Source organism: Cryptomeria japonica, chromosome 8 (assembly GCF_030272615.1).
Source record: "Cryptomeria japonica chromosome 8, Sugi_1.0, whole genome shotgun sequence".
In the NCBI taxonomy this organism is placed as follows: domain Eukaryota; kingdom Viridiplantae; phylum Streptophyta; class Pinopsida; order Cupressales; family Cupressaceae; genus Cryptomeria; species Cryptomeria japonica.
This window is the reverse complement of record NC_081412.1, coordinates 24,325,779-24,397,867: the sequence shown is the minus strand read 5'-3', so window position 1 is coordinate 24,397,867 and position 72,089 is coordinate 24,325,779. Positions and strand designations below refer to the sequence as shown.

Below are 72,089 nucleotides of genomic sequence, written 5' to 3'. Positions count from 1 at the left end.
GTCTTCACCTATTAACTGGTGATTGGGATATGTAATTAACCGGTATACATGTAATGTGTGATGAGTTATCATCCACCGACACTTTAGCGGTGTTTCTGTGTCGTGTTACCAAATGTGTCTAGATGCACCGTACCTAGGAAATTGTAATCTAATCCTATTGGACCAACATGAAATCAAGCTCCTGTTTAAGGACATCATGTCTAGGGTTTTAAGAGTAGAACAAAAGTTGTTATGTGCAAGTCTTTTGAGAGGAAAGGTATCTTGTGATTGATATTTAGAGTGCAAAGCATAGAAGACTGAAGTAATGCTTAAATGCATTAACAAGGAGTTATCAGGGATCTAATCAAGCATTCTATGCTACTATCTAGATCATTTACTTGTTGATTACTAATATCTTCGACAAGTCTGAAACCCTTAACCGGGTATGCCGAGCCAAGCCTATTGTAAATCCTCTAATAAGGTGGCTCATAGTTGTGGATCTTAAATCCTTTAATAGGGTAGTCTTTAATCGGACTTATCTCCTAACAGAGATTTGGATTCCTAACAGGATCTATTCTGGTGAAGAACATTGTAAGACCTTAATCGGTCTGACCTTAACCAGTCTGGTTACTATTTTGTAGATAGTTGACTTGTGAATTTTACTCACCATGGTTTTTCCCATTTGGGTTTCCACGTCAAAGTATCTTGTGTTATGGTGATTGTGCTTTTATGGGCGAATTCCTTATTTGCTATTTGGTTTGTTTATGTTTTAACCAGTTTATTGTTTAAGATACTACACCGGTCTGCTGGAATATTGTTTAAGAGTTTGGTTAAGTTTTTAGGCATACTAATTCACCCCCCCTCTTAATATTCATCAGTAGAATATCCTATAAATATGGCTTCATCAGCTCTACTATCAAACTTTTCAAGATTATCCTCATCTCTCTAGATGTAGCACTTGCTTCCAAATACCTTGAAATATTTCACTATTGAAGTTCTACCATGCCACAACTCATAGGATGTCTTCCCGTGTCTTTTCATGTATAGAATTTTGTTAAGAGTGTAGATTACAATATGAATTGCTTCTCTCCAATACATTTCTAGGAGTTATGCTCCTTTGATCATTGTTCTGGTTGCTTCCTGAATTGTTCGGTTCATCCTTTCTGCTACACCATTCTGCTCTGGTGTTCTTGGGGCAGATAACTATCTTTTAATACCATGTTTCTCAAAATTTTTTGTTAAACTCATCAGATGTAAATTCTCAAGTCTGTCAGACCTCAAACACTTATTTTTTCTGTCAACTTCATTTTCAAATTTAGCCTTTAATATTTTGAATTTCTCTAAATCTTATGACTTTTCTCTCAAGAAATCAACCCATGACATTTTAGAGTGATCATCCATCAATAACATGAAATACCTCTCACCTTGTATGTTCCTTGTTCTAGTCGGACCACATAGGTCTGTATGCACTAAATCCAACAATCTAGTGGATGAATTCTCCTTTCCTTTGTAAGTTTCTCTTGTTTGTTTTCCAACTTGACATTCTATGCGAAAGTTGTTATCCGGTTTGGTCAGCCTTGGTAAATCTCTTACTACACTTGATGAACTAATCTTGACTAGTTTGTCAAAATTGATATGACACATTCTTCGGTGCTAGAGCCAACTATCATTGATATGAGATACACATGCAATGCTTCATAGCTCCTTCTAGAAGATACATGTTTTTGCCAATCCTTTTTCCAATTGCGATACAATTTTGGATCCTCTCCGGATCTCACAACCATCATCTTGAAAGTCAACATTGTAACCATTTTCACACATTTGTCCAACACTTAGGATTATGATGCAAACCCTTCACATAGTAAACATTATCAATATTATGCTTTCCATCAAAAGAAATAGAACCAATTCCCACAATTTGTGTTATCTAGTCATCTCCGAACCTAACAATACCACCATCATACTTATCAAGTTTCACAAACTTACTCTTGTCACCAGTCATATTATTTAAACATCCACTATCAATCAACCATTCATTTCCATCTCTTCTATCATGTAATGCAATAGAAAAAGTCCCAGGGATATCAATTTTAGGAACATCTCTTTCTACCAAAAAAAGCAATCACCATCTTCATAATTTGATTCATCATCTAAAATGCCAACATCATCTTTGACATAATAGGCTCTCTTATTGAATTTTCCTTTATTTTCTCTAGATTTTTATCTTGAATTATTTTTCACTCATCTAGTAGCAATATGACCAATCTTTCCACATCTAAAACATTTAAGAAGTAATATACCTTTATACTTGTCGGTGCCTTTCTTCAGTTTCCTCACAAAGTTCGCTTCCGTCTCATTTGAACTTACATCTTCTAGATCATCCTCAGGTGCTTTAAATGCAGTTTCAGTATTAGGCTTGTCTTTTCCAAACTTCCTTATCTCAAATGTTGATAGAGTTCTATACAACTGCTCTCTAGTGAACTTCTTTGGATCATAGGTTTCTTCAATAACTCATATCTTGTCACTATAACTTTCTGATAGGGACATCAAGATTTTCTTAATTATATCTTCATCTAACAAAGTTTCGCCAAGCTCTTTGATTTCATTTACGATACTATCAACCTTCTGAAAATAGCTAGTTATGTCCTCTCCTTCTTCCATTTTCAGATTTTCATATTTGAACTTAGTTGTTAGCTTCTTTGATGATTTCATTCTATCATTTCCTTCATAGACATCTCTCAACTTTTCCCAAAACTCATAAGTAGTATTTAATGAAATAACCTTTGTTATTCCAGTCTTAGATAGAGCACTAAAGATAACATACCTTGCCTTTTCATTCTCTTCATAAGCTTGAATCTCACGAGGAGTGGTAAGACCATTTGCTGGTTGAATATATTTAGTTTCCACTACTTTCCATGTATTTTATCCCAAGGATATCAGATAGCCCCTAATCTTCACTTTCCAAAAAATATAGTCGGACTCCTCAAAGATAGGAATAGTCAATTTATGTGCCATTGGATCAGGATCTACCTCAAGTGGTTAAGCTCTTTTCCAAGGAACCAAAGCTCTGATACCAATTATTGAATATCTAGGCAACTGAGAGGGGGTGTGTGAATCAGTTGATTACCTAAAACAATTTCTTTTATTCTTTTCACCTCTAGATCCAAACTAACAAAATTAATTAACACATATATAACATGGAAACAAAAACATACATCAGATCCCACAATGAAAACCGGATATGGTGTGGAAAACCCAAGAAGGGAAAAACCACGAAGAATGTTAGTTCTCAAATAAAAACATCGATTAAGGTGACACCAGTTAAGGTGATTTTTACAAAGGGTGGCTCATTGCCAAAATGCTTACTGTAGGTGGGCTCACTACCCAGAAAAAGGCTCACTGCCAAAGAAAGAGAGAAAGAAAGAAAGAATCCATCACTGAAACACAATCTACAAAATTGGATTGCTTCTGATGCCTCAACACCAACACACTATCACATATCACCAATAGTCACATCTTTCCTTTTTAGTCTCGCATATATTCAAAACAATGTCACACTTTTTCTATATCTAACACAATCAGACCATCCTCATGTATATATTGTCTTTTGGGAAGCATGGTCTTCCAAGTCGGCCAAGATAGAGATCTAAAATAGGTCAATACTAAATATTTTGGTGGTGGAAAGAAACAAGTAGCAGACCATGCCACATCAATCAACACGCTACACTCATTACAAATTTCATACCTAAAAATCATGATACACATGCTACACCACAAGCCGCTACACATTCTTGAATTCCGGACTTAATCCGGACCCAAAAACCATTGCCCAAAGTAAAAAGATTAAAAATAGGACCAAAATACACACTAATACCAACAATCAACACCATATCCAACAACTTGAAATATCCAGACCACCAACACATCTTCCAGAGCACCAAAGGTTCCGAGAACGCACATTCCAAATCGGGAAAAACAAAGACATCAATGCCAACCAATATGTGGGTGTCAATGACAACCACTTAACAACACCATCTCATGCACAACAATCACATCTACAACAATGTCTATATAAGCAAGGACGTCACATTTAGTGGTTAAGGTTGGTTGGGTGAGTGTTTGTCATAGTATCAAATCTTTGTTAGGAGTGCATGTGTAAAGCATGGTATGGGATGTGTGGATTCATGCATGCACCCATGGAGGATGCATTAAAGGGGTTGTTCTTTCAAAATTATTCATTGTAACTCTATAAGTGATTTGTATCTATTTATTGTTGAATAATAAGATGAAGTATGTATGTTTTTGGAGGTTGGGATTTTCCAACCTGATATATCTCGTGTTATCATGTGTATTGTCTACTTGATCTTTGCATAATGGTTATTATGTAATCTTGTATGTACATTATTTTATCTCATGGGTTGTGTAGGAAATGGATTAAATAAATAGGGTATTGAAGCATTATTTGCTAACACTTTTAAGCTATCACACATTGAAATAATTGATATTGTGTTGAGAGAAGAATAATGTTATTAATATATTGGCTAATATTCTCAAGTTGTGAGAAGATGTTCCAAGTTCATCTTTAGCTCAAATAATGATTCAACAAAGTCCTTAAGCTGCCACAAGTAATACTTCATCTCAAAAAATGGAAACATTGAAATACAAGGTGAAGAGCTTAGTTAAGGAACTTAAAAATCTAGCAAATAGATAGAGAAGGTTATTATTAACAAAGGAGAGAAAAGGGTCACTGATTTTATTAATGACATTATTGGTTTTAGATTGTCTAATACATTAGGCCTTGTTGATGAGGAATGGAATGCATACAATTCCATTAAAAAAAATTTGAAAAGCATATGAGGATCAAAGGAAATTGAAAATGTAGATATGTCACATATCAAAAGGGATTGTAACCATGAATATTATTTCACATCGTATTAATGTTGGAGATAGTAAGGGTGTTTGTGCAAGGATTTTTGAAAGATACAATGTATTAGGTTTTATCTTGAAGGAGCGATAGGATTATAGGGCTAATCTGAGCAAATAATTGTATTCTTTTGGAGAAATGGAGGTTAATATGATGCCTCCAATTTTAATTGATGAAGGTGAAATTAAGACAATGAATTAATGGGGAACAAAAATCAAGAAAGTTTTGCCTTCTTTATCTAAGCTAATAAATGAGAATAATAAAGTTGATGTATGTTTTTAAATAGAGCCTTCGTAATCTAATAGGCTTGAAGATTTAAATTACAATATTTTCTATTTTGGCCAAAGAAATTGTAGAAGATAATAACTATTTTGCTCAGATGGAAAATGTGAACAAATATCTAGAAAATGATGCTAATGATGGTTAAGATGTTTGGGATACAATTTTGAGTGTAATTAGGAAATATTCTTTTAGTTGACTTCGTTTATCATCATTTGATGATGAAATGGAGAAGATGAATGCAAATTTGCATTTCAATCAATCATCAAGTTCCAATGCATTTTACACATAATCTCCAATAGTTTTGGAATGTAACTCAATTCGTTTGGTATGGGCATGGTTTCCTCAAAGTGCATGTGTGAGAGCCTTCAACAGTTTAAACAAATTATATTTCTTGAGCTTAAAGTATATTTTTGTCTTATATGGGAGGGTTATGCCTTTATGGCATGTTTTTTTTTTATATAGCAATGGTCAAAGGGAAATGTGATGTGTGTATAAGACTTTAATCTGGTTTCTATAAAAGGGAATCTCGAGCCTTGTACTATGAGTCTAGAAATTATATTTTTTGTGGATAATAGTGTAGAAAAGGCAATATTACAATACATGAATAGCATGTGTTTATTACATTTGTCTTCACAATGTACACTCAAATTTTTATTAATTAAGAATCAAGGGTTTTTCAAATTCATATAAAGTTGCAATTTTATTGTAGGGCATGTCTTGTTTTCTTCTTCTTTTTGAGGAAAATATTAAATGCTACGAGTAATACATAAAGGATTGCATATTATGTTAAGGGTCTAGGAAAACAACTGTGCCATTCTAAAATGAAAAATACTATGAATTTTGTATAATTTATATCATGGTAAGAGTTTAGTTTTTGTGGTTATATCCATTGTAGCACCCGAGGGAAGCCCCCCTTATGGTTTAACAAAGTTGTGAGTCAAGGAGGTTTTACCTGGACCTCAATAATTGGTTTCTTGTTGCCTAATTTGAACATAAGTTTGTGTTTTCTTCTCAAGTGTGACACCCTTGATGCTTTGGAGGAGATTGGACTTTAGGGATTTGGGACATGCAACTCTATTCACCAACATTTTGTATTCTAGTGACACTGACTTAGTGAATGTCATAGAATTTTTCTCTTCATTTTGATGTACCAGTTTTTGATAGAGATTCTAGGATCATTTTGTATTTTCTTATTACACGTCCTTAAATAATTTTAGATTAAATTCTTCTACACATTTTATTTAATAACACATGACTTAAACATGAATAATGATGAAGAGAAATATGAGGAAATTTTACAATTCTTACTTGGTATATATGAACTAGGATAATGCAACACTAGTTCCTAATACAACTTTCTCATCCTCCCCACTCTTATGCATGATACACATGCACATATAGATGCTATATGTGTTTAGTATGATATTTTACATTCCATTACAAATAGTTTGAATGACAAACAATTTGTTGATGATTATGAACAAATATTTTTTAAAAGGGATTCCATCTTAGAATTGCTACATAATCCTTTGACATAGGATATTTTAACTTATCCTTCACCAATTAGTTTTGTGGCACCTTATTTTTATAATGTATGATGATAAAGGTGATTTGATGCTTTACCCAGTAGGTTTTTTTAGCTACATTTTTCTTTTATTTTCCACAAGGATCGAACACCTAATAAGTTGTTGCCACATACTTGAGTGGTCATGCATTCACATGGTTTAAATCATTACCACATGATTCTATCACTTGTTTTGTGGCATTGGCTAGTTCTTTCATTATAATATTAAACCTAAGACAAACACAATGTTAAACTCATGAAAAGTAGGCAAGAAGTACAAAAAACAACTAAAGGTTACACATTGTTATTTTAAGAATTTGATACTAACACAAGTTCTAACTTAGAAGATCATGAGCTTCAAAATAGATTTATGGATGGTTTACTTCCACACTTTACAAGAAAAGTATATTGCATCCCTCGTCATTTATTTTTAGATTTATTTATTACTTTTATAAGTGTAAATGTGAATGTGATTATTGGAGGATCCTTTTTATACTAGCATATTTCTAGTGGGCCTTTACTTATAATTATGAGAACATCATTGTCACATGTGGATAATGAGGGAAAATAGATGAACCTAATGATGATTATGTTGGCTTGATGATGATGATAGAGTTATAATAGGTTGATTGATGACTTTATATGTGTTGTCATTGATGGCAACCATGTTTTGTTAGTCATCTAAGTCATCTAGACCAATCGATATAGCCTAACTGGTAGTGGAATTTGTTAGACAACAAAACTGCTAAGTTGTTGTCAACCGGTAAACAAGAGCACAACGATGATCAAGCGACTAATACAGATGATTGGAGAAGAGTTAGACGTTGCAGTTTTACAGAAGTGTTGGAGACAGGAACATGCACCTATGTTCCAAACCGCATCAACAGATTCAATGTATTGAGAGAGTTATGGTGGATTTGCTAGTCAGAGGCAGGAAAAACAGAGAATCAGTAAAGCAGAGTTACTTTGCTCGGTAACCGGTAGACTTATTGTTATGTTTTTGAGTTATGTTTTGTAAAGATGACATAAGTAAAGTGTAATGAGAGGGAAAATGTAAAAGGTGACTAGATTCATTGAATCTAGGGAATTGTTCTAAGGTTCTTAGCCAACTTAATATAGTTTTTATAAGGAGATGTAAATTGTATGATTTCATTGATCAAGAGTGAGAATTTTATCGTGCGGTGGAAGGAGAAGTTAGGGTTTGATGTTTAGTTGATGATAGAAGAAGAACACAAGTGGATCTAATCAGGCACACAGGTGATAACTTTAGATTAGTTGAACTTGTTGTCTTCCTAACAGTTGCAACAAGAAAATCCTCTAACAAGGTCACTCCTAACAGGGTGCGATAAGATCCTAGCAGGTCCAAAGATGAAATCCTCTAACAAGGTGATACATTAGCTTGTGTTTGTAAATCCCAGTAATGTGGGTAGCTCCTAACAGGGCTAGGTCCTAACATGCCTTATTGTATATCTCTTAACCAGACTAAAACACTCTTAACTGGGTGTACCCTTAACAGGGTGTTGTAAGACCTTAACCGACCGGATCTCTATACTGTAGATAGTCGATCTCTGTGGGTACTAATTCACACTGTGGTTTTTCTCATTTGGGTTTTCATGTGAAAAATCATTGTGTTATGGTTTGCATGCTTTATTTGATGTTTGCTTATGTGGTTATATTTCTTGTATGCTTATTGATTTTCAAGTTGGTGAAAGTTGTTATCAGATCTATTAAGTTTTTGCTTGCATTGATTCACCCCCCACCTCTTAGTGCCTTATAAGTTTATTAGATTATCATGTACAAATCAAAATCTTTTTTTCTTTTCTTTTTTTTTCTTTTTTCTTCTTCTGAGAATTCACCATGTTAGATGAGCCTCTTCATGTTGTATTATCTTTTTTGTATCACAAATATATTAATTTACCCTTGGTTTAGCCAATTTTTTTTGTATACAATTCAAAATGGAAACACTCAATAAAAAGACTCAAAATCACAAAGAAAATATTTTCCTATTACCAACTCCCATTGCAACCTCAAGATTGAGCACACTGAAACAACTTGGTTGTAAAAGGACGTGGATGCAAGTCAATAGTATAACATTATAATTTTTGATGATAAAAGTGATAGAGTAATCTTGTAGAAAATACTTGATATGAAAATGATGAATAAAATGAGAAATTTATATGTACTTTTCAAAAAAATCAAATGAATGGTGTGGATTTGATCAAGAATCAAGAGATGACTCAACTAGTTGTAGAGTCAACTTGGAGAGGTACAGTGGATTACTTAACTAATTATAAAAAGAATACAATTTCAATGTCCTAAGAGAGTAGTAATTGTATACACTCAAAAATGGCTATGACTAATTAAATAAATATTTATTATTTATTTAATAATTATTCTTCCATTAAATAATTAAATTGAAAAGTTTAATTATTTAATTCATTTAGTCTTTCTTCCATTTCAATATTATTAAATATTAATTATTTAATCATCCATTATCAATTCTTCTAAAGTCTTCATTAATTAAATAATTCTACAATTACTTAAATCTTCTTTTCCACCTCACTTCATCTCCACATCACTCAATCTTGCCAACTCATATTTAAGTGGTTAAACAAATTAATTCTTTTCAATTATTAATTATCCATATTAAACGTTAACTTCTATTTCCTAAATAAAAGAATGAGTACGTACACTTAATTCTCAACTTCCCTATATTCTCTCCACAACTCTTACATCTTTGGAGGAGGTTGTCTCCACATCATCCTGATCAACTTCCACTTGTCCCACATTTCCTAAATCTCCTCCAACCATCCCATATTCTTGGGGTCTTCATCTTCAGTCAAGGAGAGCATCTTGCCACTTGGACTCCCCTTCCACCTTTTTCTCTCACATTCCAACTAATCCTTCATAGCCATCAATTTTGCATGATTAAAACTCAACCATTGATCTCTTCCACATGGGATTTTGCTCACAAAAATATATAAAAAGAGCATTTCTCTAGCATTTTGAATCTAGTAGTTATCTTTCATTCACATGAGTTTTGTTGATCATTCGAGCATTTCAAGAAATTCAGTGTGTGCCTTTGGCTTTTAGGTTTAACCATTCTCATAAAGTTGCATAAATCATTTATCTTTGCATACAACATCCAATTATCAAGAGTCCATTCATCATTTGTCATCTTGGAAGATACAACCAGTGCAATCTGAGAGCAACAAGTGCAACCAGATCAAAGATGTTAGGACACAATGAGACAACAAGTGGAGGTTTACTGTTTTAAGTATTTATCTTTTAATCGTTTCATTGGTAATTTTAGAATTTCCTGTAGGTTTATATTACTGTGAAACTAACAAATCTTGCAGGTTCATTCAAGGATTGAAATATTTTTAGGTTACATAGTAATAAGTTATTTATTTCATTAAGTGAACAATTAGATCGCATTAATTAAATAATTAAATAATATCTAATTAAATGATTAATAAGAACAATATATCATTTATAATAATGGATAATCAGTGGAGGGTGCATGTGTAATCGAGTTGGTGTGAAGGCGAGTCGTGAGGCGTAGTGTTAGGCTAATGATCCTAATGCTACGCATCAACTTTGGTTCGATTCTCACTAGTGTTATCATAAACCCTTTTAGTCCGGACTATATGTAGAGTTGGTTTGGACCATGGGTTTTCTCCCCATTGGTCTTGGGTTTGACTCTGAGGCCTGGAATCACCCAATGGACCTGGCTTGTGGGTAGATTGGTACATCTCCAGGGACTAGTCTTGCTTCAACTCACCCCATAATGGGAAACCCGTGTCGCTAGGCTGAGTTGCAGGGATACCCTGGACTAACAAAAAAATAATAATGGATAATCAGTGGTAATTTGTGTCTGCAAGTTTTTTTAAGGTTACATCAGATAGGGATAAATATTTTGTGCTTATCATTACACGCATAAACATTCTACAAATAGATGCATCAATTTGAAACATAAATTTCAAGATTTATAAATAAAAAAGAAGATACAAGTTCAAAATAATGATATTGACTCACACAATAATGATCCTTCTAATGTTAGTAATACTGTTGGTTTTGTTTATTATAACATGACATTTTTTGAGGTCATATATGATACAAAAGGGAAAAACATAAAATACAACATCTAAGCTAGTTATTCTAAGCATACATCATACTTGACATCTATATGACACACTATTGGACATGTGGGAACACCTTACAATATTGTATATAATCCCATGAGACTCATCACTTTTAGTGATACACTTTGGGTGCCATAGACACACTTGATGAGGATGGATTCATTGATTAGCTAGTCTCACCCATCTCTCTCTCTTACATTTAGAATTTGTATTTCCCATCTTTGGCTTTATGTTGTTTACATGTTCTTAGATACCATGTGGATGACACAAAGCCACTTTAATTTGAACACATGTTATGTTGTTACGTCGCTTCCCCTATACTTTGAAAATTTTATTATGCCATGTATATTGTGATCCTCCTTTCCTTTTAATCCATTTACCTTGCGTGTTTTTATACTTTAGCTTTTTATTCATGTTATATTTGTTACGCACATCCCTTGTTCTCATTTCACCTTCTATTCTATGCTTCATACTTTATTTTCCCACTCGGGGGCAACTTTATAATATTATTGTCTTGTTTAGCACATGTAAGCTTTCATATATGTCATTTTTATCTTCCATGATTGATTATTTTCATGTGTAAGATTTTATATTTTAGTATATGATTTAATTAATGCTTATACTTTTCAATGATCCATGTTGGACCATTTATGCTTAATTATGTTTCAAGGTCATTTGTTTGGTTTTCACATGTTCTTTGTTACATGCCTATGATACATGAGTTTATTGTGTTATGCAAATTATGGTGTTCCTCTGATCATTATCTTCTATGGCTATGGTGTTGTTTACATGTTATGCTTAACTTTATCATGATCCTATTACTTTATATGTTTAGTTATCATGATCATTATTTCATAATTAAGATTCTTATCGTGCTGTGCTTATGATCCTTATCATGACTTTAAATTATGATTCCACATTGATGGTGCTTATCATGTCCAGATATATTGATCTATTTTATAATCCTTTTCATGCCCGCACCAACCTATTGGTATTTCCATGATCCTTCTCTAGCCTCTACGAGCATCATTATCTTATTGTTTACCTATATTAGAAGCAAACATATTTACACATATCTCCTACTTAGGTATTTGCTTGATTCATGTTTAGCATCTGTGGTTATCCTTATCTTATCATTTTCTTATAATGAAAAAACACACACCTTGATGAGTATATTTATATCATATTCTTATAAGTTTATCATAAGATGGTAACTTATATCATACTTTGCACACCTTATTATGTTTATATATTTTTCTCCCTCCCTCCAATTCACTATACCCTTTGTCATCATCACTGATCTTCATGAATTTGATTATAATGATATGACTATGATAGTTATGGTTAATTATTGGGACTAGAAACAACTTCATTCATATCCAAATGAAACACAACTTACATAAAGTCAAATACTTTCATTGAGCTGTTTGTAGAGTTAAATCTTATTCTATATTGTTGAAAAACTTTGACATCTCAGTGGCTTGGTTTATAATTCTCTTGAACCATTTTGCATAGTTGGATATTTTATCGTTTGCCACAATAGGTAAAACCTCTTATTCTTCTCTTTTCTTAAATACTTTTTCAAGGATAACTCCTTTTCAATAAAGATGTACTCTTTGCATTTAAAATGTCTAGTAGACACCACTCGTTGAATGGATTTTTTATGTTTTGCAAGTTTTGATGGAGGCTTATAGGAAGAAGAATTTAATAAGGATCTATTACTTTACATTGATCAAATATCCTTTCGAGCACCTAAAAAATATTTGATTTCCATATTAATCACTTGTTTTTCTCTGACATCCATCCATCTTGTAGCTCTCATGCATATCAAAGTGGGGGCAAAATATAATGATGAAGATTGTATACCCATGCCTTTTTACCTTATATTTTGGGTTCAGTTTAATTGGAATGTCCTAGATGTAGTAGCCAGCTTACAATATTGGCACATTCTTGGATAAAATTGGCTTCTGACCTAACACATCTAGGTCCCTAATATCATTGGTTTTTGAGATTTATTATCAATCTTTAGACATCTTATTCATCACCCTAAATTAGATACATTGGCATGGAATTAACTAAGGCTACTTTTGTAGTTTTTTTTTGGTTGGTAATATTTAATTTTATTGATAATGTAGTCACATAAATTTGTCCACTTAATTAAATGAATATTTAGTATCTATTTGATTATTTAACCATCAATCAATAATTAATATTTAATTAATTCATCTTAACCCTCTTCTCCTATTAATTAAATAAATTATTCAATTTATTTGATTTAATTCACTTAACCAAATTCAGACCATTAATTAAATAAATAAATCATATTTGTTTAATTAAATCTTCTTTCACATTTAAATAAATTAATATTTATTTAAATCCCCCTAAATCCCATCTCTCACATTTAAATAAATTAACATTTATTTAAATCACCTTTATCCTCCACCCACTTGCATTTTTCTACAAATGCAGGTTGCACAACTATTTTAAATAAATAATTCCTCACCCACTTGAAACCTTTAATGGTTTCCCTTAAAGTCTTCAAGCTCAATGGCTTCCTTCTATAGTCTTCTCGAGCTTTTAATGGTTTCCCTTAAAGTCTTCAAACTTAATGACTTATTTCTAGAGTCTTCTTAAGCCTTTAATGGTTTCCCTCAAAGTCTTCAAGCATTTAAATGCTTTATCTTCCTTTCTCTCATATAAATAAATTGGGATTTATTTAAATAAATCCAAAATTCACATTCACATTTAAATAAATAAATATTTATTTAAATATCTATCCAAATACAAATTGCACCATTTAATTGAAATAAATGATTTTATTTCAATTGAAAATCCCAAAATTCCTCCCACTTGCATTCTCCTACAAAACTCACTTGCAATCCTAACCCCCTTCTAGATTCTTCTAACCCCTTCCTAATTAGCCTAATCCATCCCCTAAATATTGTCACATTCCTAAGCAACTTGGAGTCACTTCTCAAAGCCCTCGAAGTCTTTGAAAGACATTTAAGGCTTTAAGTTTTCAAATGGTTAACCTCTAAAGTCTTCCAAACCATTAAAGGCTCTTACATAACCATTTATGGTTAACTCACCTTTTACCTTTGGTTAGAGACTTTCCTCTAACTTAACCATCCTTTTGACTCATGGGTCTTTTCAAATCATTTATTTCTTTGACTAAGGTAACCATTTAACCCTTGCACATTCATTTATCCCTTGGATAAAAGGAATAACCATTAACCTAACCCTAACCCAACCCCCTAGGGTAACCATCATGTCCCCTCAAGCATTTAGTGCTCCTTATCTCTCCTCTCAAGCCTCCTCATGGTGACACTTGTCAACATGAGATTGGGTTGAAAGTCTCACATGGATTGAATATCTTTCAATCCTAACCCTTGTTAAGATTTCTCAATCTTAACCCTTCATTTCCCCATTTCTTCTATAAATAGAACCCTTCTCCTCAAGCAAAGAAGGGAAGCATTAGAGTATTGTTGTTATATTGGTATTAGCATAGAGTTTTTTCATAACATCACTATCTACACTTGCATAGCATTTGCTTATCATATTCAACCATCTTGAATCTCCATATGGCATCCATGGCTAGTGCTAAAAGCTGAGAGCTACACTCATGTGGAACTTGAAGAGGAGAGGAACAAGGGAGGAGCAACTATGAGCATCTTGATTAGCATTTGGAGGAGTATAGTTTATCTATTCTATGTTTGTATGCTTTCTATTTCATGCTTAATGTCTCTCTTGATATGCCTGTTTAGGATAATCTTTTGTTGCTAACATTAATGTTTGTTTCTTGTGCTCTTGTGTGTGTTGCCATCAAACAGATTTTCTAATCCTTTTTGTAGAGCATCAGATAATATAAAAGATAGTACAATTATCATATAAAAAATGTCCACATGTAGAAGATAGGCCATTCCTACATACTAAACCTACTCCAAACTACCTTGATAATGCCTCCTTCATACATTTCAAATCCCCTAAAGATTATCAAATTTACAAACCCCTGATGACCCACAAAAGAAATAGGGGAAACCCTATACAAAAGACTAGCCCTAAACACAAAAATAGTTGGTAATAGATATGGTTTGTAAACATTGTAATGTATTACAATTTTCCAAAATTACAATAAGAAGCATATGTAATCTAACCATCACACCCATAGAAAGTAGCACTAAACCAACCACCCAAACTATCCACTAGACCAGACCCTACCACCACCTTTGTTGCCTTCTTCCACTTCCCTGCTACACACATATTCTTCTCCACCACCAACAAATTATCCTTTGGCTCTATCACCGTCTCTTGCAGAAAAAACCTTAATGCATACCACCCAATTGCCGCTTGCGCTCACTATTCATCGCGATTTTCTCCAATAGACCAACACATTAAAGGAATCATTTCATACGATTCCTCATCACCATCAACCCCTTCTTAGATGTCAAATCCTGCACCCATAATCACCCATTCCAAGATTGAACCCGACCTGTGAGTCTAGTCGTTATGAACACATGCGTTCATGACCCATTTTATCTCATCCTCTAATCCATGGCCCAAATATGAGGCTCTAGGCAACCACCATTGACATAATGTCAATGTTGGTTATGTATATGTGTTTTAAGTGCAAGAAAATATCACCTAACAAGGTCTCTATGATCTCCACAAAGGCATCATCTTGAAATTTGAAAAGGGCTTTGAGTTGTTTTGCAGAAATCGACCCCCAAAAAGCAAACAATTGTTGAGGATTGATAAGTGAGAAATTGGTCACCATGTCACTACAAAGAGATGTCGCCTACCAACATGAATGTTCTCCATATTGCCTTTGCCAACTTTGCCACCTTTACAAACATCTCACACGGGTGAGGTCACATTCACCAACACACCATTAAATGATTGCCATCTACTCATGACAGAGAATGACCTCCCTCCCAATCTAATTGGGATAAATTCATAAGATTTCAATTATCTTCCAAAATCTCTACCATACTGTCGGTATTAAATTTTGTTGCCCACTTTGAAAGGGCATCCACCACATCATTTCCTGCATGTGGGATGTGCGATACCTCAAACTCCTCAAAGATGTGGAGTAATTGTTTAATAGAGATAACGAATTATTTTAGATGCCACACATGGGCTTCCCCATTTTTAATAGCATTTACAATAATCATGGAATCTCCTTCAAGATGATTTTTTGTGAGGCCTAGCCATTTGCCCATTTTGACCACTTGCAAAGCTACTTGGGCCTCTGCCATATTGTTCGTTCCATTAGGTAATTTTTTTGTCCCTATTGTGATGATGTTACCATTGCAATCTCATGCAACCAAACTTGCTCCAGATGGGTCTGGATTATCTCTGGAAGCACCATCAAAGTTTACCTTTTGGCACCCTTCCCTTGGTTTGCTCCATTCAACTTTCTCTCTATCCTCCTTACTTAGATTGACTCGAATGAGCCTATTAACGGGCAAGACCACTTTTATAGTTATGAATTTGACCTCTAATTTTTTTTTTCACCTTGCTAACCATTTCACTAAGCATTGTGAGTTGATCTAACATCCATTTTATTGATTTGTGCATCTTGTATTTAAATATACTTATTTACTCATTTGAAAACATCAAAGACCATCATCAAGTTGGCTAAGAGCATGCTAGAGTTTTATTTATATAGAACCTTTATGAGAGCATTATAACAATACCTATTAGAGAATTACTAGAGCACATAATCTGAAACATATTACATAGTTGCTTGTTGTTTTAAGACTTCTATTGAAAGCGAAAAGGTTGGTCTATTAAAGGTGTGATTGAGTACAACTTGATCCTTGCAATTAGATATATTTTCTAATATCATAAGAATGTGACAAACAACTATATTAAGTTTGTGAGTTTCAAGTTCACTTCCACACACCAAGATCAATTTTTCACTCATAATAGTCCACAATTAGATTAACAAGTGAACTTCAAATAATAAAATATAGCACCTTAGCTAATGATTTTTTGAAACTTGGACATAACTTTCACATCAAAGTTAGAGCTAAGTACATATATAATTAATCTACATAACTAAATTTACAAGACAATGATAAATAATGAACGTCCAATACCTTAGCCAAACAATTCTAATACTTGGGAAAAAGACTTGCATTAGAATTATAGCTAAGTACCTATTTAATTTTTCACACTTATTTGAGTATTTGATTTTCATAATATTTATAATCAATCTCAACTTTATAATTTAAAATTAATTATTGCTTGATTGAATACATCTATTTAATTAGTGTAAATTAATTATTATTATTATTTGCAAAAATACCTTGAGATATAATGGCAAAAAATGCCAATATATGGAGGTCTACCCATGGCATTATAAATCTCTAGCAAACCCAACACTTATAGATTAACTCTTTTTTTTTTTTTTAAAGACTCCTTTACACCTATAATTACCATAAGAAAAATATAATTGTGGTGAAAGTGTAATGGAGAAATTTACAAATTCCTACTTAGTTTTGTGTTCATTTTGAAGAAATGTCTTGATAAATGCACATCTTGACAAATAACACAATTTTGTGGAAAGTTAGGCTCATTTCCATAACTTTTACCTATATTGTATTCACACATTTAACCTCTACCTTATGCACACATGTACATATTCCAATACATATATAGTCATTTACCACCAAGTTTTGATTATTTGCTTACTTAGGGACATTTCTCACCACATGGTTTACCTCATAGTGACATACTTGACCTATGTCTTTCTCAAATTCAAAATTTCAATTTGGTCAACTAGCCCCTTTCATCATTTTGTCGAACCAACTAAACGTACATTTGACAAAATTCAATGTTACATGCTAGTATTTAAAGACATTCAATGCATTCATTTAAAAATGTTTGAAATCCATAAGTCTCATTCTAGAGCCTGAAATGAGCACTCAATCACATAACATTTGGATTTGATGCATTTAAAGAAGTAACATATGCACATACATTCTTCTAGGGTCTTTTTTTGTTGTCTTGATTTTTTATACATATTTTTAGAGTTTGACTTAGGAGAATGTGTCCCTTAATGACACAATGACGAGTTTTCCAAACTATTCTTAAATATTTCTAGCTCTTAAAAACAACTCAAACATAGATCCATTAGATAGATTGCGAAGCAAAATTTAAATTACAAATCAAATTTGAACATAATGAAAGAAGCAAATTTAAACTAGATAAGTACCAATACCTTTTTAACATTTACTTTCCTAAAATAATATATAATTATTACATATTTTACGTCATACTATAATTAGCAAATCTAATCTGATTCATGCTTAATTTGATTGCATGTGCTTAATAACACTTAACGGACAGTTTCTTTCCCATTACATAGAGATTAAAGTGTGATTTTGGAGATTGTACCTGTCAAGTTGTAGATATTTTTTGCTCACTAATTTGGAGGTAAAATAGGCTAACTGCAAACTTACGGAGACCGAAATAGAAACAAAAGCAAGTGTCATCAAATTGTACCGCGAGCATATTGCTCATTTTTTTTTCCTTTTTTTCCTTTTCTGGGTTGAGACGATTCCTTATAGCGGATTTCTTTTTTCTTTTGGTGCAGGAAGGGGCTGAAATCAGGCGGTGGTTATGATGGGATCTCCAGTTACACCACAAGATGTTCTTTCATCTCTTATGAATGATGGCACCTTTGATGCTTTCAGAGCTAAGATCATCAATCAACTCAAGACAAATGTATGTATTGCTTTTGTTTGTTGGGTTTAAATTATTTAATACTCCGAGGTTTCCAATGATTAGTTCTATACCCAAATCTGCAATCGTTATTGGATTGCATACAATTTCAAGCCAGACCCACTACGATAAACCCATTTTTTGTTTGAATATTATTTCCAGACAACGTGTTTGTTCCACGGCATCGAGAGGCATGCCGTTTTCTTAATTTCAGATGTATGATCTAGGAATTTTTCTTAATTTCAGATGTATGAACTAGGAATTCGACTAAGCCCATATTATTTTTCAATTCTTTCTCTGGAGACAATAATTGTTCCAAGGCAGATCATTAGGAAGTCCGAGACTTTCTTTATTTCAGTGTTATGAGAATTTAATGATATATATACTATGAATTAGGTAAAACCTACTTTATTAGTATGCTTGTGCGATTGCGTACTGCCATGAGGCCTATAACTCCCTGTTGCTCAAGGTTTTTCTGTACACCCACAATGAACTACACCAAGACCATTCTGTTTTTAATGTTGTTGTTGAACACGATGTTTAAGTGTGAGAAGAGCAAAGTAAATGAAGAGGAGGGAAAGAGCTTTCAATGGCCAAACTTGATCCAAAGATGGACAAGGGACAAAATTAAGATAACCCGATATGTTGGCCAGCTCGTAGGCTTTGGGAGTTTTCCTTCAAACTTGGTGTTTGCACTCTAAGTGGGAACAAGGCCTAGTTCCTAAAACCTGTCCTAGCACCGACTTTTGCCCCATGATCTCCCCAAACTCGGTATTGGGAAGAACTTTAGTAATTCCAAATTTCTGCTAAGTCAATGTTTATCTCCAAGCTCGGTGATAACACACAAATTAGGATTAAGCCTTAATCCCAAAACCTTTCCATGTATCGAGTTTCAGCCTAGATTCAGAGTTTTTCTCCAAAATTTGGTGGTTGCATTAAAGGTAGGAATAAAGGCTTTATTCCCAAAAACCTTCCAAACACCGAACTTTCACCCAAAACTCCCCAAATTCGGTGATTGCTTTAGAATGAGGATTAAGTCAATAATTTTAAAGACATTCCTAAGATCGAGTTTTGAAAGCGAGTTTCCAAAGTTTGTCTTAAGTTCAAATTTAAGGACTTGTGCATTTCAAGGCACGATGTTCCTAAAATTTCTCCTTAACCCGAGTTTCCGGAATACCTACTCAACCCAATTTTGCAAGTCAAGATTAGCATGTTCATCCCAAAGGTCCCTCTTAACCCTAGCTTCCAAATCTGAGTCAAAGGGTCTGATCTGAATTTGTAGCAAAACCATTGTCCTTAGTCCGAGTTTGTCTTGAATGTAGAACTCTAAATACAATTCCAAGGTTTTAGTTCTCTGATTTTCACTATGCAAAAGAGACCAAACTTGGTTCAAAGAAGGACTTGGGGGATTGAAGATCATGAAGATTACTGATGAGTTGAAACATCATTGAGCAAATTGCAGAATCAGACTTAAACTCAGCTAAAGGAGGGATGATTGAAATGTCCAAACTTATTCAAAAGCCTAAATTCCAGAATTGTTCCTAGGTCCGACCGAGTTTTTCACCAAGTTCCTAATTATCTTCCTAACACCAAAGTTCACAGCTTAGGAACCAGGCTCGGCTGTAGGAAGGATTTCAGGAATTCCTAAATATATTCCTAACCCCGAATTTCATGCCAAAGTTTTCATTTCTCTTCCCTAAATCCCAATTTTAAGGTAGAAAATCCTATAATCCTTCCAAGAGCCGAGTCTATGGTTGTTCCTTGTTTGTCTCCTACCACCGAATTTGCAGATTGGTTCCAAATTTTCATGGCCATACTCTCAAATTCCAAGTTGTGATCTAAATCAGCATGAAGATCCTAGAGCATGTCTTAGATCCAAGTGGCACACAACAACCAATTCCTAAAAACATGTCAAGACAACGACTCTCCGAAGTCCAAACTCCCTCAAGGTGGGACAGGATAGGCTGTATGAGTAGATGAATCCTTGGATGGGCAAAGGATTTAATTCCATAATGAGCGAAATGAATCTGATTAAGTGAAGGATGCATAACAATACTAACCCCAAGAAATCCTTAAAAGCCTGTCTATGCAGCATAAATGACACCAAAAGGAATAAAAAAGATTAAAGAGATAGATACCACCAATGGAGCCAAAAGATGGAGAATCCAGTGTAGAGGTTGAAGTTATGATCACAACAAGGAGCAGTTTCCAAAAGAGAATCTTGGAGACAAAGTAACTTGATGGATCACCTGAGGGAGCTAATCATTCGAGTACCTCAGAATGTTGTTTCTAGGTGTGTTAGAGGATTAATTAAAACCAAATGGGAAAATAGGTTCAAATTATCAGCAGAGCTGTGGCAATGAAGAACGTGCCGCAAGCCAATGACAATATCACTACCACAGTGCAAAAGGCCAAATGATGCCATTTCCAGAATTCTGGGAGAGAGTGATAGACTACAGAGGTTGCTACAGGAAACATATAAAAATATAGAAGGAATAGCTGGAGATGGCATGAATTGTAAAATGACAACTTTAAGGCCTAATTCAATACAATACAAGAAAAGCCAAAAGGTAGCTATTTATCCAACTGCTTATTTTGTCTTTTGTGACAAAAGTTGTTATTTTGCCAGGTTGTCATTTTGTCTTGTAGTGGGAGTAGTTGAAAAGTGGTTATTTTGCCAGGCTGTCATTGTGTCAGAGTTAATATCAAAATGTTGACACAAATTTTGTTTGACCTGCATGATCAGATGTGCTGCATTGCCAGTAATGATGAGATCATCAACATAGACTACTAGAAATAGAATATCATCACTAGTATGTTTGACATACAAATTGGGATCTGAAGGACTCCTCTGAAAGCCTTGATCAATCAAGTACTTGTACCATGCACAAGGAGCTTGTTTGAGGCCATAGAGTGCTTTGACTAGTCTACATACCTGGTGTTCCTTACCAGCAACCTTGAAACTTGGAGGCTGCGTCATTTAGACTTCTTCCTGCAAATCACCATTGAGAAAGGCACTCTTGACGTCCATTTGATGGACTTTCCATCCAAATTGAGCTGAGAGAGTGAGGACAAGCCTAATGGCTCATCTTGGTTGTGGGAGCAAATGTCTCCTCATAGTCGATGCCCTCCTTTTGTAAAAACCCTTTTGCCACCAACTGAGCCTTGTACTTATCAAGACTTCCATCAGCTTTATGCTTGACTTTAAACACCCATTTGCAGCCAATGGGCTTCTTTCTTGGAGGAAGATCGGACAATACCCAAGTGTTGTTTTTCAGAAGACTATGTTGCTCCACTGCCATAGCCTTTTCCCATTCAGGTACACCTTTAGCCTCTGTATATGTTTGAGGCTCATAAATACTATGAATGTTGGCCATAAGAGCAAAATTAATTGTGTTGCTAGCTCTTACCTCTAATGGATCTACCCTCAATGAGCTCATCATCATGAAGATCACCAATGGTCTTGGCCCACCACTTAGGCCAGAGAGTAGAAGTACCAACATCTGTTGTAGGATGAAGATTACCTGGAATATCTGGAGCAAGCTCCTTTGGATTTGGATTGAGAAGATCTTGAGGAAAGTCAGGGGGTGCAATGTCATGCCTGGGAGACCCCACAACTTCAGAGTCAACTAAATCCCTCCCATCAGGTGGAGCTAAGGGAAGACAAACACCCATACTTACAGCCTTTGGAGGGTGATCCTCAATGCTCAAATCAGGAGAGGAAGGCTGAAAAGGCCCTCTTTCTTCATCAAATATTACATCTCGATTGAATATGAGGTGATTAGTGTCTATATCAACCAACCGATATGCCTTGTGGTTGTCACTGTAGCCGATGAACATCAATTTCTGACTCTTTGGATCCAGTTTGGTGCGCGTGGCATTTGGAATCCAAACATAAGCTGTAGAGCCAAAAACTTTCAAATGACTGATTTTGGGCTTCCTGCGAGACCAAGCTTCCTCTGGAGTCATCTTCTTAACGACCTTTGTGGGAGACTGGTTTAGAAGGTAGATTGCAGTGAAGACCGCTTACGCCCAAAAGTGTTTTGGAACATTTCTATGCTCCAACATATACCGAGCCATCTTAGTGACTGTACGGTTCCTGCGCTCAACAACACGGTTCTGCTGTGGGGTGTAAGGTGTGGTAAGCTGATGCTTAATGCCATGTGATGCACAAAGTTGGTGAACTCTCTAGAACAAAATTCCCCTCCATTGTCAGACCGAAGAGTGACTATTTGACAGCTAGACTCTTTTTCCACTAAGGCCTTGAATGTTTGAAACATGGTGAACACCTCTGATTTTTGCTTAAGAAAATAAACCCACATGCGTCTGCTGAAATCATCAACAAATAATAGAAAATACCTGCATCCAGTGACGGATGGAGTGTTCATGGGACCACAAATGTCTGCATGAACGAGCTGCAAGACCTTGGATGCTCTCCGCAAACTCCATGATTTTGAGTTTGAATCTCAAGTAATCCTACGACTAGATCCTCTCGAACCAATTGAGAGAGATAGTGGACATTGAGATGCCCATAGTGTTGATGCCAAAGAGTGCTGATGAAAGTACTCCTAGCTGCCATGGCAAGCTCCTGAGAACCAGTAGAGCCAACAAGTCTATATAGACCATGATCTTCAATACCAACTGCAATTGTAGTGCGAGTCTCCTTGTCAACAATGTTGCACTTGTGCAACCCGAAGACGACATCCAGTTGTGGTGAATGTTGCATAATCTAACTGACTGACAATAGATTGAGCTTCATACTAGGTACAAAGTATACATTGAGGAATATTAAATCCCTCCTACCAGATGAAATCTGAATGTTGCCCTTGCCGACAACAGTATACTCTTCGCCTCCACCAAAGATCACTGAATCAGTGAAAGGCATGTACTTTGTAAACCAATCCCGACGATGTGTGAAATGCTGAGAGGCTCCAGAGTCAATGTACCAAGCTGATGATTGAACATCATCAGAGGAGGTTTGGGCCATGAACGCAAGAAGGCAAACTCCTTCTGATCAGGATGCATGGCAGAATTGGCTTTTTGCTTGGACCCTCCCTATTTGGATTGGTGGGATGCTATCAATTTCCGGCAATCTTTCACCAAATGGCCATATATATGATAGTAGGAACACTGTAAGCTCTTCTTTTTGGAAGACTGCTGAGGTTGACCTTGACCTTGTCCTTTCTGCTGGAAGGATGGAGCTTTACCCTTGTACTTATGCGAAGCCGAGGCTATGAAAGTCTGTTCAGTGGATGAACTAGCGCTGCTTCCAAATTGTTGCTTCCATCGATCCTGCTGTAGCAGCTTGTTGCAAAGATAAGGAAACTTCAAATCAACACTAGTACAAGAGATATTGAGCGTATCAATGAAATGCTCGTAGGATCTGCGAAGGCTTTTCAGAGTGATCACTACCATATCCTCTTCCACCATGGTTCGGCCTATAGCTTTTAACTGATCACGGATGTCCTTGATCTTCGTAAGATGTGTCTGGATAGATGACTTCTCATCCATCATGATAGAAAACAACATATTCTTCAGAAAGAAAGCTCGTCTCTTGTCGGATGTTTCATGAAGATACTTCAAAAGATCCCAGATCTCTTTTGCTATTTTATTTGAAGGCACTTGTGGGAGTTGATCATCTGTGACGGAGAGTTTGATAAGCGTGACAGCCTCTCGATTCTTCACATCATGTTTGTCTTGATCATCACCTACTGTTGTAGGACGAGATTCCTTGCCCAAAACAAGCTGATCAAGGCAACGATACTCAAAGATGGTAAGGATACGTTGTTTCCAGGTGTTGTAGTTGCGGCCATTGAACTTCTGATTGTGTTCCAACTTGATGTTGGTTAATGATGCCATCACGGAAATCGAGGTTGATCAAGGTCAATTGAGTGAAAGCAAGAGACAGAAGAATCTGATTTAAAAATAATCAAAATAGAAGTAGCTGCACAAAAAATCTGAAACCTTGGAGGAGAATTCTGGCACGAATTCCAATGCACGGATTTCGACCCAAAAATAAATTTTTTTTGCACTTAAGACAACATAAACGGTGCCCAAAAAACAGCAAAAATCCCAATGTCCACAAAAATAGCAGAAATTGCAAACTGTTTTTAAATTCCAAGGCAAATTTGTGGCACAAAATTTGAGGCATGGAAAACGAGGCACCCATAAAAATCCAAGACCAACTCAAAAAAGTTCTCGAAAAACCCACCAAGAATCTGAAATCAGAATGCAAATCCAACGGCTCAAAAATTGAGGCACGGAAAACAATGCACCCATAAAAATATGACGATGACCCGGTTGAGGTCTCGAAAAACCCACCAAGAATCTACAACCAGAATAAAATTTTGACTTGAACTGAAGGGTCAAAACCCTAGTCGAAAATTGCATAAACCCTAGGAAATTTTTCAATCTGCAAAAAAAACTTCCAGGTTGCAGGCCTGAAAATCTCTAGAACCCCCCAAAAAAACATGAATTGCTGCCCAGCACAAAGAAATTTGCCCATGAACCAGAAAACCACAAAACCCTCAAAAAGCCTTCAAAAAAGCAAAATTGTTTTTTAATAAAAAAACAATAAAAAAAAATCTAGAAAATATTCTAGAAAAAAGGCCATGAATTTTTATTAAAAAATTCGCCAAACTTTAAAGAATCCCATCAATCCGCTCTGATACCATGAAAAATAAATTGAATGAATGATTCAATATTCGGACGATTACATTGAACGATATACACATGTATATATAGAGGTTACAAGACGATGTTCTCTAATTAGAACATAACGTTAAATTAAAATATTAAAGAGCTAAACGCTAAATTAAGCTTAAAAGCTAATTAATAAAAAAGAAAAAGTTAAATGCTAAATAAAGCTTAAAAGCTAATTAACTAAAAAGCTAAATGACCATTAAACAAGGAACTAAATATAGGTGACTAAAATATAATTAAATATTCTAATAATTTTGTCTTGTAGTGGGAGTAGTTGAAAAGTGGTTGAGATCTTTAATTACAAGCTGTTAGGGTTTTGTTGTGACCATTTCACACATCGCCCCATTTAAATGGGGACCCCCTCTTTTTGCTCGGTTTTGCCTGTTTCTCTCTCTGCTTTTAGGGTTTTGGGTTAGTGAGTCAGTCGTCTGGACTGGGGTTAAGCCTTAGGGTTTCCGTTTTGATGTTTTCAAGCCAGAATCCAGTCCAATTTTGAAGATTGTTGAGCTTCCTCTCGTAGGATGCAATTTTGAAGTAAGGTGAATTTGTCAAGGGGTCAGGTAAGTCTGTCTAGGTTCAGCCGGAATTTTGAATACAAGTCCAAAATTTTGCCTAAGTTTTGATGATGGAATTTTGAAATTTTGTTTGAGTGATTTTGGCCAAATTTTGGAAATTTTTGATAATTGATCCCAGGCATTGGAAATAACCTAATTTTAGCTTGGGAAGTAACTAAGGTCCTAAAAACCTGATATTTTGGCCTGTGGAAGCAAAATCGCTCCTGTCCCTCAGTCAGGGACCAGGGCGAAAATGATATTCTATGCATCCTGGTTATTAATTTATTTCATTTGTCTTGTGCAGGGTCGCCAGGAGATGCAGTTGAACGCGAATTGGAGGTTTTGAAGATTTTTAATCTCAAAATTTGCAAGTTTTTTAAAGTTTAAGGTCAAATTGCTCCTGTCCTTCAGTCAAGGACCAGGGCGAAATGACTCACTTAGACCATTTTGACCTTATTTGGATCAAATTGAAGCGTCAAGGGCGTAATGGAAGGTGAAATCAACATGATAGAGCGCCAGGATTGAGTCGTTTGCAATAAAAAGTTGAACTTTTGCCCTCAAGGACAAAAAATCGCTCCTGTCCCTCACTGAAGGACCGGAGCTTGAAATCCAAAATTGCCTTGTCCTTGAAAGATTTGAACGATTTCACGATTTGAAAATAACAAGAGAGGTACATTTTATTCATTGAATATAATTTGATTGCACCTCGAAGGAGAGAATTGGCCCTAGAAGCAAAATCGCTCCTGTCCCTCAGCCAGGGACCAGGGCGAATTTTAATGGTAGCTCCCGTCCCTCTCTCAGGGACCAGAGCGATTCTTCCACAAGACAAGTTTTTGGCGAAAGTGAAATGAGTTTTTAAGTTTGAGGCAAGTGAAAGGAGGCATAACGAATCTATTGAAGATCATTTAGAGTTTGCAAGACACCAAATGAAGCCCATATTTGCCAAGTTCGCTCCTGTCCCTCTCCAAGGGACCAGAGCGATTTCTTCTCAAAACAAATTTCCCACCAAGTTGGAGCAAGGCCCACGTTAAAGATAAGTGAAGGGGAGCGTAATGAGCCCGTTGAAGACAAATTTGAAAGTTGGCAAAGCACGAATGAGCCTATAAATGAAAGTTCGCTCCTGTCCCTCAGTCAGGGACCAGGGCGAAATCAAGGTTATCTAATATTCCCCTCCAAGTTTAAGTCGCTCCAGGCCAAGATATAAGGTGGCAATGATGTTTGGAACGCCTCGAAGAGAAACCAAGTTGCAAGGACCGCGAAAAGTGATGGAAATGGTCAAGTTCGCTCTTGTCCCTCACCAAGGGACCGGAGCGAAATGTCTAAGTATGCCTAATTTTGAGATGCCACTTCCATTTCAAACATTCAAAAGGGAGTAAGGAACACCATTTTTATACTTCGAAGGCAATTGCAAGTCGATATGATCAAGGATTAGCACAATGAACAAAAAATCGCTCCTGTCCTTCAGTTAAGGACCAGGGCGATATTCATGAAATCAATCTTTTTCTTCCTAGACCACGCCAAGGCAAAGTTTCACAAGATTGAATATGTCTTTGGAAGGATGATGGACAAGGAACCAAACGTCAAAAGGTGATCAACTTGAGCAAAGATGCAAAATCGCTCTTGTCCTTCAGTCAAGGACCAGGGCGATATTCATTAAACTAGTCATTTCCTTCAAAAAACGATAGCAAGGCGAAGTCATGCAAGGTCCGAAATGTCATTAGAAAGGTGATGAACAAGGAGTTAATGTTAAAAGTTGACAATTTGGAGCTAAAATACAAAGTTCGCTCCTATCCCTCACCAAGGGACCAGGGCGAAAATCACTCAAATATCAAATTTGCCTTGCAAAGAACAAATTAAATATGCGTAGAATGAATGGATGAAGTTATTTCTTGCCTTGTGACGTAAGTTGGCAACCAAAATGATCAAAGATCAAGGAGAAAAGTAAAGTTCGCTCTTGTCCCTCACCAAGGGACCAGGGCGAAAATGGTTTGAGAGACATTCATTCAAAAGATTGAATCGATCAAGCTCGAGGTTCCCAATTAAGATGCCAATTTGGACGTAAGGGAAGTGACTTTGAACGTAAAAGGTGTGAAAATCAAGATCAAAATGCTAAAGCGCTCCTGTCCCTCTCCCAGGGACCAGAGCGATAAGGTTAATATCCATTATTCTCCCATGTTTTGGCGCCAACATCATTTTCAAATCGCATTAAATGCTAAATTTCGATAAACCTTGATATTTTTTAATTAAAATTTGCATTTAATGGGTGTGCACAAGGCATTTAATTAATTAATTTTGCCTTTTAAAAATTGAAATAATTAATTACAAGGCATTTAATTAATTAATTAATTATTAATAAATAAAATTGGAGCGCTTGGGTTTTATTTTCTATATTTTGTAAAAGTCGGCCTCCTCTTTTTATTTAAAATTTATTTATTTGCAAAAGTCGGCCTATGGGGATTGAAGAGGTAAGCGCCTATAAAAGGAGGTGTGATATCTCATTTTAAATCATCATTTTATCATCCTTTCATATGCGATTTGGAAGACAAGGAGAAGTACGAAATTCCATCCAAGGAGGAGTGCGAATTTTATTGCAAGTGGAGCGAATTTGTCCTCAAGGTGGTGAAATTAACTAAGGAGGCGCCTTTGCCAGAGGAGGATCATGTTGAAAACTTCAAACTTCGATTTTGCCTAGGCGAATTTCCTAATTTCCCATCTTTTTAGAGTTAGCTCTCAAGTGAGGTATGGCGAAGTCTTCCCTTGTCTTGAATTTTGAATCTTGATCGTCATATCTTAAATTTGAATTTTGAAATTTTGAATTTCCTGTAGCTCAATCGAATTTAGGAAATGATAACTCAAAGACTTATCATGAAGTTTCCTAAATTCAATCTCTAATCTAATCTATGTTTATACATTGCAAAATCTATTACTTATTATGAAATGTTGTGTAGGTGTTACGATGGCGACCCCGAAGGCGGGAGCATCCACCAGTCGCCCAGCTCTCATGAAGGAAGATCAGAAGAACGAAGAATTGGAGACCAAGATCGTGTCGAAGTGGAGCAACATTGGAGATACCAACTTGGGCAACTTCAGTGTGAAGAAGTTTCGAGAGGTCCCCTACATTGGCAAGCCATCACCTGTCGCAAGAAGAATAATTGAAAGTGGCATTATCAAGGCGGCCGGCTTCCCTCCAGCAATCCAGTGCCATGAGTTGATGATTGAGTGTGCTCGCCATTATGATCCACAGTCCAGATCGATAGTGTCCAAGGAAGGAGACACTTTTGCTTATCTTTCAGAGGAAGCTATCAGTGAAGCTCTTCACTTGCCAGAACATAAAGATATGATTTATAAAAGCATAGAAGGAGCCAGGTCCATGTACGAAGATGATCCAGACACTTGCCTAAGCATCATCAACAAGAATTGGTTACTCAAGAGTCGTCCTCGCCTGAGCAAGATTCCGAACACACCACATAGGATTGACTTCCAGGAGGAGTACAGAGATTTGATAACACTACTCAACCGAGTCACAGGAGCCCCTCAAGCCTTCTATTTTGAGAAGTGGATGTTCTACTTCATCCAAGTGATAGTTCAGGGAAAAGGAACAATCCATTGGGCTAGAATGATTAGCCATTGCTTGGACGTACAGTTAAGGAGATTGAAGGCTACTAAGTCTTTCCACATGAGTTCATACATCATATATGCCTTGATCAGGAGCTTTGAATATGCAGGACTACCTCACAGAGGAGTGATTGGAAGAGGACCCGGCGAGGTCAGAGTTTGTGATTCTTATGTTCACTTGCATCATCCGCCAGGGAGTAACTACAAGTTAGTCAATGATACATTCACGATGAACATCACTAGGATATTGCAAGGCGGGATTCACAACCGATTATCTCAGGACGCACAAGAGTTGGTGAAGAGGTACGGTGCATGGTTTATCCAATTCCAGAAATTTACATATATTAGAGTTCATGGATGTCCTTCACCCCCCTATATGTTGCCGAGATATCCGACAGACAAAATAGTGTTACTTGAGGTAACAAGACAGTTGGCAGCTTATGTGAAAGCATTCAGACACAGACATGGAAATGGAGTTCCTGTGCCTATCATATTGGGCAATTCAGTTGAGGTATGTCCTAATGCTCTAGCCATGGATGATGCAAAGAGGGAGTTAGCTTTATATTCATTTTCATTTTTTGCCTTGAGAGAGAGCTTTGATCCATATGGGTATATAGAGGAGACGGTCGGAAGAAAATATAAACATGAACCTCAGGTAGAAGACTTTGTGATGAATCTCTTGGATGACCTTGAAGTAAAAATAAAGATGCATTCTCGATTGCCTTTAGACTTCATCAGGAAATGCAAGATTTACAGAGTGGCCGACCAAGCTTAGGACAGTGGTAGACATCTCCAATCATCTCATGATCGAGAAAGCAAATCAGTGAGGCTAGATTGGAATGAACCCGAGGTTGTGGATCTAGATGCCTTGATGGCTCCAGTCTTGTCTTATACTCGCAGATGGGTTGATGTGCAGCATCAAAAGTTGAGAGAGCAAGGTATATCTATGACTTTCACTCTCGAAGAGAAACCAGTTGAAGGAGGAGCAAGTGTAAGTGAGGGTAATCCTAATCCCAGAAATACAAGCGAAGGTAACCTTCGAAGTGTAAGTGAGGGCAATCCCCATCCAAGAGGCTCGAAAAGGAAAGAGAGACCTGAGAAAAGAGAATCTTCCAAAAAGAAGCAAGAGGCCAACCGAGATCGTTCATCCGGCACATCTTCTCGACCTGAGAAGAGGACACTTGAGATAGAGGAGTCTATGGAATCAATGGTACAGAACGATAAAGAAGGACAGGCACCTCGAAGGTCACCAAGTGGGTCTCTCCAAGCTAATGAGCTACATGAAGATAAGGAAGATAATGAAGTAACATCTCCTCTCAGGGAAGAAGAAACATTGCCCAATGAGATACAGGTTAGAGAAACAAGATCGGCCATCCCAGATTGGTTAAAGGAAAGACTTACGAGGGTGATTGTGATCGAAGACGAGGACAGTGTGATTGATTTAGAGAGCCTTGTTGGAGATTCTCAAAAGATGACAGAGAAGAGGAAAGCTACTAAGATGTCCAAGATGATCAGAGATGAGACAGGATCCAGGAAATTGCAGATAGCTACACCGGCAGTGGACAAGTATGAAGGTGAGATACTCCCAGAGGAATATGATGTAGAGACATTTGAGCTTGGTCCACCCACAGCCGAACAGACGTTGGATGATGCCACTGATTCATTTGAGGCACTTAAGGACAAGCTTAGGGAAGAAATGGAAAAGAATAGGAAGCTTGAGCGAGAGGTCAGTGCTTGGAGAGGCTACTTTAGCCATCTCAATCAGCCTTTGAGACGTCAGGATCCAGCAGTATCTCCTACACAGGCACTTCCCCTTGAATCAGTTGGCGAGGCAGAGAGAGTCAGGAGTTTGGTTCAGCTTATGAGCTCATGGATTGACAAATTCCATACAGTTGCTATTGAATTTGCAACAAGGATGATGCAGACCATTCACCGAGCTATTCAGGTTCTTGAGGTCATCCACAACTTGATGATAACTGTAGCTGCTTTTGCTCATACTAAGGATGTTATCATTCCTGTCCTGCAAGTAATCAGACAAACATCAAGGAAGGTTCTAGTGCAAGAAAAGATAATGGATGGAGGACCTCATAGTTTACTTCAGTGGTCGACTTTACTCCAGATGAAGGAAGTTCTCTTCGAGGACATCAGTACTAGATGCAATCATGTTGAGGAGTTTATCCACCTGATCCAGGACAGAGTGTTTGAGGTACTACGTACTATTCTTGGCAGGAGGATCGAAGTTGAGACAGATGTGGATTTGCAGGAATTGGAAGATAGAGTCAAGGTCATCTTTTGCAAAGATGAGAATGTTATTACAAATGAGCAACGGGATCAGATGTTTGCCACCATGCTCCTGATTGAGAAGACCAAGGAACTTGAACCTGAATGGGACGCTGCTCTTCTTAAGGCATTTGATCAGGTCATCCACTTAGAAGAACGAATGAAGAATCTTCCCGAGATTCCAATTGTTGAGATCGAAGGAATCGTGTCTAGATTCATTGCATATGTTAAAAAGGAGCATTGGAAAGGGAATAAGATTCTAGATGAGAGGTTGTTATAGATGATGTGGCACCTTAATTGTCATTGGTCTATGTCTCCTAGATTTTCGTGCCAAATTTAATATTTGGCTATGCATTTAATGTTGTGCAATAAAAGGGGAAGTTTTGTAATAAAACCCTAATTAGGGTTTAGGTGTCATAATCTTGGCCATTGATCTTCTTTTTGATCTGGACCGTTCATTGTAATTGAGGATGCTATACATACCCTCATTTCTTTTCATTTTGTAACTAGAACTAAAAAACTAGAGATTAGATATCAACATTAGTGATTAGAGATTAGCAATTTGATAGAAGCAAGTATTTTGTAGCAAGATTGAGCTTTGAAGAAGGAATTTCAAACAATTGTTGTTCATGATGGCTTTGAGATCAATAAAATATTGAAGTTATGGTGTTTTATTGCAATTCTTGTGGTTATCTTCATGGTTGTTCGTTTTCTTGAATCATTCTCAATCAAAGTAGTGTTTTAATTTGAAGGACAAAGTGTTGGACTTGATTGTCGGTGAGATTCACTTTCCAAACCACTAGCTTCTTGCTGATTGTAGGAACGCCTTGCGTGGTCAACTGGATCAACTTGAATCACCTAAACTTTCAATCATTGTTGTATCTTGGATATGTGCCTTCGTGGTAGTGTCTATGATCCTTGATGAAATGAAAAAATCATTTGTTACCTTAGAAGATCGCATCAATTTCAATTGAGTTGTTATTTTTTGGCAATATTGAAGTTGGTAGAATCTTGCCAAGTCTCGTCCACATTGAGTCATTCTTAGGATTAGATTAGACTAGATCCCTTGCAAGCCCTACTCTTTTGATCTTTTTTTTTTTTTTGAGAGCTTGTTAATATTAGGAAACCCTGTTCCTGCAGTTCGGATTTGGCGTAAGACCCCTTGATGAAACAACAATCACAACGACCATTGGTGCTTATCCACACGTAGAAACCCTACTTAAAAGAACATTGAAGTCACCCTAACTGATCCTTCTTGCGATATCTTCAGCAGTTAGAGATTTTATTCAAGAGAGGATAAGGTACCCTTGGGTATTTTATTCTGTGTATGATTGTGTACAAAATACACGTCAACAGGTTTCTAGAAGGCAAATCTAGGCCATTGATTTAAAATGTAAAATCTATGAAAGGCCAATGTCTCTCTCATTGTAAGGGGTTAGAAATTAGAAGTAGCAGTAGCCAACAAGTAGAATTAGAGTAGAGTAAGAATTCTTGAACAGAGATTGTTGTAATAGCAGTTGAAGCAAATGAATAAAGCATTGAAGAATGGTGTTTTGCTAGTTGCCTTCACTTGTTTGCATGGTTTCTTTCATAAAAAATAGTTAAAGTTCAATGATTTAATGGTGAAGTGTGAGGATATCTGATCGATTTCTGGTTCATACCTTTGGAGATTTGTGACTTAAAGTCTTTGTGCATAGTTAGTTTGAGCCTATTATTGCTCTTGGTTCAATTGTGGATGTTTTCTTTGATTGTGCCGGAATTGGGTATCTAAATGAATGCACATGATTTGAAAATCCTTCATTTCCCTTTGAAGGTCGCACTATTTTTGTGGCATTGTGTGTTTATCTCTGGTTAAGCAGGAATCAATCTTATGAGAAATCTGTCTATTTGCAGCATCAGCCGTTACCATCATTGTCCCTAGATTCTCTGAACTCTATCCTTTTGCTTTTTATTTTTAATCAGTTTGAAAAGTGAAGCATCAATTAGATTGTCATATCATATGCAAACTAGCTTGTCAGATGCGCAAGTCCCTTGTGACTACTAGCAAATCACATCATTTCTGAGTTATCCTAAGTTCAGTCAAGACTTGACACTAAAAACCTTGAGGTTATCTTGTTTGGACAGTCAGAAGGCATATGAGATTTCCTTATTCAAGAGAGAATAGGATATACTTCGTGTATTTATCTATCTAGTGAAATATGTTTTCTCTCTTTGTGTGAAGGTTTATGGTTGTTTGTGCTCCTGGTAGGTTGATCACTCCTACAGAATGGTAGTACCATGACATGATAACTCAAGGGCATGATTCTATAACTACTATGGAGGACTTCAGCCAAAGGTTTGACTAAAAGATTTGATGGGAAGGACCCAAAAATTCACTTTAGGGACTTAGCACAGTTGAAACAAGAAGGTAAAGTGGAGGAATTTGTAGCAGAATTTCAAAGACTTGCAGTGATGGTTCTGGATGTAATAGAAAGAAGACTCATAGTCCTATTTGTTAAAGGCTTAGCTGAACCTCTCAAGGGTATATTGTAAGGGCATTCAACCTAAATACCTTGCAAGATGCTATCACAAGAGCCCTTAGTTTGGAGGATTAAGTGACTAGGAACAACTATACGTCTAAGGGAAAGCACAATGATGAGGAAATTAGTACCAAGCACAAGAAGGTATCACAAGAGGAGTTCAAAGCCCCATCCAAGCCAAGTAAGGAAGATGATAAGAAATTGGAATTTGAGAGCAAGAATGAGCTACGCAGGAAAAATTATGCTTCACTTGTAAGGAGTCATGGTACCCTGGTCATAGATGTCGTGGGAAAGGTCAATTGCATTATATTGAAGTTACATCCGATGATGATGCAATTGATGATACTTTAAAAAGTGACAGTGAGGAGCAAGATACTATAGCCTTAGCACATGGCGCTACAACTTTACTTCCATGTACTCCCAAATATCAAGCATTTAGAGTAAGAGTAGTGGTTAATAGATAGCAAGTGACATGTTTGGTGGATAGTGGTGCAACTCACAATTTTGTGAGTGATAGCTTGCTAGGTAGAGGAGGATTGCCATTAGAGGATTTTTCAGGACTTCGTGTCATGATAGCTGATGGATTTAAGAGGAGATGCAACAAGAGGGTACCACAAATGAGCATCGAGTTTGATGACTATAGTCTATACAATCACCGGTGATTTCTATATGATTGGAAATGTTGATTCCAATATCATATTATGTATTCAATAGTTGCATTCTCTTGGACGATATATTTAGGATTTCCAGCAGATGGAGTTGGAGTTAATCGTGAATGGAAAGAAGATAATACTCAAGGCCTTGGTTGATGAAGCCCCACAAGTAGCAACAGCAAGGATGATTACAACGATGAACAATCATGATGTGAATGAGTGGGCAGCCTCCAGTTGTTTTTGCAAGGTGGATACGATATTGATGCGAGAGATTTTTCAGGTATGACATTTTATGATGAGTTTCCTATCTGTTATGCATCTATGGTGGGCGGTTTGGAGTATTTAGAAGAGATGAGTATACAAACACTCATGAGTATGCAGCATATTGTTAATTGATTTTCAGTCTACACCATGATTATGGAGTGGTGCGATTATGATGAGGCATTTTTGGTAGGAGTGGATAAGAGACAATCATCTTTTTTCCAGTACGAGTCATGGTAGTTCCAAAATTTGGGATCCATTATTTAGCAAGATAATGGGGCGCCGTGAAGGTCACACTGAAGCAGGGTGGTGGGTTGGTTGGGTGGTGGGCTGATTTCTCCTACCATTTCACAACCAGTATACCTCCCAGGGTGGGAGGGAACTATAGTTGGGTGGGAGGCCTAAGGGCAGAATTCTAGTCGGGTTATCTCAAATTTACAAAACAGCGGGGTTGGGTGGATATAGATGCGGTTTGGGTTGGGAAATTAGGAAGAAGTAGTTGAAAGAGACCTCCATACCTTGGACATAATAGCGGGTATACTTTGATGTGAAAGGAACTTTAGGCATCAATCCTTGCACTGGAACATGACGAACCAGTATTTGAGAAGAGGTGGCTCTTTATAGGCATTTATCTGATTAATTAAGTTTGCTGATCTCGCAGAACAGGTCATTCCGTTGGATCGCCAACGAACTTGTTGAACCAGCTACCCCTACTATTTTAAAGGTGAAATCAAGACCCCACTTTATCCGCTTTCATATCCGCTTACTCTAGCATGTTTTTGCTATGCTGGTTGCATCAGAGCGGAGCAGCAGTGTGATGTAGTGTTTTACATATGGCTGGTTTTGGATCTTGGTGGTGCAGCGATGAATTGCTTGAGGACAAGCAATGTTGGGGCTGGGAGGACTGTAATGTCCCCAAATTTTATAAAGTGACTTAATTAATTAATTGAATTAAGTTGTCCAAAAATTAAATTTATCTCATAAGGATGACTTTTAATTGATTAAAAATAAGTGGAAATAATAATTATTGAAATAGTCACTTTATTAAATAAATTGATCCAGCTATGACAAGTTAGCCTAATGTTCTAGATGTTTCATAGAGATCTTTATAAGGAGGTTCTGGGTGTTGTATTAGACACGCTTATGGATTTGATAAAATGATTTATGATTTTTGGGGACGGAAAATTTCAGGAGTTTGATAGAAGAGCTGGACGAAAACATAGCTCTTCGAAAGGGGTGTATTTGTGACGGAGTTCACAGCTGAGCCAAATTTGTAAAGTCTCTGCTGTGACAAATTTGCAGATAAGTTTATTTAATTAGGATATTTGTAGATGTGAGAGGGTTTGTTGACAATTCTATTTCATCTGATGAAATTCCTTTCTGATATCTGTCTTTGAGTTTAATAAATATATTGGCTGCTTTATTCAATATTAGCAGTTAATAATTTTGAGCCGTATTATTTGGTCAGAGCTAATATAAAAGATAGGCAACTGTATCAAAGGCCATGGAGTATATAGAATTGTAGCTTTAATATTGTTGGCATAATATTTCCTTAAGTCATGGGTTCAGATCACAAATTGATCAATTATTATAGGTTGCTGCTGGGCGATATATTTTAGAGGAAATTATGGAAGGGGTTAATAGAATTGATTCTTTATTTATTTCTGTTTGCCAAGAGTGTATTTGGGATGAGGCAATTCTAAAAATTGGAAAATCGATTTTAACTTCCGTGGAACATGATCGGTTATAATCTTGATTGTGGGATCATCAAGTATTTGTATCTGACTTTAGGAAATACAAAGTGAAGAGAAATATTAATCGGCAGTCAAAATTGCTGAATAATTATTGGGGTTATAAAGTTTAATATCTGCTGTGATTCACATTTGCCACTCCATTATTTATCAGCAGAACATTATTATTCACAAAGCTTGGTTTTTGGTGTGAGCTGTATGATGCAAGCTCATGTTTTGTTTGTGGCTAACTGAGAATGGGAATGATATTATAGGAAGATGCCAAGGCCGTGAAGCTTTAATATTGGTGCGAAGCAGAGATAACTTTAAGAAACCCCCCCTCAAAAATAGATATAAAATCTTGGCGAATTTTTTATTTATTGATAAAAATAATAATGTTTATTGGCGAATCTTTCATTTTTTAAAAGAAAAATATTAATTTTATTGGCGAATTTTTTTACATTAAAATTCTTTGGTAGAAAATCTTAGTGAATTTTTGAAAATAATATGAGTATGCATTAATTAGTATTGCAAATAATTTCATTCAAAAAAATAAATTCTTATATAGAAAACTAGAGGCTTAAGGTGGAAATCGTTAATGAGTTTAAAGGGTAGACACTACTTTATTTAGTTACTGTTGTTAATTTAAATTAATCTAATAGCCCTCTTTGTATTTTGTCAGATAAAATGTACTTAAAATTTGTAATACTCATGGGGCCCAAAATTGTTTTTATACCATTGATTTCCATTGGCGTCAACAATTGTAAAGCAACACAACCCCCATGAGCATTACAACTTGTAGGTACATTTTTCCTCATGGAATGCAATGATGGTCATTAGATCATATTTTGAATCAATGGCGGCAACTAAAGATTGCTAATAAAACCCTAAAGTAACTAATAATTATGATGTATTATTGGTGAGTTAATTTAGTTTTTTATGATAAATTATAAAATTTTGGTGAATTTGATCCAATCATGTATCGAATATTTTGGCAAATCTTTGAGTTCAAAATTTTAATAAAATAAACCCTCTGGTGATTTAAATAAGAATAAAATTGAAATTTGTAAAACTGTGGTGATTTAGGTCACCTTAAAACTTGAACTATTAGCCAAATTTTGATTTTTGGATTTTTAAAATTAACCAATTGGCAAATATTAGCCACTAAAAAAATCACTGTTGCGAAGTCTGTATTGTGATCAGAATCAAAGGCTTTGGAGAGTTGGCAGATATCTTCATTCCTCAACATTGCTTCTTGGAATCATATTGTTGTCTGCTGTGAAATCATTGGAGATTGAATAGTCAAATTGGGCATAGGAACTGTAATTGCCTTGGCGTTGAATGTTGGATCGAGCCCTTTGATAGCATGGAGCTTATTTGAGGTGGTATGGTTATATTCTCGAGTAACAAATGCAGGAATCTCTATTTATAAGTCTAGCGTCTTCCAGTGTAGATTTATAATCTTCATCAATTGTAAACTCCAATTTTCAAGTATTTGTAAATAAAAGATTAGACAGACTTTTATTGCTCTGCATATAAATCTGAAGTATGCAATAACTGAGTTGGTTGATTATTTCAAATTAAGTCTTATTGCTCTGGAGCTTTGTTGTTATGATGCCTTAAATACTCTTTTGAAGTTCCATTGATATTGTTTTTTTTTGCTCGTTAAAAAGGCCTAAGCTGTATTTTATTAATAAAAAGTGTTACAATCTCCGCTCAGTGCGGGTGCTAGTAGGAAAGAGCGGAGAGGAGAAAACCTCCGGCCTTGCCCAGGACCATAGGTCCAGTCAGTCTAATAGCATTTAATTTACATATGACCTTTACATGTTCTGCATTCTAGCTTATTAAAAAGCCCTTCATAGGTAGCCTCTTTGATTTACATGGGATATTGTATTTCTGCCAAACTTTCCAAGTTCACTGCTGCCATATTTGTCACCTTCTGCTTATCCTGCAAAACAGATTTTCAAGACATTCTTCTGCAAAACCACTTTGTTAACGGTTAGTGCCAAGAGAAGAATAAAAGCCAATATTATTTCTGTATACTCACCCCTGTTGTTATTATAGACTAGGTTTCTTTCAAATGAAGTCAACATCAGAAATTGTTGGCTATATTTTGAAAGATTACCCAGTCTAGAATAATATCAGAAGTGTAAACACTGGCCAGCAAAGGATTGATACTAACACAACCTATCTAGCCTGTACTTTTAGACTCTTACTGTGATATTCGAGATTTATATCTATTTAAGTATAAATGCTGAAGTAAACCAATATGCCAGAACCTTTAAAGTACTCCCTATTACTGTACTTCAGTTTATGGCTACTTCATAAAAACATCCTCATTCTATACTTCACTTAATTAGTATAACTATATGTTTTGATATTGTCATACAGTTAGTATCTTGCCCTTGGCTAGGTATGCTATATCAAAGGAAATAAATAGTTCACTATGTACCATGTTCTAACTGCAGTTCACTATGTACCATGTTCTAATTGCAGTTCCTATATCTCTATGTATAAGATTCGTTATAATAGTAATAGCAAACAAAAACTATGTAATGGAAACTTAATCTTCTTCCTTGTCATCTGCAGCTTCCATATCAGAGGCCTGTGATTTGGTGGGGTTATTAGCCTGGAACGGGGTCCATCCCTCTTCTACCATATAAATCACCCACCATTCCCCTTTCGGTTCTTTTACCACTCCAAGCCATTGCTTAAGAAATGCAATGCTTCTTACAATCTCTGTTTGTCTTTGATGGCAGAGTTTCTGATCTTTATTACTTAGAATGGGCCTTTTGAACTCTACATTGAGCACCTCATCCTTATCTATAGCTTCCGCCACTTTGGAGTAGCCTTCTGGGTAGGGAATTCGGAGATTATCATCCACACATTTTATCGCCATTTCCAGGTTGCCCAAGTATTCTTCTTTGAAGATCAACCTGCATAATGTGACTGTGACTGCTTTTCCTTCTCCCATTGTGAGTAATATCGTTGCAAACCCTGCTGGGATGCTGCTGTTAACTCTCTTCCTTTGTTCTGAGAGGATAATCTCATCACCCAGAATCCTTTTGGTCGCATGTATGACCAAATCATCTTCTGTTTTTAGGATAACCGACCATCGTTTGTTAGAGATTTCTTCGATGAAGGACATTTCCTGCTTCTCAAGGCAGAGACAAATGCTAGAATCCATTTTTAGGCAGAGCGAAGTGGTGTATGCCTATGCGAAGATATCCTAGTTATGGCAACCGGTAGTGTCGGCTCTACAAATTGTGACCCCAATTGTGCCAGGTTAGTCTCATGATGCTTACCTATCTGCCTTTCAGTATGTAATATGATTGCTTGCTGATAATTCTGACATATTTCCCTTCCCAAAACGCCCTGCTGAATGACTGCAGGAGTGATGATTACTTTTTTCATGATTGTTGGTTCGCCTTACTCCCTTGCCTTATCCGTGCATAATTACTCAAGCAATCGAGCAGTATCTTCATGATGATTTCTGGCCAATGATGTTTTAATCATTGTTATATACTACATTGATACATACACACACACACACACACACACACACACATATATGTGGGCATATATATCTATATTTCTATGTAGGTATACATTTGCTCTATTAAATTCTGTCCATGTACGTGTCTGCATATATATATATATATGTGCCTTTATGCATATATGTATATATGTAGATTTATGTATACATATATGCACTCATATGCATATATCTATAAATATACATACATGCATATACATATATGTGCTTATATGCATATATATCTATATACATACTTATATATTTGTATATATATGCATATATATGTAAGTAAATATAGCTTTGGATATTTAATCCTGCTGTATGTGTCCAGATGAGCATGTGTGTATCTGTCACATCTGCGGAGGTGCCATCCCAATTCGGTCATGTCGTATCGATTTGAGATTGTGGATCGCTCTATCATTTATTCTCCGTTTGTCTTATATCCTAGTGTCTCCAGTTTGCTAAGAGTTCAAGCCGTGTTTTGCATATTTCGACCTCTGAGTCTATATATGTCTATATATATGGGAATTCATGTATTTCTCTATGTGAGTGTGGATGTGTTTTTGTCTGTGTATGTATTGTATGCAGTTTTATCATATTCTTGTCTGTAATTAACCCTGTCTGTATTTGTTTGTGTATGTATTGTATTCGTTTGTGTCTATAGAAGGGAGTAGTCTCTGCTCTCAAGATATTATTGATAGGTATATATGTGATTACATGCGCTTATAACTATATATATGTCCGTATATACCTGTATATATAGTTATATATGTATATGTGCATCTATATATGTCTCTGCTATCATATATATGCACGCGTACACATATAATTATATAAATACAACTGTATACATACATATGTATCTCTATCTGCGCATGTACATATGTATACCTTCCAATATACATGTGAATGTGTTGTGAATATATTGTTTCTAGGATTATGTCTCAATTTCTATTTGCGTATGAGTATCCAGTTCTGAATGCCTGTGTGTTGATGATGTAGTTCTCTTTGTTCCTTCTACCCCTAAATTGGCTAGCTTATCTACCAATGTGTTAGTTTCCCTATAGATGTGATTGATCGTGTAGTCTGAGAAGCTTCTCATTAGCGAGAGGGCTCTATACAATAAGCTTCTGAGCTCCCAATTCGGCATTGTTATGGTCCTTATTGCATTAACAATAATGGCTGAGTCCCCTTCTATTTCTAATTTGGATATTTTTAATTGTTTGCATAGGTTTAAACCTTCTATTAGGCTCAACAGTTCTGCCTTGTTGTTAGTGTTGCCCTAGATATCGTGAACTCGATCCAATACATATCCCTTCATGTGAGTGAATTATACATCCTGCCCCTACCTCCCCTGGATTGCCTTTGGATGCTCCATCAAAATTGAGTTTGCACCATCCAGTCTCCGAGGGCACCCATTTGTATGCTTTTCTATCCTCGATCTTATCTTTGATCCCCTTCCCAAAGAAAGGAGGGATTTTGATCCCCTTCCACTGTTTTCTGATATAGTTATCCCACTCCGTAAATGTCTTATCATGTTGTGGAATGGTCATATTCCTATTATTGGAGGTTTCTGTGATGGAGGCTTCTATTTTTGCTATCAAGTTTTCTACCTTCCTTTCTGTTTCCTGAAAGATTCTCCTGTTCCTCTCCTTCCAAACCTCCCAGATTACTATTGCTGGACTGCATATCCATAGATTGTGGAAGATGCTATGCCTTTTGATGATTGGCCAATTTCTGAGCCAATCCTTTAGGTAAGGTATGATGGCACCTAACCAGCCTAATTGTGCCATTAGCCAGTACCGGCATCTCTGTGTGTAGTTACAGGTTGTGAATATGTGGTCATTTGTTTCCTCATTTTTCTTGCATAAGACACAAATTGAGGGTCCTTCGAAACCTCTAAGTTTAAATTGCTCCGTAGTTAGGACCTTCCCTTGAAATGCCGCCCAAGCAAAGAAGCTAGTTTTTGGGAGACCGAATTTGTCCCGACAAATTGTGTTAGAGTGTAGTCTTTGATAATGTTTGCCTCATCATATATGGTTCTAAAACCATCTTTGCAGTTGTATTGACCATCCTTTGACTTCGACCATATAAGCTCATTTGGCCCAGGTCTAAGTGTTATTATTTTGCCCTCAAGAATTTGCAGCAATTCTTGGTCTTTGTTGTCCACTAAGAATGGGAGCATATTTTTCCATTTCCATCCAATTGTCGATTCGGGTGCCAATGTCATATAATCCTTGACATGGTTCCCCCATAAAGATTTCATTTGGTTTTTAATACCAGTTGTGTTCATTAGACTGTCTATTGAGGGGTAACCACCCCAAGAATCCTCCCAAAACAAGGCTGTTCTACCATCGTGAATATCCCAGGATAGGTGGTTCACTATGATTGATTGGCTTTCTCTTATAATGTGCCAAATTCTAGATCCCTTGGGTGGGTTTGATTCCCTAAATACTGCTTCTCTCTAGTTTTGTGTTATGTATTTGCTCGTAAGGATTCTAGACAATTTGCTTCCAAGGATGTATATATTCTCCATGCCAATTTTGCCCCTAAAGCCATATTTTGCCATAGTAATTTTCTTATTCTCGTGTTTCCATCACTCTTTTCTTGACATATCTTTTCCCATGATATCAATTTCATTTTGTTTTTATCTTCTGCACCTTTCCAATAGAAGTCTCATTATTTGAGATAGTTTTTTATAGGTCCCTTTTGGAAGTGGTATACAAGATAGAAGATAGATAGGCATTGCTGCTAATGCTATTTTTATGAGGGTTAATCTTCCTGCCCTTGTCAGCCCTAAGGCTTTCCAGGATGACAACTTCTTCCTCACTTTTTCAATCAGGGGATCCCAAAGTTTATTCGTTCTGATACCTTTGTCTAGAGGCATCCCTAAATACGTGATTGGTAGATGCCCTATTTTGTACCCTAGATACGAAGCTATCCTGTATTCCTCCCATGTTTCCATTTTAAAGAAGAATATTTTTGATTTCTCTTTGTTTACCATCTCTCCTGAGGCCAACCCATAAGACTGTAATATGTTCTTAATTTCCTTAGCTTCCTTTAATTGTCCTTTTCCCAAAATTATTGTGTCGTCAACAAACTGTTAATGGGTGCATGGTTCTACTCCACCCGTGATTTGAATTCCCGTTAGTCTGTTGGACCTCCGTGATGCATCCAGGCTTCTACCTAAGGCTTCAGACATAATTATAAGTAAGAATGGGGATAAAGGATCCCCCTCGTCTGAGTCCTCTGGAAACTACAAAGAAGCCTTCTGGTTTTCCGTTTAGTAAGATAGAGAACATAGGGTTTGATATGCAGAAGTAAACCCAATTTATCCATTGTTTGTTAAAGCCAAAGGCCTTCATGCAGTTGCAGAGGAAGTACCAATCCACTTTGTCATAAGTCTTTTATATTAGGCTGTCCTTGGATCTGACAGGAGTGGATCGCTTCCCGGACAATAATAATTCCATCTAAAATTGATCTATTGGGTACAAAGTCTGTTTGTTCTTCCGATATTATGGCAAGCAGTAATTTTTTTAATCTTTTAGCCATGACTTTAGCTAGTAGCTTATAGATCATGTTACATAGAGAAATGGGTTTGAACTCATCTCATTTTGAGGGGTTCTCCTTCTTTGGAATTAAGGCCAAAAAGGTGTTATTAATTTCTTTTAGGAATCTCCTTGCATTGCGGGCGGATTCCAAGGTATTAGTAACCTCGTCCCCTAAGATGTGCCAGCATTTCTGAAAAAAACTAGCAGGGAAGCCATCCGGCCTAAGGGCTTTGTCTCCGTGAAATTGTGCCAGAGCCTTTTTAACTTCTTCGTGAGTGATTTTAGAGTTTAACATTGTATTATCATCCTCTGTTATCAGTCTGGGTATGTTATTTGTTAAGCTTCTATTGTTAGGGAGGTTTGAGTGTTCCCAGCTGTTAGATATTTTCAAAATACTTAATTGCATCTTTTGCAATCAGATCTTGATCCATTATGATCAGATCACTGTCATTGGTGATTTGGGTAATTTTGTTTGCTGCCCTTTTAATTTTGACACTGTTGTGAAAAAATTTGGTGTTTCGATCACCATCTTCTAACCATGTCTCTTGAGATTTATGTTTCCAGTATATCTCTTCTCTGGCCAAAATGCCTTTATATTCACATAAAAGCATTTTCTCAGCTTCATATGTTTCAAAGGTCATTTCGTTTTGCATCACATCAGTGTTTATTGTCTCGAGCTCATTCTCAATTCTTGACTTTTCCTCAAAGATGTTTTTAAATTTCTCTTTGTTCCAATCTAATAGCTTGTGCTTGATCTCTTTCAGCTTAGAGACCAGATAGTACATTTTTGATCCTACAAAGATACTATCCTTCCACCATTTTTGTATGTTGGGGAGGAAGCCTTCTTGTGTAAACCACATTCTTTCGAACTTGAAGGGATACTCCGTTTGCTTTGTTTCCCCCACAAGTTCTAAGTGTACCGGGTAGTGATCAGAGCCTGACCAAGGTAATACTGTAGTTTTTAGTTTTGTATGGAGATCGGTTAGATCTCCTTTAAAGAAGAATCTATCGAGTGTTTCTGCAATGTTGGAAAAATCTTTTCTTTTGTTATTCCATGTGTGAAAACCTGTCTCTGTTTTGATTTTGAGTAAGTTATTGTTATTTATCTAGTTTACGAAGTATCTTTGTGATTGTTTAATGGTTGTTATACCACCAGTTTTATCAGATGAGAATAAGATGGTGTTGAAGTCACCACCTATGATGATGTGTTTTTCATCCCGAGTATTTAAGTAGTGTTCTATTTCCTGCCACACTAATTTCTTTTTGTCTGTTGGAATTGGGCCATAAACATTAATGATTATAAGCTTAGGATTTAGATTAAGGGCTCTAACTTTGCCAGCCATCCAATTTTGCATGTTGGTTTGACATGTGAATGCAATTGCATTTTTTCTCCACATTATACCTAGTCCCCCCGATGCCCCTGTAGACTCCACAACTTCCATTTGCCATTGGGTGAATTTTCTGCTAAAATTATTTATATCAATCTTGCCTAGTTTTGTTTCTTGTATCATAACTATATCCATAGCAGATTTCAAAATGCTTCTTTTAATCATTCTCTGTTTGTTAGGAGCTCCCAAACCCCTAACATTCCAAGTAAGTATGTTTATACCTCTTCGAGGGGATGGGGAGATTTTCCTTGCACCAACAGTGTTGTAATTTTGGCTTGCCCCTCAGCATCCCCGTCCATCTTCCTTTTGTCTAAAAAAGACTTCCTACCTCTTTTGTTGCTCATAGATTTACCACAGTCAGGAGTTGATTTCTCACCTCCCGTCTGGAGGATACCTCTGTTTTGTGGATTGGTAGAGCCGTTGTCTAATATCGTGTTATTTACCGTTACCTGCATATTGATCAGTTCCTTGATAATGAAATCTCTTTCCTTATTTGCATTCAACCCTTCCACAATAGGGGATTCCTCCAGAGTGGTATAGGCTGTGATTGTATCTTCTTGGGCCACCTCAGTCGGGCTGGTGATTAGTAGGGGTGTTTGGGGGGGGGGGGATTGAACCTGTTCTATAATGGGGATGTTAACATTCTCTGCCCAATTTGTTGGAGTATCAATGAGTATTTGTTCGACAAATTCTTCAGCTATTTTCCCCATTAGGTTATCTATAACATTGTTCAGTTTCTGCTTGGATTTGTTCCTCATTATTATCAGCTTGAGTTTCTAAGGTTCTGTCAGGACTGTTACCCAAGACCGGGATAGGAGGTGGAGTTGGGGTAGTATCAATCTCTTGCTGACCAGTGTTTATAATGAAGCCACCCCTGTCATCATTAAATTGTATTTTTATTTTCTCATTTGAAGCTTCAATTTTATCCAATACTATCACTTGCGGCTTCTGCAAATTAGGACTTGACCTCTTGCAGAAAGCTAAATCTTCTGCTATTGGTCCATTATACCATACCGGTTTTAGACTATATATGCCATCTATTGTTTCTAACATTATATTTTTTTAGGACTCCCTTGCCTTTGTTTATTTATATTAGCATTTTTATGTTTGAGTGATCTGACCAATTTTTTTCTACAACTATGAATTTGCCCAGACTATCCCCAATTTCTATAAGGATTTTAGCATGCATTAATTCTACAAGAACATTGTGGATGTCTATCCATTTTGATTCCATTTCAAATTCATATCCATTAGCATCAAATTTCGGTTGCCAATCAATGAAATTAAAATTTGTGTCTTTGTAAAAAAAAAAATCTCCATGCAATAGTTTAACCTTCAAAGATTTGTCATGGCTTTCAATGTATAGAAAGTTATTTGCTAGGGTTGTTATACTTACCTGGCCGTGGAATTTTGTTTTCCACCATTCCACAATTTCGTCGAGTGGCTGGTTGTTCCCTCCCCATTTTGCAAAGAGTCCGTGCCATCTGCAATAATTACTTAAATCCTTTGCTTCTCTAGGGTTCTGTTGTGACGTTTTCACACATCGCCCCATTGCAAATGGGGACCCATGTTTTTTTGCTCGTTTTGTTCGTTTTCGCTTTGCTTTTTCTAGGGTTTTGTTAGTTTGTTAGTTGTCTGGATTTAGGGTCAAGCCTTAGGGTTTTAATTACCGTCTTTTCGGACCAGAATCCAGTCGGTTTTGGGAGCTTTTTGATTTTCCTTTTCTAGAATGCAAATTTTGAATGCAATGAATTCGCCAGAATGGTCTAATTTTCAATTGGAATGTTGATGCAGAGCTTAAATTTGTCTAAGTGTTGAAGATGAAATGTGATTTTTTGTCCAATTGAATATTTTTGACCAAATTTTGACTTTTTTGAATTTTGATCCTAGGCATTTCAAATGATTTGTTTTTGCCTTGTGAAGTGATAAAATGTGTAAAATCATGATATTTTGGCCTGTAGGAGCAAAATCGCTCCTGTCCCTCAGTGAAGGACGGGAGCTCGTTTTCAAATATCTTACTATTCTTGCAAGGTCAAGATGAATTACGAATTGGAAGTGATGGAGAAAGGCGAGATCTTTCCATTGAATATAAATTGAAGATTTTCATGAGCACAGAAATGCCTCCAGGGGAAAAATCGCTCCTGTCCCTCAGTGGAGGACCGGAGCTACAAATCCAATTTTGCTTTGTCCTTGCAGGATTTTAAACGTCTTGATGATGTGAAAAGGTCCAGAGAGGTGCATTTTATCAAATGAATATAACTTGAAGCGTCGCCCAGGGGATCACATAGGATAGCAAGTCCAGCCTGAGTGAGGTCCTGATCCTGAAATTTGGCTAAGTCTGGAATGCCCTGATCCTGAATTTGACTAAGTCTGGAAACTGAAAAAACCTCCAAAAACTAGATTTTGCAATATAACTCTTGGAGGTCTGAAACCACTCTCAAACATCCTGAAAGTATATATGGAATATAACTTAAAGTATAAGAAAGAAGAAACATAGAAGGAAATGTCACTTATACTTAAATGTTATATTCCATTAAAATTGTCCTGATTGAGAGTGCGAAAAGTCAAATTTCGCTCGTGTCCTTCTCCAAGGGTCCAGAGCGAAAAGCGCTCCTGTCCCTCTCCAAGGGACCAAGGCGAATCACTCGTGTCCCTCACCAAGGGACCAGAGCGAAAATGATTAGTTGAGCCATTCCTGACCTTGTTCGGACGAATCAAAGGCATGGTGAAGGACGAAATGAGCATGATAGAGCATCCAGACTTGATCAAAACAATAAAATGCTTAAGTTCGCTCCTGTCCCTCAGGAAGGGACCAGAGCGATTTTTGTTATAGATGATTTTCTCGCCAAGTTACGACCGATTCCAAGGCATGGATGAATGGAAGGACGCATTATGAACCCGTTGAATATAAATCTGGAAGCTAGCAAAGTGAAGTGAAGCATACAAAGCCAAGATCGCTCCTGTCCCTCTCCAAGGGACCAGGGCGATATGATGATTATATTGCCGTCCCTCCAAGATCAGGACACTCCAAGGCGAAGAACAAGGTACCAAGGACGTTTCGAAGCATCTCCATCAAGCACAAAGTTACAAGGATCGCCACATTGAGGGATTTGCTCTAAAATATCCTAATTCGCTCCTGTCCCTCAGGAAGGGACCAGAGCGAAATTTCCATAAAGACCAAGATTTTGAAAGTTTAACAAGTATCAAGCCACCAAGAGGAATCAAGGGACGTCATTTCACGCATTGAAGGTAATGGCAAGTTGAAGAACGCAAGGACAAGCTTAAAAACTTGAAGTTCGCTCCTGTCCCTCAGGAAGGGACCAGAGCGATATTGATTATATTGGCCAAGTCTCTCAAAATTTACGTCAAGCCAAGGTTTTGCAAGATGGTAAAAGGTCTAAGGCGTCTTTTGAAGGTGATATACCAAAGTGTTGAACGTTAAAATGCTACCAATTTGCACAAAGAGCCTATATCGCCCCTGTCCTTTGGACAAGGACCAAAGCGATTTTTACTAAAACACTCATGTTCCGTCAAAACCAAGACAAGGCAAAGATAGGCATGGTCAAGGACGTCCTTTGGAAGACAATGAATGAAGAACAAAGATCAAAAGTTTGCAAATTTGAGCCAGGACACTAGGATCGCTCCTGTCCCTCAGGAAGGGACCAGGGCGATATTACATCCAAAGGCACTCATTCACACATGCAAGTCAATCTAACTCAAAGGACCCAGCTAAAATGGCGATTTGGACGTAAGGATGAAGACCTTGGACGTAAAAATTGCAAGAATCATGACCAAATTGATGGATCGCTCCTGTCCCTCAGTCAGGGACCAGGGCGATGAGGTACGTATCTTCTCACTTTTTCATTTTGGCGCTTAAAACACATTTTTTAAATTTATTTAAATGCTAGAAAAAAATCGATATTTAATTAAAAGCATTTAAATAGCGCATGGTATGTATTTATTAATTATTTTTTGCCTTTGTAAAAAATCGAAATTTATTAATTAAAAATAAAGGCATTTAATAATTAATTATTAATTTAATAAAAATCAAAAGGGAGCGCTTGGGTTTATTTTGTCAAGGTCGGCCTTTATTATTTATTTAAAAATCGTTTTAATTGCTATATTTTGCAAAAAGTCGGCCTAAGGTCAATATGAAGGTGAGCGCCTATAAAGGAAGGTGTTTATTTCATTTTCACATCATCATTTATCATCTCTCATATGCAACTTGGAGAAGGCAAAAGAGGAGCGAATTTCATACAAAGGAAGGGCGAAATTATCATTCAAGAAGAGGAGCGAATTCAATCAAAGGTGGTGCGAAACTACTATCCAAAGGAGAGGCGAACTTGAAGTTTCCATTTGAGCGAAGTTGCCTAGGACGTCAAAGACATATCAAAGATGGCGAAATTGCTAACTTGAAGAGGAGATCACGTCCAAGACTTGAAGGGTGGCGAAGTTGATAAGAGGAACGTTCTTTTGAAGATCACATCAAGACTATCGAATTTCAAATTTTGCCTAGGCGAATTCCTTTATTTTGCATTTTAGAGTTAAGCTCTCAAAGAGGTATGACGATATGGATTTATTGTTTTGATTTTGAACGTTGATCGTCATTTCCTTAATTTTGGATTTTGAAATTTTGTTTTGCCTTAGCTCAGTTGTTTTTAGGAAATGATTAATAAAGGACTTATCATTAAGTTTCCTAAAATTTGCTCTCTATCTATTCATTGCAAAATCATGTTACTAATTTTGAAATGTTGTGTAGGCGTCAAATGGAGGTCTCTTCAAGGAAAATCAAGCCGGATCAAGGACGGTCTTCGCCAGGACGGTCTTCGCTAGGACGATCAAGCCAAGACAAGGGCGACCTCTTCCAATTCAGCGTTCCAAGGCGAGGTACATCATCCTGCACATCAAGGACAAAAGGAGTTAGAACAAGAGTTAATTAAAGATAGCCTCTCAACGACATCAAATTGAATATCTAGCAAGCTTCAAGTGTCAGATGAGGTGGCATCCTAGTCATCACTCCTCCAGTCAGTGAAGTCCACCTCAGCATGTCTAGATTCAATGTACTTAACTCATGGAAGGTGGCACAAACTTCGATGTACCTACCCCGGCTATCCATTGGTCGATTTTTCTAGAAGGGACATGTGTCCAAGCAATACAATTTTATCATTGGTCAAGCATTAAATGTTATGTAATGGTTGTAACAAACCCTAATTAGGGTTTTCATTGTAAAATCTTGGCCATTGATCTTGAATTGATCTAAGCCATCAAATTGTATGGTGGGCACTATATAAGCCCAGGCATTTCATTTTGTAAAGGAATTTTAGATAGAATTAGAGAGAGTTGTAAATAATTGATAGAATAGCAATTAGAGTAGAATAGGAGGACAAGGCAAGAAATTGTTGCCATTGATTGTAAACAAACTCCATTTTCATTGAAGTAATGGTGAAATATGTCGTTTTTCTTGCAATTTGCATGGTTTCTTGTTGAGTCTTCAATCTTAGATGGTAGATGATTAGATGAATGGAGGAAATGTGATTGATTGATGGTGGAATTCGTACATCCATACTACTAGCAGTTTGTTGATTGCAGACTTGCCTTGTGTAGTCAACTGGAATCATTCAGCCTAAGCTCAATTTCAATTTGTCGCCTCTTCATTGATATGCATCAACTTGGATGGTATCTATGCCTGCGGTGATGATTTGAACATCATAAAGCTCCCTTAGAAGATCGCACTAGTCTTGTGTAGATGTTCCATTGATGTCAAAACAAGATCTAGTTAGAGTTTTGTCAAAGATCAATCATTGCTCCTACATTCTTAGTATTAGGATTAGATCCTCTCTTCACCCTTATCCTTTTTCCATTTTTTCCAAATCTAAGTTAGTAAGAGCCTGTGTCCAGCAAAGCAGATCGGAATTTCAATGTAAGTCCCCTTGTGATTCCAGCAAATCACATCATACCACTGGAGCTTGTCCACAGGTGGAGACCCCACTAAAAGAACCTTGGAGTCTACCTAACTGATCCTTTACGCGAATCTTCAGCAGTTAGAGACTATTTTCTCAAGAGAGGATAAGATGCCTTTAGGTATTTTATTCTGTGTATGATTGTGTACAAAATACACGTCAACAGGTTCGTGATTTTGATGGGCTCTGGGTCGGATTTTGTCGCTGCTAGGGCATCCTCTTTTCTTGCGACATGATGTGGCGGGTTTCCTAGCTTCGAGACCGGAAATAGTTTTGCGAATTTAGGTCCATGAAATGGCAATGCCCTTCCTCCATCCTTAGCGGGTCTAACATAACCCTCCGCTCTGTTGGTAAGTGGGCATGTATTCTGCTGTGGCTTTCGAAGGGGCTGTCCAGGGCCCGAGTAATTTGCTCGAAAACCCAGCGGTATCTTGTTTGCTTTGGTGGCACAGTCGGGGATTTGAGAGGTGATGGGAATCACCCACATTTTTGTTTGTTCTGCCGCCCTAGCTTCCCTCTTCTCTGCCCTAGCTGCTTTCTTGCCTACTACCACTTGCCACGGGTGGTTATGTGCAGAGACTTCCCTGCCATATGGTGGTTTGCCAGCCATTTCAAAGTTCCTGCCCTGGTATGGGCGATGGTCGCCGGGACAGCGATATGCAGAGTCTACAGCCACCGTAGAAGCCCATCTCCTCTCTGCCCTAATGGTGTGCTTGCTCTTCACAGTCTCCCAAGGTTGCTCCTGTAGAGGGGGAACCCTACCGGATGTTGAGGCAACCCCAACACATCTCCTCCCACCATCGACAGCTCGGTCGTTTGCATGATCGAAAAATTGCAGAGCCATTCTCTTCGCAAATCTTCTACGTATATAATAAAATTTTGATAGATGTACCTTATTTTGATATAATATATAAATTAAATATATATATCTCTGAAGAATAGATCCTTTTTCTTTTCTTATGATATAGTATTCCTAAAAAGTTTGATAATATTTTAAAAACACAAATACCAAACTACGGCCATCAAATTTATACCTGTGTTGCAATGTCGGTCTAATAAATTTCGAATTGCCAAGGTGTATTCTTCCAAACGATCAATCATTCACTCCATTGATATTGTTATTTAAGGAAGATATTTGTATATTTCTAGTATCTCTGGTTTGGGATACAGGCCAAGCTAACCACAGAATGTTTTTCAGTTTCCAATTCGATGAACTGCAGTTGCCGATGGCACTAAAAATAACCATAGAGTCTCTCTCAATCAAAAGGTTGGAAATCCCACATTGCAAAGCCACTTTGAAGCCCAGAACCAAGGCTTGAGTTGAGCTTCATTTTTTGTCCCATTCACCAACCTCCTGAATGCAAGCCCTTATAATGAACATGCACTGTCATCACACAAGCAGCACTCGAAGGGTTGGATTGCCCCTGAAGCCCTATCCAAATTTAGCTTCAAAAGACCAGATAACCTAATAATAATCAATTTCCACTTTCGTGCTTTTTTCAACTTCCATCATGTATACTTAGATTTCTGTTAAGCATAAAATATATATTAATATAATCAATTGATCAAAATATAAAATAAATTCCTTGACAAATAAACTGACTCTATTCATTTCTAAATGCTGACGTAAGGTGAAAATCGTTAGTGCTGAAGCTGGTTATTCATTGTTACATAAACCTTCCTAAAATGTTCATGTGCATGTGCAACACCGAATAAGCAGGAAATGGATAACAAACTTAACCATTTTAATTACTGCTAGATTTATCTAAAAAGAGAAGCATGGTTACCAGGTCAGGTCAAACCTTTTTGGTTTCAGGAAAATTGCTAAAAATGTTTTTAATTCCAATATATATTTTTAAATTGGACTAACTCGATTAGACAATTTTTAAAATTTTTTTTATATGGAAATTTGAAAATAAAAAATAGAAACTTAAAATGGAAATGAAAGTGAAAACAATTTTTTTTTAGTATACTTCATGATTGTGCATGTACTTTAAATTTTTAAATGATTGATTGCAAGGAGCTTCTATGTTTCTTATGGTATATATTTACGATCCATATTTTAAATTTTCTTTTTTTGAGGGTGAAACCATACTTTTTTGGAAATTACAAACTTCCAAGCCTTGTTGGAATTGATTGTTTCCTTTAGAGGACGTGCATTTGTAGAACATTGCAGCTCAATGATTAGTGATCACTTGAAAAGAATGTAATGGTTGCAACCTTTGACCAAACCCTTTAGCATATTTTGAAAATTGAACTTGTCTGACCGTCTTTAATGAGCCTATGACATTCACCATACCAGAAGAGCAGATAAGAATGGGGATGATTTGGGTTCCTTAAATACGCTAGCCAATTGCAAGCAGCAAATGATTCTTTTTAGGTTATGAGCTTGTGGCCATGCATATAATCAGTCATGTTTGCCTACTCCTTGCAGTTGGCAACAGAGATTGATTGAACATCACTGATAATCTCCTTCGCTTCCTATTGAAGTTCTGAACATTTTGACTTTTCTCAGCACTTTGCATGTTTAAATCAAGCAGAACACTTCTTTCATCGGTGTTGCTTGCAAGCTGAAACATTATGTCACCAATATTTTTTTGTTTTTTGATAAAGTTGAAAGTTACGCTGATAAAGATTAAAGTACAAAAGCCTTAGATGCAGATCACTTTGATAAAAAATAGGAAGGTATACATGCATCTGTACGGTTGAGAAAGGTCCTGGAAGATTAAAAGAATTGACAGCTCTGGGATCTCCATTCAAAGGTTTGGGATGGTTGTGACACCATTCTCTAGTGCTGCAGTGAACCAATCCAAGACATGGTAAGGATATTGCAATGCTTTATAGTGCTACATGCAAACACACCCCATACATATACATGTTCACATTAAGTACCATGTTTTCTTTATGCATTTACCAGTGTATCACAACGATGAATCCCGAATAATACATATAATGGCCGAACAGTATGGACATGTTCTGGCTGAGAATGTTGTTGTGATTAATCATGAGAAGAAAATGATTGTGTGTTATTATTACTGGTATATGGGCAGTTTTATGTATGGTGAAGGCTTTTATATTAGAAAACCTATTGTAGTAAGGGCCCATGTTTGTCTTGTGGGTTTACCGTTAGCCATTGATTCACCCTTTTATGGTGTTTGTAGCTTTATCATTAGGGAATATTGCATTTACACTCCACACAAATCTCATTGTGTCATGTTTTCCATTGTTAACTTTTGTAGGTCTCAAAAAAGGAAATTTTAACACGTGGCATTCAATTATGCTAAATCCCAGCATTTTGGAAATATTTTTTGATTTCTCTTGCAATCACTTTTGTATATTCCTTTTATTAAGGATGACTGAATGAGATGGGAAGGGAAACCTGTCCTGGCCATGAGATGCAATGTGCTGTCAGTATTCTTTTGATAAAATACAGATATATAGAATTAAATACCTATAGTCTTGAAACTGTTAAGATTTCATTCTCATTGTGGATTATGCTTATTGCATGCACAGATGATGTTCTATGTCAATTTATGAACTGGCATAATCATATATTTGCTTCACATTATGATTGTTTTTGTTAAAATTACATGTAGTTAATATATTGCAGTGTTGCATTTTTATTCTTTTTGGGCAATTTGAACATGACATAAATGACACGTCTGTTTGCCCTCTCGGGTAAACGGTTAAATGCAGAACGTAAATGCACAGAACATAAAGGAAATATATTAAATAACCAGCCTCTATATTAATTCCACAGTCCATGTACAATAAGTGCTTATAACATTACATTTGACACGACCAACATGCTCCTTTCGAAGAAAAGGTACACAATATATAATACCCGAAGGGGTGCGACACAACCGTCGCGACTCCAACTACCTACCCGTCGGCTAACCAACTGACCGCCGCAACTCATTATTACCGACGACAACATAAGATAATATAACAACATAACATAATGATTATTCCCGTCAACATCATCCCCCCCAAGAAAAGAAGTCGACTCCGACGACTTAATACAAAATAGAGATGAACGACAAAAACTACTGACACCAGTCGGGCCCGGATCTTATACACTCGCTGCGTCCTCGCCTGAAAACCCTTTTCTGCTACCAGCTGATGCTCAAGTGCGGAATTCACCAATATTGCTTCCTTTGCCATCACAGTCCTCCTGTGCTTAACCCAAACTTGTCTGCAAAACACGTTTTTCAGTCTCAGCTTCCACCAACTGCTACTCAATTGATACTATCTCCCTAGCCAATTTGTCCTCGATAGCCACCCGTGCTGCTCTCCCGGCATCCAACTCCTGGGTACGCTGAACTAAGTCTCACGCGACTAGTGCCTCCAACCTGGTGGTCAGCTCCTCCCGAGTCCTCTGTGCATCCACCAAGGCAACCTCACGTCCAGCCGAGACATACTCCGAGTTCCTCAAAGCGTACCAGTCATGCCTGGAGGTGGCCACAATCCGCTGGCACAAATGCTAGGAGACACCTCACACTCCCCAAAGGCTAAAAACTGAACTGAATAACTCCCTGGTGTCATACAATTGCGCGGACCTGCAATGCCTTCCCTCAAACTCTGTTTGTTCCCAACCTTCAAATCCGCCTCCCTCTACGGCTTATGGCCTCCCTGCCAATGCTTAGCTGCGGGCTTCTTTCTCACAATACGGACAACCACAACACTTCCCGTGGTCTTCTGTAGCTCAAAAATAAACTGGGGGTCTGGGGTAACGCCCCCAGCGGGATCGAGGGGCAGCGCCCCTCGCGGGGTCTGGGGCAGCGCCCCTCGAGGGGTCCTGGGGCAGCGCCCCAGGTGCGCTGCCCCACCAATTTATCACCCTCAGAACCATACGAAAGTCCATGGCGCACTGCATTTCTGTGATATTTTAAGATGCCAAAACCCTTCTTCTACACTCCAATATTTTCAATGTCCAGGCTCCAGATGTCATCGAATCATTTTTCAATCCGTCGTCGTTTTTTTTTTCTTTTTTTAGGCACTGTAATGTCCCCGATGGCACCCCGGCCATACAACCTCCCTGTACGGTCAACAACAGCACTGGCACCTCCAATCGTGCGGCTGCTTGGTCTACCTGTGGCGGTCGTTTTGCCCTTACGTGGCTGTGTGGATTGTGCGGGCTTGGTCTCTTTTTTTCTTTTTCCTTTTGCGGCTGTTGCGCGTTGGTGTGCGTAACCCTTGCTGTGCGTGTTGATCGGGCCATGCGGTGCGTGGTCGGGCCGTGCGGTGCGTCTTCCTCCTCCTTTATCCCTTGCTGTGCGGCGGTGTTCGGTGTTGTGCGGTGGTCGGGCTGTGCGGCGTTCGGTGCGGTGTGCGGTGGTGGGTTCATGTCTCGGCAACAACCTTTGGTGGCTCCCACCGCACGGTGTGACCGCCGCACGATGGTGTCACCGTCGGTGGTTCCACCGCACGGTGGTGTCACCTTGGTCCCACCGTATGGTGGCCATTTTCCCTTTTTTTTTTTTTTTTTCTTTTTTTTGACCATACGGTCGCTGTCGTATGACCGTGCGATTTTTTTTTTTTTTTGAAATTGTCTAGAGAGTCTTCGGCTCGGGTCCCCTGTCTCTAGGATCGCCCTTCATCCTTCTCGGTTTTCCTCGCCCAAAAGTCTCCTTTTGTACCGTGCCTCTCAAGTCGCTTGCCTGGCCTCTTAGGTCCCCTTCCATCCTCTCGGGTCCCCCTCCGGGCTCTCGGGTGTCCGTCCGGCCTCTCGGGTCCCCTGCGCGCTTCGTGTGGTAGGGTTTCAATTTGTACCCGTTGGTGGCCAATCTATTTTCAATGGCCATCAGAAGACCTGGAACCACAAATTCTACAGGGACCACGATCTCCTTCCCGTACATAAGAAGAAGAATAATAATAAAGATTTTGAAGACTGCGGTCTTCTATACAGGGTTCCAATCGTTGCCAACACTCTTCGGATTATTTACGTCGCCAGGGTTTGGGGCGTCTCCCTTCCAATTTTCTTTGTATTCCGGCAGGTACACCTCTGTTGGTTGCTCTGGTTCCTCTACTTTGACGCTTAATACGTTACAGGAGGGTGAGAACATCTCATAGTCCTCTTGCTGCCAATGGAACAATCCATTTAGTGAATCTGTGTCATCCTCCGAACAGCAACCTCCGATTTTTAATATGCCTTCGGCATCTGGGTCCATCCCCTCTCTCCCTTCGTCTCGTGGGTCATTTTCCCTCTCGGATTCAGATCCCGAGGAAGAGGCAAGTTCCTCGCTCACCAACTGCGTCCGGAGATCAATAGTGAATTTCTTGCCTCCGCTCTCCATCGAGAGTGTATTTCGTTTCCAGTTGTGGTTTGCTTTCGCTGCCACCAACCATCCTCTTCCAAGTATGGCGTCGTACCCTTTCTGTTTCAATGGAATGACCACGAAGTCGAGTACAAAAGGTTGTGCACCCACGGTGACTTGCTGTGCCATCAACATGCCGAGGGGTTTAATCCCGTGCTGGTCTGCACCTAGAAGATTAAACTTGGGTGGCCACAGAGTGGGCTTTCCTAGCTTTTTCCATGTGTCCTCCGGAAGGACATTTACTCCGGAACTGCCGTCTACTATAGTATCCGTCAGGATGGTGCCCAGGATGCCCATCTCCACCACAGCTGGGTGTCGGCCATTGTTGACGGTAATTACAACTGGATTTGTTGCCGAGCTTCCCAGTATGGGAGCGTCCATGTCTCTCGGTTTGGGTTTATCAACCTTTGTGCCCAACAGCACTGTCCCCAATTGCGGTATGGTGTGTAGGAGGTCTTCCAGTTTCACAGGTACCTCCATTTGGAGCATCTGCCGTACAATGTTCCTCTCCGCGTCTGTGCAGTAGGGTCCAGATGAGTCGTGTGTCTCTCCCCGTTGGGCTTTCATGGCCCTTTCTATTTCCTCCCTTGCCTCCGTCATTCTCTGCTTCTCCGTGCGGGGATGGGGGTATCGGGCTTCCTTTGCCTGCCCTCGGGTAAGAGCAAGGATGGCTTCTTTACCCCGTGTGTTGCCTTCGATATCAATCAGATTGGCCCCTACGCCAGACTTCGGACAATCGGCATCTTCATGGTCACCGGGGCCACACCACCGACATAGCTTTTGAGCGGTGTCATTGTTATTACACTCTCGTGCGTAATGACCCCATTGATTGCAAGCCCTACATTGAATCATCGGGCGTCCCTTCGCATCGTATTGGACCCTATTTCTGGTGGAATTATTATTATTCCCCCGTCTGCCTCGTCGGTTTCCTCGGTAGCCTCCGAAAGATGCATTATTGTTTGAATCCGATGTGGAGGGTTGCTCATGTGCAAAGAGCACTTGCTGGTTACGTGCCTTCAGATTGTATGGGCATTCCTTCGTAGAATGTCCCATGATTTGGCAAATGTCACAGAATGCCTTCTTGGGACAGGCACCCTTTGTGTGGCCGCTCTCCTTACAATCCGTGCACCACAGTTCATCATCCTTGCTTGTGGCCCCCTTCATTGTCTTAAACTCTTTTAACATCTGTTCCATATCCTTCTGAAGGGCCGTGACTTTCTTCTTCAGCTTCTCATCACTGCTACTCTCTTCTTCCGATGTATCATCTTCAGAGGATGACGAAGATCTATTCTTCTTCTTTTTGGCCGTCTTATTTTCACTTTCCAAGTCCATGGCCCGGTTGTATGCATCATCGTAGGATGTCGGAGGCACAATTTTCATCTTTCGTCGTAGCTTAGGGTTCAGACCCTCGACAAACCACCGCTTCTTTAAGCCATCAGCCGGTTGGCTTTCCATCTTTCCGACTAATTCCTTCAGCCGGCAGCCATATGCCTGTACGGTCTCCTTCTTTCCTTGCTTTGTTCCATAGATTTCGGAGACTATCTCATTATCATCTCGGAGAAGCCGAAATTCCTTCTCGAATGCTTTCTTCAATTCATCCCACGTAGTTACCCCGGTTTTATCCAAGTCTGAATACCAGTCAATAGCCACTCCTCTCAGTGTGGCGGGGAACTGTTTCATCCATTCATCTTGGTCAGTCACCCCGTTGGCTGTCCAGATGGTTTCGCAGGTACGGCAATGCCGTGCGGGATCATCTTTGCTATCCCCGTTGAATTTGGGCAACTTCTGTTTGGTCGCCATTGATGGAAGTCGTCCACTTGGAGGTGGTTGTGGCCGTGTCTGCCCTCCGACGCTGCTCCCTCCGATGCCGCTGATGTCTCTTGTGGTGGTGACCAAAGGTACGGTGTTCTGCCTTGTACCTACCGTTCGGTTAGCTTCCCCTTCGCCGTCACCCGTGCCCGGCTCCCTTCGGTGATCCTCCCTTTGTGGCGTGAGAGATAAGTCTATGAACCGATCTCGAGTCTCTTCAACTAGTTCTCTCCGTAACCTAGTTTCCTCCAGAAACTCTTCAAGGCTTCTCGCTCTACAGTAGTCTGGCGACGCGTAGAAATTCCCCTCGGCTTCTGCACCTTCCGTGACACCTCCTTGGTTCCCTTCGGGCAACCCTTCGGCAGGTCGTCCTTCGGCAAGCTGCCTTAGCCTACGCCTTCGTTCTATCTGCTGTCTGAGATTCAATGCGGTTTGTGCGACTTCCCATTCGTCACTCTGTATCTTTTTATTTTTGTCCTTATTTAATCTATTGGGCATAAGTCACTTCCATACACAGCAAACACACGCCATGTACACAAAAAAAAGGTTTCAATTTCCCCTTCGCCTCTTGTTCCATGTGCGCGTCGTCGGTCTCTGGGTTCATCTCACTGACGGGTAGGCCCCTCGCGTCCGTGCGCCATCCGCGTCTTCCGTTCCCGAGTACGTCTAGGCAACGGCGCCAAATGTTTGCCCTCTCGGGTAAACGGTTAAATGCAGAACGTAAATGCACAGAACATAATGGAAATATATTAAATAACCAGCCTCTATATTAATTCCACAGTCCATGTACAATAAGTGCTTATAACATTACATTTGACACGACCAACATGCTCCTTTCGAAGAAAAGGTACACAATATATAATACCCGAAGGGGTGCGACACAACCGTCGCGACTCCAACTACCTACCCGTCGGCTAACCAACTGACCGCCGCAACTCATTATTACCGACAACAACATAACATAATGATTATTCCCGTCAACAACGTCACTGGTGTAGAAGCATCAAACATGTCCAGAAGAGGTGTTTGAGTTCAACCGAGTCTTTGTACAAGTTAAACATATGTAGAGCCTATTAAGAGAGTAGCAGAGATTGCTGAACTCCTTTGGGGTTCTAGGACATGGCAACAGGAGTGACATGTTAACCAAACTATTCAATTCACCTTCCTCGTGGCATGTAGAAGGCAAGTCTTAACTATTTCTGTATTTCAACTTCTGGTGGTATAAAATTTTTGTGAATCGGGTTGATAGTTGATTATTTAGGAAATACATGGAGAGATAGCCAACTGTGGAATTTTTCCATAATGATTGTTCAAGAGGGACTGTGGGAGGGAGATAAAACCTTGTATTTACAAGTACTCTTGTAAGCATCAATGTTAAAAAAGCATATAAGCTATTCTAATTGGAGACTGAAGCTTGTTTATTTTTCTGGTGCAATTTTTTATTTTCCGTGGTTTCATTATTTTGGATTTTCAATCTTACTTTTAGTTGTTGCTGTGATTTACTTTTGATATATTGTATTTATTATATGGAACTTTAAAACCATAGCTCGAGTAGTTAGAATTTCCACATTATGATCTGCATTGATAAATTATTAAGTTGTGATTGGAATATCCAATGGAATCACATATCAATGCTGTTAAACTTTGTCTTCCAGTTGGAAGCTTAGACTGTATCTTCCTATATTGGCACCTTCCTGATCATGGAATCCATTTCAATGGACTTCATTGGTCTTGTCAACATCTGCAGCCAACATGGCTGCATCTTTCTTGTCATGTCAGTGTATTTTGGATTGTCAGTTGCATCATTTCAGATTGTGACTCATTCTTCTTAAGCTATGTGGACAATTGTTGTTAATGCTTCATGGTTGTCGATCATTCTACCCAATTTCATTTTCTCTGCAAAGTGATGGCTACATGGAGGCTGGTTATTTCATATCTGTCTGCAGTCTGCATCTGTCATCTACAAAATAAACTCGGAGACAACTACTTACACATCATTCAGCATAGGTACAATTAAGCTATCTTATATCTTAATAGTTTTTCTGCAGAAGCTTGCTACAGTTTCCAAATTTTAGTGCCTTACAAGAATCTTCTCACTCTTTCAATTCTAATCCATCCCAGTAGCAAACGCAGCACAAGAATTCTTCCTTTGTGCATAATTTGGTAAAGCTGTATTTCAAAATTCAGGATATTCTTCAACAGGCTCTAGACAAATTCAAGCTACTGCATGATTAGCTGTGGACACCTGATTCTTTTTGATTTGTTAATCTTGTTTGTCATCACTCGGATCTAGATTTTACAAGAAACAACAACACAAGTTAAAAGCCTGATGATGTTTGGCTTCACTTGGAAAAACATAGTTTTTACAAGAAACAAGACAAGTTAATATATCTAGATGTAAAAAGTTGATTGTCCTTTACTATCTGATAAATGGTCAATATTAAATTTCTAGCCTTAAGAAATCAATCCCTAAGACTTGACATAGTCCTCTAGTCTGATTAATAGAAGCATGTGTTGATCTAAACACAAGTTTTATAGTTTGACGATGATCAGAGTACAGTTTGTAGAAATGAAGGTATTATCTGAAAAAAATGTTAAAACGAACATTTGAATTAATTTCAGTTTAATGATAATAAATAAGCATAAACCTTAAAATAGGTTTTGCACTGCAAAATGCATTTCAATTTGAATGAAATGCAAACAATGTTGTGGGACATGTACTGGAGAATATGAGACCCATCAGCGTACCTCTCAGAAATTCAGAAACTGTATTTTCTCAATAATAAATGCAGTAATGAAAATTAACATTCGCTCCATTTATTTCATCAGAGAATGTTAGCACTTAAGAACAATTCATTGTGTACAATTTAAATTTATTGTTCAAGTTAATGTCTTCATGTTTTTATATATTTAGTTACTAGTATCTTTGGAATTGTTTAGTCGCTAGTATCTTCGGTATTATTTTCAGCACTGATGGGGTGGGATGGGAGAGTGTTCTGTAATATGATATTTAGAGCATGGCATTTATTTCATCAGAGAATGTTAGAACTTAGAACTATTCATTATGGATTTATGGTTCAAGTTAATGCCTTGATTTTTTTTTATGTCTAGTATCTTCGATATTATTTCCGGCATTGTTGTGGTTGTAAGGGGGGAGTGTTCTGTAATCTGACATGGAGAGCACGTCATTTCTTGCTTTTTCAATTTGAATTCATTTGAGTGACGTACTTAAAATTTTCAAATGCAGGAAGAGTTAAAAAAAGAAACAATATCTATGGTAGAGAAGAGCAAAGTGCTTAATACTACTGGGGCTGAGAACAAGTCAAAAAGAGACCTATTTGATGGCTTGCGCAAGGAGCTTGAGTATGTTTAGATGCCATCATGCTTTTCATACTTTCAGATTTTCGGGTTTATTAGTTTGTAGGCATTTGCTATGAATCATTGGTATTGCAACTATCATATAATATTTTACGTGATATGATTCTACTTCAGAATCCAGGGGCAGTGAGCATTCGTTGCTTTGCTTCCATTTTTAGTCATGTTACTTTTATCACTCACATTTGTATTGGTTTTCTACTCACTATTTACACACGCGAGATCTATAAAGAAATTAATAGTAAGAAGTATGTAGTCTCATAAAGTTTTGCATTGCATAGGAAATTGGAAAGTTCAATTAAATGTAGGCATGTATGTACACTAACAGTTTTGTAGCAATGCAGAACAAAGGTACTCAACAAGGCTTCAAAATCAGTATGGGAATTGATTTTAGCAGAGGATGGGTTGGGTAAAGAAATAAATGATACAGTTCAATCTGTTTATTATCGCTTAAGTGGACAAGAGCTACCATCATCTTCTTCTGGAATTGTTCATGTTCCTACACATGAGGAAAGTGGGTCTAGCAAAAAGAGAACCTTCTCAGCAATGAATAGTAATGGAGCAAGTGAGCCAGCAAGTCATGTTCACATGAACACCTCAAGCACTGGTCGACAAACAGTTGGACAATCAATCTCACATGGAAATGAACAATCACACATGGGTACCTCAGCAGCTGCAACTACTCATATGGCTACCCCAGTTTCTGGAAGTGCGCTAGCTACAAATTCCCAGACTGCTCCATGGAGTGCGAACCATGCTCACATAAATGCTACAAGTAATGGTCGACAAGCAATTGGACCACCGGTGGTACATGGAAATGAACAAGCTCATTTGGGCGCCTCTGCAACTGTAGCTAATCACATGGTTAATCCTATTTCAGGATGTGCTATAGCTATAAATCCTCAGAGTGCACCATGGAATGTAAGTCATTTGAAATCTTGAGTCTACAAGCAACACAGATCACTATTGATTTTATGCTGGCCTAGTTTAGCCTCTCAATTTATCTGGCTTTGAATTGTAAATACATCGTTAGTAATCAAAAGCATTAAATCATTGATTTTCTGCAAGATAGATGTGGTTGGCAGCTTGCAGCAAATGTACTCTCTAGTGGCAGTCATTTGTTTTACATTCTATAGTCCAATTGCGATGTTGCATTGTGTAGTGCTTATGATATTTAGGTGGAGGAGGATGTCAGCCTGATTTATGGCAAACATTTCCCATGCAATGTGACCTCCAAGAGTTTGGTTGATGTTGTTCAGACTTCAGACCAAACTGATGTTTTCTGTTTGATGTATTAGAAATATTTTTCAAAGGGATGGTTATGGGATGTAACAGATAACATTAATTTAACTGTTTTCATACAGCTTATTTTTCATTCTGTCCTAAAAATTAAATGGTGTATTGCAATTCGATGTAACAATCATTAATTTTAAATTTTTAACTTGTTTTCTGTATTAGAAAATATAATCTGTCATGTGCTCATGAATTGAGCTAAATATTCGTACTAGTGTTTCTCTCTCAACGGAAACTATGCTGTACTTTCAATGAGACTTGGTTGTATTTTATTTCATAAGATCTTCTTGAGCCTAAATGAGTAAGAAATAAAGAATCTAATCTAGTGAATTGAATGCCATTTTAGGGATTAACAAATAACTAAATTAACAAGTCTATGGCTGATGGTTCCTCAAGGATGATGATCCTTCTCACGTGTTGGGTTTTCTGTTATAGTCAACCCTACAGCGAGTCATGTTCTTGAGGGGTTTTCTCAAGTGGTTGAGGGGTTTTCTCATGTGGTTGGCACGGCTCTAGAGAGTCCCGCTTCTATGGCTGCTTTTGCTTCTATTGGTGAGTCCCACCAACTCTTGATCCGGTTGTTTAGCTGCCCGTTCTCATCATTCTTGATATGGTTGATTTGTCTTTCAGCACCTCTTGCTAGACGTTCCTTTCTTTGTGTTGTGTGGTTCGAGGATTTGGATGATAACATTTCCTAGACAATTGTTCAAAGACTGAAGAGTGGTCCTCCCAAATCTGTCTTCCAATCAGACACTAGATTAAGGGTGTGAGGTTGAATAGTGTAGGGTCTAGCATTGTTTAGATTGGATTATTGGGTACTATTTTGTGCTTGGGAGTTTGACTTAAGTTGTATTGTTTATTTTCGATTCAAGGACTTGTGTAGGATTTGAATTGTTCTATCTCATGGTTTATGGTCCAATCAAAACTAAGGTATCTTAATCAAAACATATAATTAACCTATATTTACTTATGGTTGATTAAAAAGGTTTTTTTTTTTGAGACAAATACCTTATATATATATCTTTAAAAAAATCCTTTCCTAGGACTTGAATGAGGAGGTGTGGACCACATATCTGACCTTTGAGCTCTATCACTACAACTATTGGTCTTCTACAATTCCTTTTTTAATGCAGACATGCAACTACAATAATAGACTATTATAATGTTGCAAGATACATACTAGCTCGAAATCAAATTTAGGACTCACCCTTTGCCTTATATTCAGTTGATGAATTTTTACCACCTCAAATTTTGACATTTTTTTTGGAAATTAGTTTCTTTTTGATATTAAAAGTAGCAAAACAAGACAGCTGCTTGTTTTTATGATCAGATTAAGAGCAATTAGAAAAGGCAACACAATGAACAATGAACATAAGAAGATACCCTGGGAAACCCTCAACATGAGAGAGAAAAACCTAGCTATAAAATCTTCCATATATATTGAAGTAACTGAATACAATAAGGCCAACACATAGTCAATTATGAGGCCACTCACAAGGCCGATCTGCAACTATAATAATAGCACTAAACATCATATATCAACTTCCTTGAAACAAGTATCGAACTGTTGAAGATGAATGGACTGCTGAAGGAGAGCGATTTGAATGTGAACATATTCGATGTCCAAGAGTGAGGTTGCCTTATGCCTTTATATGTTTATTATGCCCCTCCACGAGTCGTCGTCCTCCTCAAGGAGGACGACTTTTCAATTAGAAGAGTGACGACTTAAATAAGTTGGGCCATAAATAATCCTTGGTCGGTGATCATAAACAATTAAGTCACCCGTTGCTAATAACACATCATCACTCCCTCTTTAGCTAGGGAGACATTTTCTCAGATACACATGTCATGGAGTTTCTCAACATGACACTCACAATGGCTACACCCATTAGTGAGAAGAGTTTATCACAAAGTCTCTCAATGTGATATCAATGATGGCCATCACGGCTACTCCCATGTGGAAAGATTATGTGTATAAGTGCCCATCACAGAGTCACTCAACGTGATGTCATCATGGAGTCTCTCAACATTCTCTCAACATGATGTCCACTATGACTACTTCCATGTGGTAAAACATAAGTATAGAGAGTTCATCACGGAGTCTTTCAACGTGATGACATCCATCATGGCTACTCCCATGTATGGCTATGGAAATGTACACGTGTTCATCATGGAGTCACTCAACGTGATGTCATTATCTCATCATGACGTTCACCATGGCTACTCCCAGAGGGTGATTAAACACAAGTGCTAAGTCATGGAGTTTCTCAAAATGACATCCACCATGGCTAGTCTCAGAGAGTGGATCCATCATGGCTACTTCCAGAGGGTGGAACAAGGGCTTTCACCTCAAACTTCTCTCACATAAAATAATGCATTAACAAGGGCTTGCACCTCAAACTTCTCTCTCACAGAGAAGAATGCGTTAACAAGGGCTTGCACCTCAAGCTTATCTCTCACATAGAAGAATGCATTAACACAAATCCTCATGATGATGAGGCTCCCTCTGAAGCTTCAAGTTCTTTCATCAACCTCTTGACCTCCTTGTCCAAGATTGGCTCTATTGGTTTGTCAGACTCCCTCTGAATGTTATTTCCTTCTCTTTGAAGAAATTGATTATAATGACAATAATTTCTTCCTCTTGGAGAGATGCCTCAACCCAGTCCCATGACAACAAGCTATGTCTCTATTCTTCAGCTTGCGTGACTCCCTCACAAGATGCATCAAGCTCTTCCTCCCTTGAATGCAATCTCTTATCATCCTTATGCTCCTTGGTCCACCCTAAAAGCATTTTAGAAAGTTTAATAATAGTTCATAGAACTAAATTATCTCGAAGAGAAATACCAATGTCAGAAGCATACATGATTCACTATCCTAATGTTATTGTATGAATGCACATGAGATACTTATCTCTTGATAAATACCAATCACTGCACTCAATATAACTTGCTGCTCTTGCACTCAGATCAGTCCACAACCTTCCTTCTACAGTTTGGTGCAGTCAAAGATCAAAACAACTCAAACAACACAGGAGAGAGAGAATGCCAGATCAGGCGTGGATCAATCCATTGATTCAAATGCAACTGTCGGTAATATTCAGCTTACATGCAGGCAACTGCCTTATCACAAAAATACATCCATATGCATCAATCCGGAAGCAAACATCAGATTCAAATTACAATCTACTGTTCTATATCCTCAATACTGAGTCTACTACGATCAAATACATCATTATATAGCATCTGGGAACATCCGGGTTGGCCAAGAAAGTCCACATTCCCCAAAGAAAGGAAAATGAAACGTGTAGATACGTCGGCCCAAAGATGAGACGAAAATCCTCCGAAAAAGAATCCCCATGAAGTGCGGACCAACAAGAGGGTCAGCTAGGCATCGAAGATCATCCCACACATGATAATTCAGCTCCATAAATCAAAGAATCGCTTCGCAAGATCCGGGAACACCAACTAGCCGTTAAGCTCAAGAATCCTGGAAAACAGAAAATTACCAGCCAATCCGGAAGCGATAACTTGCCAGAAAGAGATCCAAATGAAACACGAATCCAGAACAAGAAAGATGATCAAGAATGAAGTTCAAATCCAGCCCCACAAGAGAAATGATCAACGCCAAGGTATTCGGTAACTCTTAGAAACATAACTGCTGAAAAGACCAAAGAAATTGAAAGGAAATATTTTTGGGTGATGCAAGATTGCTAAGAACCAGGGATGTTCTTGCATTAGACATCCGGGGTTAATAAAAAGTGAGTCCCTCACTTTGCAGGGGCTAGAGGAAAACCAAGACGGTCTACCTCAGCCTAAGGAATCCAAGAAGAATCCTCAACTGGTTTGCCTTTCCACTTCACAATGTACTCTCTGTATTGATTGCTGCGTGTGTTCTTACTGACTCTACTATCCAAAACTTCAATCTCATCCGGTTTCTTCTCAGGAAACTACTTCAATTCCGATTCACTGTCACTGAGTTCTGCTTCATGATATTGATAAAGATCCGCAATATTGAAAATAGGTGATATGTCCAGGGTTTCCAGTAGCTCCACTTCATATGCATTACCTGAATCAAATTTCCTCAATATCTTACATGGTCCAAACTTCTTCATCCTCGACTTATTATAGGTTCCAACAGGAAATCTCCCCTTTCTCAGATATACCATCACTTCATCTCCAACTTCAAATTCCTTATGCCTTCTTTTCTCATCTGCCTTCTCCTTATATTTCCGGTTCATATCTTCCAAATGTTGCTTTACCTCGGAATGTAGTGCCTCCATATGATCTTCAAATTCTTCTGCTTCTGCACTCTTCTTAGCTTCATGACTGATAATTTTCAATTATGAAACTCCCTTAGGATTCACTCTGGTAACTATCTCAATTGGTGTCTTCCCTGTACTTCAATTATTGAATTATTATATGCAAACTCTGCCTGTGCCAATATCAAATCCCAATTTTTGGGTTTATCTCCACTCAAACATCTCAGCAAATCCCCCAAACTCTAGTTCACAACCTCGGTTTGTCCATCCGTTTGTGGGTGAAACATAGAACTGAACTTCAAATCTATCTTCATCTTCTTCCAAAGTGTCCTCCAAAAGTAACCAACAAACTTAGTATCTGTGTCTGAAACAATGCTCTTCGGTAACCCATGCAATCTCACAACTTCTTTGAAAATCTATCCACCACCACAAATATATAATCATTTCCTCTCTAAGTCTTTGATAATACCAATATGAAATCCATTCTTATATCTTCCCAAGGTCTCTCCAGTACTGTCAAAGGCTTATATAATCCGGTATTTTGACTACTTCCCTTTACAACTTGACAAATTTTGCAACTTTGAACAATTTTCCTAACATCCTTATGAATCTGAGGCCAAAGGTAATTCTCACTCACCAAAGCCACTGTCTTATTAATCCCAAAATGTCCTGCCAATCCTCCATTATGTTTCTCCTTGACCAAACTGTCTCTCATAGAAATCTGGGGTATACACAACTGATTTCCCTTAAACAACATTTCATCCTGAATGAAGTAATCCAACCACTTACTCAGGTTTGCAACAATAGGTTCAACACAAGCTCTCTAATGTTCTGCAAAATTAGGGTCTTCTGCATACAGGGTCTTCAATTCCTCAAATCCCAATACTGCAACTCCCATCTCTGTTATCAAATTTCTTCTTCTACTCAAGGCATCAACGACCTTATTTGACTTTCCACTCCGATGTTTTAAAACAAAAGTATAACTTTGCATAAACTCAACCCATCTCATATGTCTCTGATTCAACTTACTTTGACTACTCAAATACTACAAAGCCCGATGATCCGTGTACAATACAAACTCCTTAGGCAATAAGTAGTGTCTCCACTTCTTCAAGGCTTGAATTATGGCATAAAACTCTTGATCATACACTAAATATCTTCTAGTTGCCTCATTCAAATTCTGATTGAAGTATGCTACAGGTCTTCCTTCTTGGGTCAACACAACTCTAATTGCACTTCCACTAGCATCACAATCCACATGAAAGACTTTACTGAAATCCGATAAGGCTAACACAGGTTGCCCAATCACCTTTTGCTTCAACAATTCAAAACTCCGGTTCACTCTAGCTATCCACTTAAAATACCTCCAATCTCCCCTCATTGTCTCAATCATAGGGCTACAAATTGCATTGAAATTTATGATGAACTTCCGGTAGAAACTAGCTAGTCCATGAAATGATCTTACCTCTCTAATACTCTCCGGTGTAGGCCATTAAAAAATTGCTTTCACTTTCTCAGGGTCCCATCTTCAATCCATCCGTAGATATCACAAAACCCAAGTATACAAGTTCTTCCTTCATGAAACTCTACTTTTTTTAGATTAATCAACAACTTCTCTTCTTTCAATCTCTGCAAAATTTGTCTCATATGCAACAAATGTTCCTCTTTTGTCTTACTGAAAATCAGAATGTCATCTAAATATACAATAAAAAACTTACCTAAGAATTTCTTCAAGACCTCATTCATCAATCTCATAAAAGTACTCAGTGCATTAGTCAATCCAAAGGGCATTACCAACCACTCATATAGTCCTTCATTTGTTTTAAATGTTGTTTTCCATTCATCACCTTCTCTGATTCCAATCTTATGATATCCACCCTTCAAATCAATCTTTGTGAAATATCTAGCTCCACTCAAACAGTCCATTATGTCATCCATCCTTGGCAAAGGAAATATGTACTTCACCATAATCCAGTTTATTGCTCTTTGTTGGTGTAATTATTTATTCATATTGGATATAATTACAATTTAATTAAGTTTACTTAGGTACATGCATAACATTGTAGTTTGCATATGAGACACTTAGGGAGATGTGCATACATTGGGAGTGTATATGTAGGAGAATTTCCACCTTTTATGGTGTGATCTTATTGTTACTTTATCATATCCACTTATTGTGGGATGATAATTCCACCTTTTGTGGGTGATCCACTTCATGTGGAATATTTTATTATTTCTCCTACCTACCTCTACCTACCCTTGCATCTCATTGAGCTACATGTTATCATTGTGTGTTCTCTTGTCTTTTAACCTTACCTTTATAATTAGGCTCTTGTAATGATCCAGTTGATCTCTTTTGCATTATTGATGAGAATACAGTTTATACTTGTCACATATTTTATCTCTCTTGTTATTGTGCTATCTTTTCGTCTCTTTAATCTTGGTTGCTTCAAGCATAATCTCACATGGTATCAGAGCTTGGCCACAGGTTCAAACCCCTCACTTGCACTTGGGGGGAGGGTGTGGGGGATTGTTGCAAGGTGTGCGCCCTTGGTTTCCTTGTGCTGTGCAACGTAGCACTCGGGTTTGTGACATGGCTTAACTGCCTCATGTGGATTATCGGACATTTTTTTTTAAAATAAAAAATTAAACTTTGACAATCAATAAAAACTGCAAAGTATACATAACTTTTTTAAAGATTTTGAAAATTAAAAAAATATTTCGTAGAAAATAATAATAATATTTTTTTTTTTGAAAAATCCATATCGCCTAGCCAAATTGGCTAAATTTTTCCTCTAAAGCTCCAAATCTTATTTTCACCCAATATAGGATAATTTACAGTCAAAATTCATGGAAATGACCACCTGGACTCAATGGTGAGGTTAGATCTGGTCTAGGATGCCTCTATAAGATGCTGCTCCTTAGATTTGCTTCTTGACCTCTTTCATAGACGCAATAAAATCTCTCCAAAGGCTATGCAACAAGTGGGAGGACTCACTCTTTTGGGACAAGAAAAGGACAAGCTCTTTTTTCTACTACAAGTCATGATTCAGGGAGATGACTTCTAGATTCAGGGGCTTCTCATCATATGACATCTTCACACTCTATGTTTTCTACATTTGAGCCTTGCACCATGCCACAAATTTTGATGGGAAATCATACATACGTGGATGTGATTGGGAAATGAACTATTGCCATTGGGGATAACTCCTTCAATAATGTGTTGTGTGTACCCCATTTGACAAACAATCTTCTTTCCATTTATCAAATCACACATGGGGCAACAAAGAAAACATGTGGAGTTGACAACTGAGTCAATTATCATTAGAGACTTGGAGAGTAGAGCTATCATTGCGACTGGGGTTGTGGATCATGCATCACGATTATATTCCTTTTCAGATTTTGTTCCTATTGATGAGGATGATTTTACACATGATGATCATACTTATTACGATGGTTCAAATTTTGAGAACTTTGGGTACTTAAACTTGGGGATTCTCATATGTGACCCTGTTCTCGAGCCTTGAATTTCATCTCCTTCTATTGATATCACATTACCTATTGCACCTAATGATGCAGATCGTGCGACAATTTTGCCTTCTTGTGATTCAGTGCAGCGAGATATATCTTGTCTTCCAGCTTCAATTGATTGGGATGACTACTT

General features: G+C 37.7%; 1 protein-coding gene across 3 annotated transcripts; it reads left to right on the top strand.

The window, feature by feature from the left end:
• The first annotated feature begins 18,283 nt into the window (after nucleotides 1-18,283).
• Nucleotides 18,284-64,249, top strand: LOC131056547 (uncharacterized). 3 transcript variants are annotated; one of them, XM_057990858.2, is made up of 4 exons: nucleotides 18,284-18,382; nucleotides 18,495-18,625; nucleotides 62,747-62,862; nucleotides 63,219-64,249. In XM_057990858.2, the coding sequence occupies exons 2-4, from the start codon at nucleotides 18,521-18,523 to the stop codon at nucleotides 63,814-63,816; spliced, it is 819 nt and encodes a 272-aa protein (XP_057846841.2). In that variant the 5' UTR covers nucleotides 18,284-18,382; nucleotides 18,495-18,520; the 3' UTR covers nucleotides 63,817-64,249. The 3 variants fall into 3 exon arrangements, with proteins under 3 accessions (XP_057846841.2, XP_057846842.2, XP_059065592.1); XM_057990859.2 differs by having other exon boundaries at nucleotides 18,316-18,334; XM_059209609.1 differs by lacking the exon at nucleotides 18,284-18,382 and having other exon boundaries at nucleotides 18,389-18,625.
• Nucleotides 64,250-72,089: the final 7,840 nt, after the last annotated feature.

What these genes read in the sequence shown, in the direction of transcription:
- LOC131056547 (XM_057990858.2), top strand. Translation starts at nt 18,521, where the DNA reads ATGATGGGATCTCCAGTTACACCACAAGATGTTCTTTCATCTCTTATG. An exon ending in TCAATCAACTCAAGACAAAT is followed by an intron (nt 18,626 to 62,746) that starts GTATGTATTGCT and finishes TTTCAAATGCAG; the next exon opens with GAAGAGTTAAAAAAAGAAAC. An exon ending in GGCTTGCGCAAGGAGCTTGA is followed by an intron (nt 62,863 to 63,218) that starts GTATGTTTAGAT and finishes GTAGCAATGCAG; the next exon opens with AACAAAGGTACTCAACAAGG.